Consider the following 72,089-nt stretch of genomic DNA (forward strand, 5'->3'; position numbering starts at 1 on the left):
CAAAACTTAAAAAATAAATGAAGCTGATTGGTCAGCAAAGGTATTGAGGAGCCACTCTGTGTTCAGCATGTGTGCAAGCACCATGCTGTGTGTCCTCACCCATGGTTCCAGGAGAATATAATAAACTGCTGGATACTGCCTTCCTTCCCATAGAAGGAAAGGGGAGTCTCAGCTTATTATCCACATGTATGTATAGCACATTCGTGTCTGTGTTCATGTTTCCAACACACACACACACATTATGGACATGATTGTATATCTTTATGGTACACTCACCTCACTGCAGACCTCACCCAGCACTCCTAAGGCCCTGGTAGCTTTGAATTTGGGTGCCTTCCCCTCACATTTGTCCGATGATGGGAATGGCTTTCAGAAATAATGAGCACACACTGCACACAGCATCCCCACCTGCAGCTGGAATCCAGGTCCCGGCAGAGAACCCTGTTACCTCCCACTCCCCTGAGTCTTCATACATGAAGGTCATCTGTAAGGAGACAGCAAGCACGACATGTGTACATGTCATAGATTCTTCGTGCCTGCTTGGTGAGCTCCTAATTAAAATGATCTGCTGTCTACAAAGAGGTGAAACTAAAGTCAGAGGAGGTGGCACTGGTGGTTAAGACTGAAGGTTCTCCAGTCAAAGCCCCTTTAAGAATCTTGGTCTCACCATTTATAATCTTGTCACCTCAGGCTGGTCACTTCACCTCTTCTTTACCCTCCTATAGATAAAACTAGGCTTAGACCTTAATCGAGAGCCTGGGGAAGAGCAGGGACCCAGTACATGTTAAATGTGACCAGTTGACTTTCTTTTCCTTCGAGTGCCACCGTTCAGTGTAGTGTCATCGACTCTACCCGCCATCGATGCTAGGATAGAGATATAAGAAATTGCAGTGGAGCACTAAGAAATGCCAAGACGCGTCTTTATGGCAGAGATCTTAAGTGTCCCCTCAAAAGGGATCCTCGCATGTGGCCGAGGTGGCGAGAAGCACTGGACTTGGCGTCCCGCCCGCGCCACGCCCCCCCACCCCCACCCCCACCCCCACCCCGCGCCAACTCCGTTCCCAGCCCTGCTCGCCGCTCTCAGAGCTTGAGTTTCGCTTTCGGTTCAGCGGAAAACGAAAGTGTCTGGCGGCGCGGGCAGGCGCCGGAGGAGGGCGGTTCCGGCTCGGCTCGGCTCGACTCGGCTCTGCTCGGCTCCGCTCGGCCCCGCTCGCAGTGCGATCGCATCTCCGCCGCGTCCGGCTGCACTCCCGCGGACCTCGCGTGGGATTCGCCGCGGAGCTTGTCGCGTGAGGGACGCAGGCAAGGTGGGCGCTAACCGTGCGAGTTTTCTTTCCAGGAAAGACCCCGGAGCTCGGCCCGCAAAGGAGGATAATGGGCTGTGTTCTTTTCATGCAGTGCATTTTTTTTTCCTCCAAGCTGATATACTTGTTTGGACTTTAGGCATGGCTTTGTGTTTCATTTAAAAAAGAAATCATAAAACCGTTTTGCTCATAAAAACCCAAACAATGCAGACGAATGTGTAGAGACCAGTGTACTTTATTAGAAAATGTTCTTGGTGCAGTCTTTAAAATTGTTAACTTGCTTTTTTTCACACTTAGGATATTATGGACATCTCTTCATGCCAGGACATACAGATAAATCAATGACTTTCTTTTTCAATTGATGTGTAGTATGGGAAGTACACACTCCTGCAAATATACGAATATTCTTGTGGAAAATTCCTAGAAGTGGAATTGCTGCGTTAGTGGCCATGTATATTCAGAAATTTGAAAGGTTTTGTTCAAACTGTGTAATCAGAATATTTTAGTCTTAAGCCTTTTCTCTTCCCCCTTTATTTTCCTGGAAGAAGGCTAAATTCAGACCTTTGAACATAAAACTCCATTCTAAGACCCCTGAAAACTTGAGTTCAAGGTGCTTGAAAATGAAATTATATAATTTGCTATGTAACAGCGTCCAAGTAGCTCTACTTTGAAATCATCGTAGAAAACAAGGCAAATACTTTAAAACATTTAAAGACACTTTCTATGAAGTTTCCTTTGGAGTGTTACATTGTGCAAAGTGAGGTGAACAGCTGCATCTAGATACCAAGGTTAGCAAACGTCCAAGAGAGTAACACAGGTGTACTGCCCCATCTTGACTTACAAAGCACTAGTAAAGAACTTTTACCATTAAAAAATGTGTGGCATAGTTTTGCACAATGTTAGAGGGAGAAGGTGACATCCTGCAAGGGTGTAGTACATCACGCCCCCAGGCAGGATACCTCCACCCAAATGGGCGACAGAAAGCAATTATTTCAGGGCTGAGAAAATGTGCAATGTGAATGAAGCCAGAAAGAACGTGAGCCCTTATCATTCCACGTGGGCTGCTGTCTTTTTGGGGGAAAATAGCCCCAAGTTTCCCTGTTACTTTGGGTTTCATCTGAATTGCTCCAGTCTGTGTCAGCATATTACCATTACTCATGAAATGCAAAAACATGACCATACCATTAAGAATGAAGGCTAAAAGCTGGGTAGGGCGGTTGTGTGCAACTGTAGTCCCAGTTACTTAGGAGGTTGCTGGCAGGAGGACCTTGAGTTTGAGGTCAGCCTGGATTAGATAGCTAGACCCTATCTCAAACAAAAGGAGAGGGGAGAAGGGAGAGGGGAGAAGAGAGAGAAGAGGAGAGAGATCATTATGAAATGGGTTTTGAAGACAGTGAGGCTCAATAGCCAAGTTATGGAAACAGCCAAGATGCCCCAGCACTGACGAATGGATTAAGAAAATGTGGTATCTATACACAATGGAATTTTATGCAGCCATGAAGAAGAACGAAATGTTATCATTCGCTGGTAAATGGATGGAATTGGAGAACATCATTCTGAGTGAGGTTAGCCTGGCTCAAAAAACCAAAAATCGTATGTTCTCCCTCATATGTGGACATTAGATCAAGGGCAAACACAACAAGGGGATTGGACTATGAGCACATGATAAAAGCAAGAGCACACAAGGGAGGGGTAAGGATAGGTAAGACACCTAAAAAACTAGCTAGCATTTGTTGCCCTTAATGCAGAGAAACTAAAGCAGATACCTTAAAGCAACTGAGGCCAATAGGAAAAGGGGACCAGGAACTAGAGAAAAGGTTAGATCAAAAGGAATTAACCTAGAAGGTAACACCCACGCACAGGAAATTAATGTGAGTCAATGCCCTGTATAGCTATCCTTATCTCAACCAGCAAAACCCCTTGTTCCTTCCTATTATTGCTTATACTCTCTCTACAACAAAATTAGAAATAAGGGCAAAATAGTTTCTGCTGGGTATTGAGGGGGGGGAGCGGGAGGGGGTGGAGTGGGTGGTAAGGGAGGGGGTGGGGGCAGGGGGGAGAAATGAACCAAGCCTTGTATGCACATATGAATAATAAATGAAAAAAAAAAAAAGAAGTTCACAGGTTCAAAAAAAAAAAAAAAAGAAGACAGTGAGGCTGCTTAAATTTTATTGCTGATATGTTAATTTTGTTCCTCTCAGGGCATTTAAACTTGCCACTACCTCCTCCCAGAATGAAGAGCTAGTTAGACACCCATTCCTCCTGGCTTCGCTTTTCTTTTCTTTTTTAAACATATTTATTATGAGTATTTATTTATATGCCATATACATTTTCCAGTTACATAATTGGGCACTTTACAAGTCACATGTTTAAAACTTTTTTTGTTTTTCCTCCTTTTATTTTATGGTTTTTACATTTACTTACATGTGTATCCATTGTTTGTGCCACCCCCACCCCCACTCCCTCCAACTCCTTGCTTCCAGGCAGAACCTGTTCTGCCCTGTTCTCTGATTTTGTTAAAGAGAAAACATCAGCAAAAATAAGGCATATTGTTTTTTGCTAGTTTGGGATAAAGATAGCTATACAGAGAGATTTCTAGTGTTGCTTCCATGCACTTGTGTATTGCAACCCACGTTGGTTTGTCTCTACTTACCTCTTTGCTACTTCCTGGTTCCCTTCCCATAGAGGGCTTCTGCTAATTTTAGATTACTTTATTCGGTCCTCAACAGGGAGCACATCAACCACATTCAGGTTTTAGGTTTCCTTTCCTTTCCCTGTTTCTCCCATGCATGTTCTCCTTTTAGTGCATGACCCATGTCCAATAATATTACTGCATTTGTTTTGGGTCTATAATCTGCATATGAGGGAGAACATGCAATTTTTGGTCTTCTGAGCCTGGCTAACTTCACTTAAGATGACGTTCTCCAGTTCCAGCCATTTACTTGTGAATGACAAAATTTCATTCTTCTTTGTGGCTGAGTAAAATTCCATTGTGTATAAGTACCACATTTTCTTGATCCATTTATTGGTAGTGGGGCATCTTGGCTGTTTCCACAGCTTGGCAGTTGTGTATAGTGCTGCAATAAACATGGGTGTGCAGGTGCCTTTGGAGTAACTTGAGTCGCATTCCTTCAGGTATATCCCTAGGAGTGGGATTGCTGGATCATATGGCAGATCTATGTTTAGTTTTTTATGAAGCCTCCATATTGTTCTTGGCTTTTTTGCTGTCTCTCTGAAGACCCTGTTTGGTTCTTTGGCTACCATGGTATTGGGCCTATGGCAATTATTTCCATCATTCTGCTTATCCTCCTCATTTGAAGAATAAAACTTTCAGGAAGGGTGGACTTAAGTTGATTTAGTTCTTTGGGGCCCATGTTTTGAATCTGGGGTGAGCTTGGAAATTCAACCTTCTTGAAATCCACTCAGCATCTTCTCTGGGGGTTGCTTGTTGCAACTGCTTAGTTCAACTGCACCCTCTGCCCTTCCTCATGCCCCTCAGATCTCAGTTTCGTTTTCCTTCCCTTTGTGGCCCACCCTCCCTTCCTGTGCTCTGTGATCAGCCTAACGTTTTTATTGCCTCTTTGGGACCTGGTGGCCTGCCTGCCCACCAGGCCTGCCTGCAGGGCAGTGTCACTGGAAAATGCAAGGTGGACCTTTTCTAGTCTGTTTCCTTAGAGTTCCCTCTGGATGATGTCAGATACCCCTTCCTAGCTGATAGAATTGTCTGCTCCCATCATTTCAGCTGAACTCCCCAGGCTGAGCCTTGTAAGAGACTTATGACTATTGTTTGAAATATTTTCAAGAAATTTAATCAAGACATAATTTGTACAATGTGTGATGATCAAATAAGAGTGCATAAATTATTTATTTATTTATTTCATTTATTTATTTATTTATTTATTTATTTTACTGGGGTTTGAACTCAGTGCCTCATAGATGCTCTACCACTTCAGCCATGCTCCATCCCCTATTTTTTTCCATTGTTAAAAACATTCAAAATCTTCTCTACTGTTTTGAAATATACACTTAAGTTATATTAGCCATAGGTGCCCTACTGTGCTACAGAATATTAGGAAAGATTCCTTCCATTAACTGCACCTTTCTCATAGATTATGCTGTCTCCATCCCTCTGCCTCACCTCTGGTAAGCACTCTTTTACTCTCCCCTTCTAGGACAGCAGCATTTTTTTTTAAACTTCTCTATCTAATTGGAACATGCAGTATTTGTCTTTCTGTGCTTGACTTATTTCACTTAACCTAACATCATCCAGGTTCGTCCATGTTATACATATTATAGGAATTCATTATTTTTAATCACTGAATAGTATATTTCATTGTGTACACCACATTTTCTTTATTCATGTATTTGTTGATAGACACAGGCCAATTCTGTATCTTAATTATTGTAAGTAATGCTAACATAAACATTAGCATGCATGTTTCTCCCACATATATGCCACATATATGGCTGGATCATATAGTGTTAGTTTTTTTGAGGAAACTCCTACTTTAGTTTTGATCTTGAGTGCTTCCTATAGGCCCAGTCGTGCAAAGCTTTGTCCCCAGGTTGGTGCTATTGGGAGGTGGTGGAATCTTTAAATGTGGTGCTTCTCATGAGGTCTTTAAGTCATTGGAGATGAGCCTTTGAAGGGGATTGGGGGACCCTGGCTCCCTCCTTACTCTTTTTTTGCTCCTTATTCATGAGGTGAGCAGTTTTGCTCCCCCTGCAATTGACTCCCTTCTGCTTTCATGTCTTTAAAAAATCTAGATTCCTCATGTAAGAGGAAATTTATAATATTTGTCTAACTGTGGCTTATTTCACTTAGCATGTGGATCTCCAGTTCCATTCTTTCTGCAAAAGGCATAATTTTGTTGTTCCTTATAGCTAAATAATATTCCATTGTGTACATGTACCAATGCTGATTGCATAGCTTGGCTATTGTGAATAGTGCTGCCGTAAACATGGCTGTGGAGATACCTCTATTGTATGCTGGCTTTGATTCCTTTGGGTATATACTCAGGAGTGGTGGAGCAGGATCAAATGGTAGTTCTATTTTTAGTTTTTTGAGGAACCTCCATACTTATTTCCATAGTGACTGCACTAATTTACATAACCAGCAACAGGGTATAGGGTTTCTTTCTCTTCATACCCTCACCAGCATTTGTAGGTTGTTTTCTTGATGATAGCCCGCTGACTGCGGTGAGGTAGAATCTCAGTGTTGTTTGATTTGTATTTCCTTTATGACTAAATATGCTGAATCTTTTTTCCTATACTTATTGGCATTTGTACTACTACTTTTGAGAAATGTCTGTTCAATTCACTTGTCCATTTATTGATTGGATTATTTGTTGTTTTAGTGTTGGATTTTTTGAGTTCTCTATAATCTGTATACCAGCCCTTGTCAGAGAAATAGCTGGCAAAGGTTTTCTCCCATTCTGTAGTCCGTCTCTTTGCTCTGGTGATTGTTTCCTTTGCTGTGCAGAAGGTTTTAAATTTGATGCATCTAATTTGAAACTGGAGTCATGTTCAGAATATAATTTCCTATGCCTATATCTTCAAGTGTTTTTCCTAGGTCTTTCTCTAGTAGATTCAAAGTTTCATTAGGTCTTTGGTCCATTTTGAATTGATTTTTGTAGTGGGTAAGAGATAAGGATCCAGTTTTAGTCTTCTACATGAGACTCTCTAGTTTCCCCAGAACCATTTTTTGAAGATTGTGTCTTTTCTCCAAAGTATGTTTTTGGCATCTTTGTTGAAAGATGGCTGTAGTTGTGTGGGCTCTCTATTCTAAACCATCGAACCCTCTATTCTAGACCATTGAACCCTGTATTCTAGACCATTGGTCTACATGTCTTTTTGTGCCAGTACCATGCTATTTTTGTTACTATAGCTGTATGTTTAACCTGAAGTCAGTTATTGTGATAACTCCAGTGTTGCTGCTTTTGCTCAGGATAGTTTTGTTTGTTCACACACTTTTGTGATTTCACTCTGTTTGCATTGGTTTTCTACTTCTGTGAAGAGTATCATTGGAATTTTTTCCCAGAATTTAAAAGTTACATTTTCTATGTGTCAATATTCTTTTAAAGCTTCTTGGTGAAATCAGAGAAAAAATTAAATTTCTTCTGAATATATACCATCAGAAATACTAAGTGTGGCCTTATCTGCTTGTATAAAAGAAAACCTCAAATAAAGATTCTAAGTTTGAAATTTCTTTGAATTAAAAAAATACAAGAAAATAAAACAATATACCTTAGCAGATTGCAATAAGACATACTTAGTGTAAAAATGACTGAAACATAACCATAAATATTTATAAAAATTATAACAAGTCCTTTACTTAGTTTCCATTTAGCTATTTCATAAATATCACAAGAGAAATCGGATTCACTTCATCATGAAAGTTAGAACTTATTTTTTCATAAAGCAAACATTGATCTTTCCTTTTGGCTTCTACTTCCAATCCTTTACTGTGTTGAAGAGACACTCAGTTCCTCCACAGTTTTGTTTAGATACTCACTGAATTGACTGGACTCTCCAGGTCAGTTTTCTTGTCACTGGATCTAAGACTTTGCTAACTTTGAAAATGGTCTCAGCCAGTTCATGTTTTACCTGCTTTTGTTCACGGAATAGGCAAAACTTTGAGAAGTACAATATCCCCAACAGTGAACCACTGCGTAAAGGCATTGCTAGCAAAATAGGTTTTTTGCTTATTAAAGTATTTTAATAACTAGGGATCCAGAACAAGCTCGGTCACTCTCTCTTTAGCAGTTTTTTTTGCATTGCTGTCCTAATCATCTTCTCCACCATCCATTTGGTATGGGTGGATGAACAAGCTACCAACCTAATGTGACTTTGGCTAACTCCTTATTATACTGTGTGACTGCAAGGACACCATCATTGGAATTTTGAGTCTGTAGATCTCTTTCAATAATATAGCCATTTTCACAATATTAATTCTGCCGAGCCATAAATATGGGTGGGGGGAGGCATCTTTCCATTTTCTAGTATGTACTTCAATTTCTTTCTTCAGGGTTTTATAGTTTCCATTATAGAAGTTTTTTACATTCTTCGTTAGGTTTATGCCTAGGTATTTTGTTTTTTGAGGTTCTTGTGAACTGGATTGTTTTCTTGATTTCTTTCTCAGCAAGTTTGTTATTGGTATATAGAAAAGCTACTGATTTTTCAATGTTGATTTTTGTATTCTACTTTGGCAAAAGTATTAATCAGATCTAAGAAGTTTTTGATGAAATTTTCAGTCTTTTTATGTGTAGGATCATATCCTCTGCAAATTGGAATAATATGACCTCTTTCCTATTTGTGTCCCTTTTATTTCTTTCTCTTGCCTTATTGCTCTGACCAAAAATTCAAGTATTATATTGAATAAGGGTGGTAAGAATGGACACCTTTGTCTTATTCTTGATTTTAAAGGAAGTGTTTTCAGTTTTCCCCCATTTAATACAATGTTGGCATTAGGTTTATTGTGTTTAGTCTTTATAATGTACATTCTTCTATTCCTAGTTTCTTCAGGGCTTTTATTATGAGGGGATGTTGAATTTTGTCAGAGGCCTTTCCTGTATCTAGTGAGATGATCTAGTGACTTTGTCCTTTGTGCTGTTTATGTGCTGTATTACATTTATTGATTTGCATATGTTGAACTATCCTTGCATTCCTGGAATGAAACCAACTTGATCATGGTATATGATCTTTTTAATATGTTGTTGAATTCAGTTTGCAAGTATTTTATTGAGAATTTTGTACCTGTGTTCATCAAGGAAATTGGTCTATAATTTCTTTCTTTCTTTTTTTTTGGTCTTGTCCATTTGCTTAGAAAATCTTTCCCCATCCTTTCTTCTAAGCTTGTGTTTGTCTTTGCTAATGAGATGTGTTTCTTGTAGCAACAAATGGTTGAATCTTGTTTTCTAATCCAGTCCACCAGTCTGTGTCTTTTGATTGGAGAATTGAGGCTATCAGCAGAGTTATTATCGAAAGGTATGTAGTAATTCCTGCCATTTCTTTTTTGGTGGTACTGTGTTTTGAACTCAGGGCTTCACACTTGCTAGGCAGGTGCTGTATTGCTTGAGCCAGGCCTCCTGTTTTGTTCTGGTTGTTTTGGAGAAGGTTCTCACTTTTTGCCCTAGAGGTCCTGGACCATGATCTTCCTATTTGTACTTTAGTTTTTACATTACTGCCATAGGTTGGATGACAAACATGCACCACCACTCCCAGCTTTTTCCATTGAGATGGTGTTTCACAAACTTTTTTTTTGCCTGTGTTGGCCTGGAATGGAAATCCTCCTAATCTCAGCCTCCTACATAGCTTGGGATGAAAGGTGTGTACCACAACACCTAGATATTAGTTGAGATGGGGGTCTCACAAACATTTTGTCTGGGCTAGCCTCTAACCATGATCCTTCTGTTCTCAGCCTCCCACATAGCTAGGAGCCACCAGCACCTGGCTCATTTTGTTGTTTTTGTATTGTTTAATTCCTCTCTATTCCTTGGGTGCTTATCTACTCATCTAGTGAGATTTATTCTTTCCCATATTTTCATAATTGCATTTATCTTCCTCTAAGTATCTTCTGCAGTGCTGGCTAATGTCATGAATTGCTTTAGTTTTTTTGTTTTTATCAAAGGTTTTTATTTCTCCTTCAATTGTGAAGGATTGCTTTGTTGAGTACAGTAATCTAGTTTGGCAGTTATTTTCTTTCAGGGCTTGAAATATATCATTCCATGTCCTCTTTGCTTTTAAAGTTCCTATGGAGAAATCTGTTGTTACCATGATGGGTTTGTCTTCATAGGTGCTTCTTTTTTGCATCTTCCAACATTCTTTTCTTGTTCTGTGTGCCTAATGTTTTAGCATAACATGACATGGAAGGTTCTTTTCTGGTCTTGTCTGCTTGGAGCCCTAAAAGCCTCTTGTACCTGGATGACCATCTCTTTCTCAAGATTTGGGAAGTCTTCTGTTACTATTTTATTGGATATATTTTCTGTGCCTTTAGTTTGTACCTCTTCTCCTTCTATGCCTATGATTCATTGAGTTGGTCTTTGGATCATGTCCCAGAGGTCTTGTAGAAATTTATACTTTATTTTTTCTTTATCTTCATCTGAATGTTCTAAATATATCTATTTGCATTCAAGCCCTGATATTCTTTCTCCAATTTTACCCTATCTACTGCAGAGGCTTTCAACTGAGTTTCTTATTTGACTGACCTTTCCATTTCCAGAATTTCAGTGTTTTCAGAAATTCTAAATCTTTATTGAATTCTTTTATGTACTGAATTGTCTTCTTTATTTCATTGATCTCTCTCTTTGAGTTTTCATGGAATTCATTCAGGCTTTTATCTATGTCCTCTTTAAATTTCATTGATCAATCTTGTAATCATGTTTTTGACTTCTTGTCTGACAGTTCATTCACCTTACTATCATTAGTATTTGCCACTGTGGAGTTGTTGAGTTTTGGAGGGATCAGGTTGCTTATGTTTCTGTGTTGGGATTTCCACATTTGAGGCCAAGTAGTTGGTTGGAAGTTTTACTCACTTGTAGTCTTGCAGTTGACATGTTCTCAATGTTCATGCAAGACAGTGTAGTAGAAGTGTTAAGGTGCTATTTCTCATCACTGGAGTGGGGGTATGGCTCAGTAGCCAAGCATTTGTCCCACACTTTCAGGGAACTGGGTCTGATGCCCAGCACTACTCAGATTGAGGAAAACTAGCTGGAGTCTGGAAGGGTTGGTTGTCTACTCAGGCTGCATTCACCATAGAAGCTTCCCTTCTTTGTGTACTGGGAGTCCCTTCTGGCCACAGGAAGGTTTATACGCTGTAGGCTGGCAGGTTCCCACTTGCTCTATAACACCCCCCCCCAATTTGTGTCCCTAGATTCAGCAGGTGTCCAAGCCTAGGGGTGACTTATGAGTACACCAGAGAACGATGGGAGAAAAGATAGCACTAAATTCTGCACTGGCAGGGGAAGAAGTGAGGGACCTAGGCATCCTGCCTGTGGGTCTCAGTGCTTTCAGTCCCCAGGAGTTCACCTTCCTGACTGTGGAATTCACACTATTCAGAGGTCTGGACTTGGGGCCCTCAGTTCTGCCTGGCATCAAACATACGCCAGGATGTAGTTCCCAGAGTTGGTTCTCAGTATTTTTAGACAGTGCCCAGCAGTTAACTTCCCTATGTAGCAGGGAGGCAGTTGTGGAAATCACATCATTTGGAAAGCCTGGCTGGGGCCCTTAGACCTTCCTGGAAGCAAACACAAGCCAGGATGCAGTTTTTGGAGGTGGGCTTAGTGTTGCCAGACCCTGCCTAGCAGTTGCCTCCCTGTTCGGGGGGTATAAGGCTTGTGTTATCAAATTCTTTGGAGGATTTGGTCTCTTTGACCCATCTGGCAGCCAACACATGTAGCCAGGAGGCAGGACCTGAAGGCCTAATACTATGCCAGCCACATGCTTGGTGCTCTGTTTCCACTACTACCCTCAGGCAATGGGACTCGCTTCTCACCAGGGAGGATAGGGTCTCTGACCACCATGCTGTCTATTAGAGCTCCCTGCTGCCTGAATATTTTTGCTGTTCCATGCCAGACACACCTTCTTTCACAACCATCTCTAATGGCCATCTTCCACCTAGACACTGGTAGAGGGCCCCAAAACTCCCTGAGCCATGATTATTCCTTGTTTTCCAGACCTCAAAATAGTTCAGTCTCATTCATGGAGTCAAAACAGAGGATGCTTCTAATTCACCATTTTGTCCAGTTTTGGTCACTTTATTTAGGTACTGAGTCCTGACCAGCCTCTCATACTCCATTGGTCAGGCTATAAACTCGTACAAGATATGAAGCCACATGTTTTGAGAATGTTAACTTTGTTTACTTTGACTTGGTAATTTATTTCTAAGAATTTAGTGAGAGAGTCCTAACTCAATCAAAAGCTTCATGTCTGGGTGGGCACTAGGACCTCAAACTTACCTGCATGGGGGGAGGAGAAACATTGATGAAATATTGTGTATACACCCCAGGTAGAGAGAAGGGGACACAGATAATACAGTATGGTTATACTATCCAGCTTTGACCTATGGAAGACTGAGGATACTGGAAAAGAGGAAAGCTTCAGGCATAAGTTGAAGCCCTTTCAGAAGGAACTTGGGGAAATCAAGGCACAAGATAGTAAGAAGAGCTGGATGTGTTTCCCACTTTCACATCAAACTCTACTTGGAGATGTGAGGGTGCCTTCATATGTTGACTGCTGTGTCTGGAGGTGCCTTGGGATACTTGTGAGACAAGGGTTAGTGGAACAGTACAGTGGTTGTGACTTTTGTTCTAAAACACATGAGAGAACCTGCTCAGGATTATAAAACATGTTTGGGGAGAATTTACAGGTAGCTGAGGTCTGTGTTGTCTGTGTTGTCAAGAGGAAGTGAAGAACTAGGGAATTTGAGTATGATTGTTAACGTGTCCTTATTCATATTATGATTTTTGTAGTGCCCATGGACCTTTGGATTGTTTGAGAGAGATTAAGTTGGGTGCTATCTACCACCATCACTTCTCTGGGCTTGAGGAATAGTTGTCTGTGCTAAAGGGGCAGTGTGAGTGGTGACCCACTACGTTGATAAGTATAGATATTCCTCATATTACAATACAATGGGCCAATTATTTAAATAGCTCTGTGTGTAAAGTACATGGGAACATAAGCAACACCTAGGCCTCCCTGAGGACCAAGAACAGGCTTCCCAAAGAAGGGAGCACTTTATTGGGTCTTGAGTGTCTAGAGGTGTATTACAGGAAGTCAAGGGTATAGAGTTTGCTTCAAGCAGCCTTAATCTAGTAGAATTGATAGCTGTTGGTGATTGTTAGGGGATGAGAGTGAGGAGAAATGTACAGTTATGGACTGGACCCTTGGGTGAATGTCAGCCCATTTACCAGAATAGAGAAACCAGGAGGAAAAAGGTAGTTCAGTGTTAAGAGGTAGCAGTTCATTCTGAGAGGACAAATGGAAATGTGGGGGATCAAGGGTTGGTGATGTTAGAAGGTAACACCCACGCACAGGAAATCAATGTGAGTCAATGCCCTGTATAGCTATCCTTATCTCAACCAGCAAAAACCCTTGTTCCTTCCTATTATTGCTTATACTCTCTCTACAACAAAATTAGAAATAAGGGCAAAATAGTTTCTGCTGGGTATTTGGGGGGTGGAAGAGGGAGGGGGAGGAGTGGGTGGTAAGGGAGGGGGTGGGGGCAGGGGGGAGAAATGAACCAAGTCTTGTATGCACATATGAATAAGAAAAGAAAAATGAAAAAAAAAAAGACCTCAAAAAAAAAAAAAGGGTTGGTGATGTCTAGCCTCATTGTTATTTCGTGACTTAGACCTTTTGAGTTATTTCCCCCTAAGACTTGACTCTTGGAAATCAGAACTAATTACATGAATACTGTTTCACTTCTTTTATCTGTACCTCCCTGTTGTGTGTTTTTACAGAGGTTCCATTGTACCTGGCTTATGGGAACTCTTCTTGGAGATGAAGCTATGGAATCTTGAGCACCAGGCAGGCAGCTCTGGCCTGGAGATTTTGGAGTGATTACTAATGGGCAAGGTGTTTGGGTTCCTGAGGGAAAACTATCAGTCAATCCTGGCTGAGTCTCAGCAGTGCCCAGGAGAACCAGCTGAGAAGGAAGATAACAACATGAAGAGGAAAAGAGAACATCTCAGTACCTGGGACCACCCTCATGGTCAGTAGAGCCTCCCATTTCTCTTCCTCACTGTATAGCAATGCTTTGCTCACTCATTATTACTCTGAAGCCACAAAGCTTTATGATCAATGGGTGTCCTGATCTCTTGTGCCTCAGTTTCTACATCTAAAAGGGGGATGATAACAGTTTCTAGCACATAGGGTTGTTGGGAATGTTAAGTGAGACTATCTGTGGAAACTGCTTTATATCATGTGTGGCATTTTTAAAAACTAGTGCCAGGGGCATTAGTTTCCTGTTATATTTGTACAAGTCTCTCTAGAAGAGAGATTTTGGAGCAGAAATCTCAGAGCACCTGTTGCCCCTGGGTTTTTACATTTTTATAATTTTACATCTAATATACACTAAAGACCCTTCCCCAGAAATTCTGAGATTAGTGGTACTCTCTTCTTTTCAGTGGCTCACCTTCCAGGTAGGCCAAGCCTGTGGTTGGGCTGGGAAAGTGAGTTTGGTTGTTAGTGGGTCGGAGAAATGTTATCTTTTGGTTTTCTTATATCTTGCAAAGTTGCTTCTGGTTTTCAGTCTCTTGGATGTGAGTTTTGATTAGGTGGATTTCCCCTGGTGCTGTCTTTTGATTTCCTCCATTCTTGTGGTAAGAACGGGCAGAGATCCAGCCACTGGAGTCTGACATAGAGCAGCTATGCATTACTCTCATCCCTGAATCCCATGGATGCCCATTCTGACTCAGCTTGCCGAAGAGTTTGGGTGGGGAATGGGAGGAACCCTAAATTCCCCCAGATATGCTTTTAGTAATGTTTATTTCTTTTCCTTTTCTCTTCTAACAACTACTTGTACTACTCATTAGTCAATGAAAATACTCTCTTTGTGATATTTCTCTTTTCCAATGGATTATTAAAATTTGTTCTGTCATTTAACATTTAAAAAGTTAATGCATGATATCTCTTCTCCAATTTTTTTGCAAGCTCCCCAGTGAATTCTTAGTATCTCTGGGAGAATTTTATGGTATTTCTTGTTTTCAATAGCTTCTAGAAAAAGTTGATTTTTAAGTGCTATATCTTGCCTTCAGTATTTTCTTTTTTCCCTTTATAGGCCCAGTTGGTTTGCACAACATTGGACAGACCTGTTGCCTTAACTCCTTGATTCAGGTATTTATAATGAATGTGGACTTCACAAAGATATTGAAGAGGTAAGACTGTTAATTCAGACTGATAAAAATATGTATTATTTCATGTTTTAGAATATTCAGTAATTCACAGTGATTTGGCAATAGGAAAAAAATCTTTTTCTGCATATTTTGGACCATGCATTAGAATCACCTTTCCTTTTTAATATGTATGTATGTATTTATGATACATGGTCTTACTATGTAGTCCAGGCTGGCCTCAAACTTGAGATCTTCTGCCTCAGCCTCCTAAGTGCTGAGATTACAGGTGTGCTATAGTATGCCTGGCCATTGATACTTTTTAAAAGATTCATTGGGTGATTTTAAAGTGCAGCCAGGATTGACAGCCACTGATTTGGTTAAAAGGGAATTGGAATTATACAAATACCAGAGAAAGCCAATGGGGTGAGGTGTGTGTACTTGTACACATACTTTATTCTTTTTTTTTTTTTTGCCCTGTGCTTTCTCCTTTCCCTCCATTCATTGACAAGAGCAAGTGAGAGATACCTATAATTAAATGAATGATTGCCAAAATACACTGTCTGTCATTCCTTCCTAATGTCATTTTTTCCAGGATCTAACTCAGAATTCACCTTTTCAATCTGAAGTGCTTCAGGCTGGATGTTTAGCTGCCTGCCCCCATGCGTACCCAGAATCTGGTGGAAAAAAGAGTTTTTTCTCTGGCAACTTTTGAAAGAGGGCTTCTAAAAATCCAAGTCACTGTGGATAATTGAGTATTCTAAAACATAAAATAATACACATTTAACTAATTTATTTATGGTTCACGCTAAGTTTTATTTTTCTCTTTTTTATTAGTGTATATTGATTGTGTAGAAGGATTTCATTGAGCTATTTCCACATATGCATATAATGTACTTTGATCAATTTCACCCCCCCAATACTCTTTCTTATCCTCCCTTACCCCTTTTTAAGACTTTTTTTAAACAGGTTTATTATTCTATTTTCTTTCTTTTTTCAAATTATCATATTATTGTTGTACTGGGGGTCCATTGTGACGTTTACAAAAGTTCTTACAATGTGTCATAGTTGAATTCACCCTTCCATCATTCTCCTTTATCCCCCTTCCCTTATTATTCTGTTTTTATACCTGCATGTGGAGTACTTCACTCATGTTTACCTCCCTTAGCTCTCTCCTTTCATTTCTGCCCCTCCTGCTGAAACTGTCCCCTATTTTATGCCTGGATAGACGTTTTATCATCCTTCAGTATCGTGTGTTTGTTGGGCTGGGTGAGGGCAGGGCTGAGGTGCTTTGGTCCCCCTCTAAGAAGGTACCCTGTATAGGCCATTCTCTAACATGGCAGTTCTCAACCTTGGTTATCTATTTAAACCTACCTACATCTAGAATTCTGATTTAAATCGTGTGGGGAGTGACCCGGACACAGAGCTCTTTTAAAGGTTCCCAAGTGACTCCAATGTGCACCTACCACAGAGAATAGTGAGTGTAAGGAGGTTCCTGGATGTTCTTATTTTGCAGAATAACAGTGCCAAAGGGTGCTGAAGAGCAAAGGAGAAGTGTCCCCTTCCAGCTGCTTCTGCTGCTGGAGAAGATGCAGGACAGCCGGCAAAAAGCAGTACGCCCCATGGAGCTTGCCTACTGCCTCCAGAAGTACAACGTGCCATGTAAGACAGGCCTCCTGCTCATTTCCAGGGGTGGAAGCCTGAAAGGGGGAAAGAGGGGAAGAGATAAAGAGAGAGAGAGAGAGAGAGAGAAGAAAGAGAAGAGAGAAGGGAGGAGGGAGGGGGAGAATGAACAAGGGAGGAAGACACTCTGGACCCATTATACTGGAGGCATTGATTTACATCATATATATATTTACTTTAAAAGAAGTTTGTTTTAATATATGTATTTTTGTGACTACTAGCAACTTACTATTTTTGAGGTGGTTTTCTTTTTTATATTGGCATAATAACTGTACATATTTATGGAGTACAGGCCTTTAGTTTTCCGTAGCAGTTTGTACACCTTTGGGAATTTTTCTTATTCTTCTTTGAATTATGATTATTTGAATACCTGTCTCCATTAGAATATAGGTTTTTGGGGACCAAGACTTCCTTTGGCAGGTGTAATGCTCCTACAAAGGCAGTATTAAGTATATTGTGAGAGAGGAAAGTGTCCTTATATGTCTTAGGTGAATGGGAAACTTTTAGCTCTAGGATGACCAGATGAAGGCAAAACATCTTCACGTGGCAGTCTAATCCTATTTCCTTTACATGTCTAGTGTCAGCTCTGTGGCAGGAATCCTTCTGTATATATTCTCCTGGAGCGTACCAGTTTAATCCTACTTTTAGGCGATCTTTGAGTTTTGGGTTCATTATATTAATTAATTTATCAGCTAATGCATGAACATTTACCTACTGATTGCCAGGTGAACATCAGGACACCAGGCTGGCAGGGTCTTTGACAGAATGGAGCTTACAGTTTAGAGTCAGGACAGGCCCAAAACAAAAGAAAACTATCTTGAACATCTGAAGTACACTTTATGATAAGTATTCTGAAAGGAGGAAAGCAAATGGTGTTGAGATGGCAGATTAGCAAATTTATAATAACCACCTTTTTCTTGAGATGTCTTTGCACTTTGGTGTGTGTTTACCTTTTGTGAAGTAGTGCTTAGTGTGTTTCTCATTTTCTTAGACTTCCTGCAGAATTATTGCTAAATTCTCACTCCTTCTTAGCCAGCATCATCTAACACTGATTTGGTCCTTTTCCTCCTTGTTTTACTAGGCAACTGTGGGAAAACCTGGGTCACATATAAGTATTGGGAAACTTTCTGTTTTTAGGGGACTGAATAAAAAAAAAAGTCACGTCAAGCAATAGAGGAACAGATGGTCACAGGAGTACAGTTTATAGAAATAGGAGAAAAATATTGGCTCTACCTACCTGGGTCCACTAGGTAGATCAATGATATAGGGGATGGTGACTGAAAGGACAGGAAAATTTGTGTCTTGGAAGGGGATGTGTCTTAAGTTTTAAGAGGAGCTCTTAAAAATCAATACCAAGCATACTTTTCATTTATCGAGCACGTAATATGTACCACACACTTAGCCCTTTTGGGAGTGGGGAAAGGTGAAAAGACGAAGTGATGAGTGTGTGTAGGTGGCTAGGGCATGAACCATCCTAATCACTAACCGCGCTGTTACCTCTCTTTTGACCAGTGTTTGTCCAGCATGATGCTGCTCAGCTCTACCTCACAGTCTGGAACCTGATTAAGGACCAAATCACTGATGTGGACTTGGTAAGAACTGGAACTAGAGAAGTCAGAGGTTTACAATGCTAGTCACAGACCTCATTCAACTACTATTTGCACAATGTGTAGTGAGGAACAAAAGTATTAATCCAGCAGGGTGTGGTGGCTCATGCCAGTAATCCCAGCTACTCAGGAGGTGGAGGTTGAAGGATTACAGTTCCAGGCCAGACTGGGCAAAAAGCTTGTGAGACCCCATCTTAGCCAATTAAAAGCTGGGTGCTGTGGCATGAGCTTGTCCTCCTAGCTGTGCAGGAAGTATAAATAGGAGGATTGAGATCCCGACCAGTCTGGGAATAACTGCGGGACCCTATTTGAAAAATACCTAAAGCAAAAAAGGCTGGAGGAGAGGCTCAATTGGTAGAGCGCTTGCATAGCAAGTGCAAGACCCTTAGTTCAAACCTCACAAATGCCAAAAAAAAGTATTAATCCACATAAACTGCTTACCACATTTACCTAGTAGCTACTGTCACCCTTTTGCACCTTTATGTGCAGAGCAAGAAGCAACAAGGGCTGCTCTGTCTGATGGGTCTGAATTCTGGACTCTGGCCCGATTTGGTGTGGCTTTTTGCCTGTATTACCTCTCTCTGCTCCCTCCCTCTTGCAGGTTGAGAGGCTGCAGGCCCTGTTCACAATCCGGATGAAGGAGGTCCTGCTTTGCCTGGGCTGCACCAGAGAGAGCAGCAGAAACAGCACCATGCTAACACTGCCTCTTTCTCTTTTTGATATGGACTCAAAGCCCCTGAAGACACTGGTGAATTTGTATACCCCAATCTTCCCAATCCCTCCTTGCTTCTTTCCTCTACCCTTGGATTTTAAAGAATAACTTTCTATTTCATTTGCATGGCTCTGGTCAGTTTCTCCTTTGATGTGGCAAAAAATGTGTTTCCCCTATTTCCACTTTCCTCACACTGTTCCCCTAACAAGTGCACCTCTGTTTTGTCTCTCCAATCAATGGGCACTTTTTGAGATCCTGACAACTGTAGCACACCAGGGGCTGTTTAGGAGGATATGAGAAAAGTGGAAGTAAAGCTTAAGTCCCCACCAGCAGGGGCAGGGAGGCTGTTCTCCAGATGGCAAGAACCAACTAACGCTGTCTTTTCCTTGTTCTGCATGGGGTAGGAGGATTCCCTGCGCTGTTTCTTTCAGCCTAGGGAGGTAGTCAACAAAAACAAGTGGTTCTGTGAGAAATGTGGAAAGAAGACACATATGAAACAGGTATTTACTTCCTAAATCCAAACACTTCCACTGGCCAGGGGTTGCCCCTAGTGGGTTTCCTGATGGATACTTCCCAGACCCCCTAAGGACACCTCATGATGGTTGAGGGATGGAATCTGGATCAGGCTAGTACCTGGGATCCTTGGGCATCTGATTTCCAGAGATGAGGATGTGGCTTCTGGGATCTCATCACCAAGGGGGACCAAGCTTTTTAAGGACAAGAGCAGAAGGTCTGAGAGCAGTGGGTAGGGTTTTTCCCTCAGGGTTAGAACAGCACCATGGTTCCCATGGTTTCAGGTGCCTATGCAGACCCTCAGGCTCTTTGTACCTTCTGTGGGAGATGTGCAATGAGTGGTGTGACAGTCAAGTGTCTCTTGAGTGTTGGAGGAGCTAACACATTTGATGAATTGGAGCCTTCAGTTCTGTATGATACCGTCCTGCCCTTCTCTCCCACAGCCCTGATCCTTCTTGGAATCTGTCTGTTCCAAGTGCTTCATCTCCACTGTGACTTTTCTTTTTCAGGTCTTGAAGCTGACCCATTTACCCCAAACTTTGACCATCCACCTCATGCGGTTCTCCATCAGAAATTCACAGACGGAAAAGATCTGCCACTCGTTGTATTTCCCCCAAAGCTTGGATTTCAATCAGGTTCTTCCCACTGAGCGAGACCTCAGTGATGCTGAGGAGCAGGTGAGGTGTTCCCTACTGTCCTGCATCCATCTGGTCAGACACTACATCTTTCTGATCAGCTGCCCTTACCCTTCAGTCCCTGGATGTCACCTACTCCTAAGTTCTCTAGTTCCAGATCTGTCAGTGATTTGGTGTGTAGCTGTGAGGTTGAGATGAGCAGTGGCGTCATGTCAGGATGAACACTGACTGAGGAACTGCAATAGCCCAAGCAGTCAGGTCTGTTTCCTCTGAGTCAGGCTCTAACCTGAGAAATCACACCCTCTGCTGGTCATGCTTGGGTTACACAGAGAGAGGGAAAACATCCACTTGCTGGTGTGATTCATAGAAGTGTAAGCATATTCAAGACAGACTTATTTTTTAGCCAGGTGTGGTGGTACATGCCTGTAATCCCAGCACTCAGGAGGCTAAGGCAGAAAGACCATGTGTTTGAGGCAAGCCAGAGCTACATAGCAAGACCCTCTCTCTATCTCAAAAAAAAGACAAAATAAAAATGTATTTATTGAGTAGTTTCATTTAAAATAATAACAAGCTCATTAAATGTTCTATTAATTTTCTTAGGATTATTTGTCCCATAACAAATAACCACAAACTTGGTGGCTTGAAGTAACAGAAACTCCTCTTGCAGTTATGGAGGCCAAAAGTCTGAGATTCAGGTGTTGACCAGTGCCTTCCTTCTGGAGGCTCTAAAGGAGAAACTGCTGAAGCCTTCTTCCTTGATCCCAGCAGTGTGGACGGTCTGTCCCATTGTCTCCTCATGCATTCTCTGTGTCTGTGTCTTAAATGGAAAAAGACAACGTTTTTTAAGCAGTATTTTAATTTATGTGGTCCTAAGTAGCAGTGGTGGGTGCTTTATGACAATACGGTCTCCACAAGCCTTTGCTGTTTATAATGGCTTTCTTTTAAAATAATAATAATAAAAAACACCCCTAAGCCAGGTGCCAGTGAATCCTGGCTACTTGGAGAGCTGAGATTTTGAGGATTGAGGTTTGAGGCCAGCCTGGGCAAAAAGTTTGCGAGATCCTATCTCAACAGAAAAAAGCTGGGCATGGTAGTGCACACCTATCATCCCAGTGATGGCAGGAAGCTTAGAAGAGGAGGATTGTGGTACAGGTCAGCCTCGGCAAAAAACAAGACTTTAACTACAAAATATTCAGAGCAAAAAGGACTAGAGGTGCAGCTCAAGTGGAAGAGCTCTTGCCTTGCAAGTGTGAAGCCCTGAGTTCAAAACTCAGTATTGCCAAAATAAATAAATAAATAAATAAATAACTCTGATTTCCGAATATTGGGTTTATACTTAAATGCTTCACAGCAGCAAAATAAGGAACCTATAATTCAGTGCTTCCCTTTTGTGGAATACTTACAAGTACATAAGCAAACGTGATATTTTGGGATCTTAGTGCCAGCTAAACTTTCTTATTAAAACAGCCAAAGTCCACTTTTAGGACAACAAGGCAATCAGTTGGTTTGACAAACCTTAATCAGAGAAGAGTGTAATTGAATTGTTCCCAAATAATAACCTATTGGGAGATTTTGTGAAAAAAAAAGACCTAACTATATTTTCTCCCTAGGTTTGAAATGCTGCATTTGCAAGTTTTGTATTCCCATATGTGGGTCTGTTTATGCGATGCTGGTTCTGTTACATGGTCCGTTGTCTGTTCACACTCAGGAAACATGATATTTAAAAATCTAAGGCTTGCTAATGTGTGGCAATGGCTTCCATCATGCCATGGTGTCTTTATTTCACAGGATTCTCCTTTTCTCTCCTTCTAGTTTTCTTTATTTCTGCCTGCTCAGTCTGCCTGATAAAAATTTTTTACTTAAAAAATTTCAAATATTTGTCAAATTGGAAAATTTTAAATATATGCCAAAGTTTTGAGGAATTATACAATGGATCCCAAGGTATCCATCAAGCAGTTTAAACACGCACAGCAACTCATGGCCAGTGATTTTTTTTTTAATTTTTTTATTCATTTATTCACATGTGCATACATTGTTTGGGCCATTTCTCCTCCCTGCCCCCTGCCCCCTCCCTCTCTCCCTCACTCCCCCTCACTTCCAGGCAGAACCTGGTCTGCCCTTATCTCTAATTTTGTTGAAGTCATGGCCGTTGTTGAGTCACCTCCACATCCATCCTCTTTTTTTACTTGACCTTCTTTCTACTGCATTATTTTGAAGCAAATCCCAGACACTCTACCACTTCATTTATAAATATTTTATTGTACATCTCTAAAGAATGGGCACTCATTTTCTTAACATAACCAACTCAATCTCACAATTCCTTAATATCATCAAATGTTCAGATTCCCCTGCTATTCTACAATTTATATATTTTGTTTGAATATAGATCCAAACAAGGTCTACACTTACATTAGGATAATTTCCTTCCATCCCTCCCTTTCTCCCCCACTTCTTTCTTTCTTCCTTCCTAAGAATAGCTGCTGTGCTGTACAATAGAGTTCCAAAATTTACTCCCCTTATTTGGCTGAAAGTTGATATGTTTTGACCAACATCTCCTGTATTCCAGCCCCTGGTAACTACTCCAAAACAAAAATAATCCAAAACAAAATACTCCAACAGAAAACACTCTAAAACAAAACAAAAAGCAAAACAAACTTCCTTCCCATAACTTGTCTGCTGATGTTACTCATCCTTTAAGACCAGTTCAAGACCAGTTCAAACAGGTCTCTGGAGAGGTTCCCCAACTCTCCAACTCCTTAGCCTTTCCTCAGCTGCTTGTTACTTCTTCTTATAAGGAAAAAGTTGAGTCTTCCCAAATAACTTGTGAGAATAAAACATGCCATTAATAATTCTGTTTTATGTATTTTCTATTTAATTAAGTGTAAGATTCTTGAGGTCAAGGATTTTTTTCTACTACCTTTGAAGTTACCAGTGCCTGACATACAGTAGGCAATGAATAAATGTGTGATGAAATAATGTTTCCTTATCGAAAACTAGGGCTGGAAAAGGAGGGGCAATGGGTGAGTCATTTTATACCTTGTCTTCCAGTCTGAAGGACAGTATGAACTCTTTGCTGTGATTGCCCATGTGGGGATGGCTGACTTCGGTCATTATTGTGCTTATGTCCGGAACTCTGTGGATGGAAAATGGTTCTGCTTCAATGACTCTCATGTTTGTTGGGTGAGGAATATTACCAAAAATTGCCTCTTCCCCCATATTAGCCACCTCTTACAAATTCTGAGCCCAGGTCATGACACATTATGGCCCTGTATTCTGCATGTGTGTGTGTTTGCGGGGTGTGGTGGGGGGGTGGGACTTTTTATGAGGTTCAAAGTCCTTTTCTGCATTTCCATCTAGTTTATAGCTTTGTAAGAGTTCATTTGCCTCTATGTCTGGATTTCTGGTATTCAGAAAGTTCAGTGTCCTGTAGCTTCATGCTCTGTGGGAAACTCCTGTAAAGACAGAAGAGTTAGAAATATGTAAGTTAGAATGCTAGGATGAGAGCAATCAGGTTTAAAGAGAGGAAGGATATTAAGAAGGACTTCATTATACATGATATCCTATCACCAGAAGCTCCAGGTCCTTGGGATGGGTGTCTCTACAGGGGCAAATTACAGTACCATGTATTATGTGAATACTTAATAAGTACAAGCTGGCTGCTGACTTCATCTATTTATATAATTCTAGGTGTCCTGGGAAGACATCCAGTGTACCTATGGAAATCATAACTACCGTTGGTAAGAGAAGCATTTGGGTGATGGAAACCTGACGAACTTACACTGGGTTTTTGGAGCTGTATGAAACTCTCATGGACAAACTATTACTTATATTCTCTTGATTCCCCAGTGACTAACTGTTCAACTTCATTTTCCATCCCACTATACCATGCTTTACCACAATTTAGACTCCAGTAGTGCTCAAGTATAAGTTACCATGTCCAAACACTGTGCCTGCCGCCTTCGCTCTGTAACTGTGCACACGCAGTTTCTGGCCTCTATTACCAGGTCCTAATTCAGTCATAGTTCAACACTCATGGTCTCAGATTTGTAGGGGGTTCCTGTACGCTTTCACTGCATCTTGAGCATACCTCCTTTATAGCAAGGATCACACTTTTTAAAATTGTTTGCTTACATAGCTCTCTTTTGCATTAGAGTACTCTTTGAGGGAAAAGGATCACTCTCTTCATCTTTCTTTGTCCGGCTTTGTCATTTGCATGCAGTAAATAGCAACAGATACTTTTAAAATCAATAATTACAGAGGGGGAACTGGATAAAAAAAATCTGGTTGAATTCAAGGCAGAGAGACTTTGTTAAATTTCCCATCTGAGTTTCTGGATTAGGAGTGACAGTGTAAATCAAAGGTGACATTGGAGGTGGTTTTCAGTGCATAGGCAGGCTTGATCATTTGAAAAAAAAATGATTAGGTGTAATTTGTGTTGGAAATCCTTCAATCTTCTACTTTTCACCTTTCTCTTCTAAGGATCTCTCTTAGATGTGCTATCTTTATCAATTTCTGGTTGACATTGACTCCTCCATGATTTAGAGTAGGGGTTGGTAAACTTTCTCTGTAAATGACCAGAGAGAAAACACTTTAAAGTTTGTGGGACATAGTTTCCTTTACACTTACTCAGCTCTGCCCTTGTAACACAAGAGAGGCTATAGACAGTACACAAATGAATGAATTTAATTGATTGGATTCCAGTTAAATTTATTTGCAAAAACAAATGGATTTGGCTCATGGTCCCATAATTTGTCAATCCCTGATTTAACAACAAATTAGTGGTTATTTTCCCAGTCACCATTTTGTTCCCTTCTGAGATGGATAGGTAGGTGATGGGTAGATGAAGATTTGACCCAAGCCTGAAATCTTGCTGCTCCTTCCCCTATCATGAATTAATAGCATTCATTCCACTAGGAATGTTTAATGTTGCTATGCTGATAAATTTCTCTTTTCTAGGCGGGAAACTGCATATCTTCTGGTTTACATGAAGATTGGATCCTAATGGATATATGCAAAACCTTTAGAAACTGATGGACTATCCTTTTCCTTTCCTGTTCCTGGATCTGCTGAATCTTTTAAGAGATTTTTGCAATAAGAAGCAGCATAATTTAAAAACCATATAATTCAATCTTATTTATAATCATTGGTGGTTATTGCTATGGTTTGGGTGTGGTCTGTCTCATAAATGTTCATGTGCTGGAAGCTTGTTTGGTCCCTAGCATGGCAGTGTTGAGGTGGTAGAAACTTTTAAGAGGTGGGGACTGATGGGAGGTAGTTAGGTCCATGGGTCTCCCCCTTCTGTGCACTAATGATTCCCGTTCTCTACCATGTTCTGATACAGCCAGGAGGTCCTGCCAGGATGCTGACACCATGCTAGTTGGACTCTTTAGCCACCAGAATTATGAGCCAAATAAACTTCTTTAAAGAGCTAGGCCCCATCTCCAAAAGTTTCCAGAACCTCTGAAAATAGCATTACCAGCTGGAGACAAAGCACTCAACATGTGAGCCTATGGAGGACATTTCATATTCAAACCATAACAGTAGTATACTAGCCACAATAATGAATAAAGTTCTTTCCCTCAAAAAGAGCCTGCAGTTTTATTGGTGGTGGTGGGCAGGGGGTAAATTAAAACATGTAAAATAGCTGGGGATTTGTACTACAGGAATTCAAAGAAAGTGAAATCTGTCTCTTATAGGGCCACAGGGGAACCCTTCATAATCTATAGGGAAATCCATTTATAGGGGTAAAATATCTATATAATTGATATTTATAATCCATTTATAGGTATAATCCATTCATAAAGAAAGTATACTCAGTGGCATAGCTGAACAAGGCGATTCTCAAAGTTAAGGGAAATCCATAAATCTTAAACTTTATACCAAGAAAGTAAGTGGTGGGGGATAAGAAGGTGGAGCTTGAAATGTGGAGGGTCTAAAACTAATCTAGGAAGTTGATAGACAATGAGGAACTATGAGGGATCAAAAAGGAGAGGAATGCATAGTTGTGTCCTGATAAAACTAATCTGTAGGGAGCTGGTAATATGGATTAGAGGAAGTGATGGCAGTGGGAGCAGAAGGGCTTTCATAGTCACTGGAGCCATTGTGGAGGAATAATGGTGTAGGTGGAGTGAGGATTCTGGACAGCATCTAGTATCAACCTGGGAGATTGGGAGGGTTGGGTTAACACCCCCATTTTATGGATGAGGCAGTTGAGACATTCACATGCTTAAGGGTTTGCTCAATATTGCATACTTGGTAAGTGACAGATCTGAAACTTCCAACATAAAATGTGGGTAGTTTTTTATTTTATTTTTGGTTGCCTAAAGAGATTCAAAATGCAAGCATAAATTTTCACTGTAAAATCTTCAGTGAATTCCTTCCTTAGAACAAGCTGTTGTTAGACAGGTGTGTATTAGTTTTCTAGAGCTGTCATTACAAATTACCACAAGATAAATTGCTTAAAACCAAAGAAATTTATTGTCTCAGTTCAGGAGGTCAGAAGTCTAAAATTGAGGTGTGCATAGGTTGACTCCTTCTGGAGGCTCTGAAGGAAAATCTGTTCTGCCTCCCTCTCAGTTTCTGGTGGTTGCCAGCAGTTCTTGCCATTTATTGGCTTATAACTGTCTTCCAGATGCTGCTTTTATCGTCACATGGCTTCTTCTCTGTGTGTCTTTGCATGGCCTCACTTTTTTGAGGCAGGGCCTCACTGCAGCACCGGTGGCTTCTAACTGTGATCATCCTGCTTCAGACTCCTGAGAGCTGGGATTACAAGTGTCCACCAACAAGCCTGATTCCACATGGCCTCTTTTAAAGATGCTAGTTGTTGAATTTAATCCCACCCTAATCTACTAGGATCCCATTTTTAAAAAATTAGGATATATTTGTTGTGCAAGGGGATTCACTTTTACAATTCGGAATAGGCTTTCTTTGTACATTGGTTAGATCGCCCCATCGTCTGTCCTCTCAACCCCCTCCTTCCCCACTTAAAGCAATTGCAAAAGGTTTCATTGTTCTACTTTGCATAAATACGTGAAGTGCTTCGTCCATATTCCTCACCTGAATCTCCTTCATTCACCCTTCCCCTTCCCAAAATACTCTCCCCAGTACCTATTTTGCAGTTCTGTTTTTCATTATTAATTTCTAAGTCGATGTTCAAAGGGGTTTCTCAATGTATCTCCACTGTCAGTTCAACCCCTTCTGTTGCTCTCCCTTACCCCTTACCTCCCACTCCACATTTTCAGCATCTTTCAATACATAATGTTATATCCTTACCTTCACAGATGTTGTGTTTTATGATACTAACTCTGTCATTCTCCTTTTCCTTTCCCTCCTTCCCTGAGTGCCATAATGTAGTTCCACTATTACAAACATGTTCTCTATATAGGTTTGTATATGATCATGTTTGTTTTTGTGTATATGTTTGTCTTTTGGATGTATCTTCCACATATGAGAGAAAACATGTGGTCTTCATCTTTCTGAACGTGACTTACTTCACTTCACATGATGTCCTCCAATTGTATCCATTTACCTTCCAACCATGTGATGTCTTTCTTCCTTATGGGTGAGTAAAATTTCATTGTGATGTGTATATATATATATGTATATATCACAATGAAATTTATCTATCTATCTATCATCTATCTAATCACATTTTCTTGATCCATTCATCAGTTGTAGGACATCTGGGTTGTTTCCATAGCTTGGATTTTGTGAACTGTGCTGTGATAAACATTGTTGGGCAAGTGTCTCTATTGTATCCTGACTTAGTTTCCTTTGAATATATGCCCAGGAACAGTATCACTGGATCATATGGTGGTTCTAGTTTTAGCTTTTTGAGGAATTTCCAAACTGCTTCCCATAGTGGTTGTACGAATTTGTATTCCCACCAACAGTGTATGAGGGTTCCTGTTTCTATGCATTCTCACCAGCATTTGCTGTTATTCCCCTTGAAGACGGCCATTCTAACTGGGGTGATATGAAATCTTAGTGTAGTTTTGATTTGTAGGATCCAAATAATTACTTAATAATTACACCAGAAAAAACTGTATTTCCAAATAAGTTCACAGTTTTGAGGATTGAGGTGAACATGAGTTTTTTCAGATACTATTCAATGAAGTACAAGGTGGATATCTTTCTAGGCCCTTTTCTGTGAATGTACACATTATATATATATGTGTAAATATATGTATAATGTGTAAATATCTTTTACATATGCAAATATCTTTTACATATATAATACAGATACATGCATATATCTTTTAAGTATGCATATATCTTTTACATATATATTGGATACAGATATTTTTATAACATAAATTGTACTGTATAAAATCTATCCATTGCTGTTTTTTGCCTAACAGTGTCTTAGCAATTTTTCCAAGTCTGTACATAGGTGGAGAGCATTCTTTTTTAAAAGTTTTAAGTCCACATTTTAATGAGTTATAAGTACATCCTTAATTGCAGAGGCAGGGTTGTACACATTCCAGGGACTGCTATTATGTTGCTAACTATTACCACCAGGTACGAGTTGATGTCAAGTTTACCTATCTGTGCTAGGGCTTTCATTTTAGCGGCCCTCAATCATAAAGCTCAGAATCATAAAGCTTGGAATAACGACTTGCAGGAAAATTCAAATAATTTTACTTTTCAGTGTGGAATTTGTCTTAGCTTGGTATTTTACTATTTTTGATTTATATGCCTTTTGACTTATTTGCTTAATAGTTTTGCTATATTTTTAAATTAGCATGCATTAATAATATGACGGGGTTTCATTGTGCTTATTTTGTATTTGCATATGATGTACTTTGAACAAGTTCACAGTGTATGGTCAATTTCACTATGCTGTCTTCTAGCCTCTTCACTCCTTAGTATACTTTCCTTTTCCCTTCCCCGTCTCACTGATGCCCCCAGACTGCCCCCCCGTCACCTTCATGTCTATTATTATCATTACACACGAGTAAGAACATGTGATATTCAGCTTTTAGCTTGTGTCATTCAACATAGTGATCTCCAGTTCCATCCATTTTCCTGCAAATGACATAATTGCATTTTTCTTTATGACTGAATAATATTCTATGGCATATATACATGCATATATACATATATGTATGTGTATGTCACAGAATACACACACGTATTTTCTTTATTCATCAGTTGTTGGGCACTTTGGCTGACAGTGCAGTTTTGCTACTGTGAACAGATCTGCAATAAACATGGGTATGCAGGTATCTGTCTTCTATAGTGATTTATACTCCTTCAGATATATGCCCAAGAGTAGCATGGCAGGGTCATAAGGTAAGTCTCTTTTTAGATTCTTTTTTTATTTATTTATTTTTGGTTCATTTATTCATATGTGCATACATTGTTTGGGTCATTTCTCCACCCTGCCCCTCTACCCCCTCTTCCCTCCCTCCCCCCCTCAGTTTCAGGCAGGTCCCATTCTGCCCTTATCACTGATTTTTTTGAAGAAAGGACATATGCATAATAAGAAAGACAAAGCATTTTTGCTAGTTGAGTTAAGGATAACTATACAGCGAGATTCCTACTATTGCTTTCATGTACCCATGTATTACAACCCATATTGATTCAACTCTAACTGATCTTTACATTGGTTCCTGATCCCCTGCTGATGATAACCTGTTGTTTTAAGGTTTCTGTATTAGTTCCTCTGGGTGGGGACATCAAATGCTTTCATGTTTTGGGTTTTCTACCTATTCCTATATCTCCTGTATGTGCTCTCCCCTTTTCTTGTGATCCAAGTCCAACCACATGGCTGCATTTACCCTAGATCTAAAGTCCACATATGAGGGAGAACATATGATTTTTGGTCTTCTGAGCCTGGCTGACCTTGCTCAGAATGATGTTCTCCAGTTCCATCCATTTACCTGCAAATGATAAGATTTCATTCTTCTTCATGGCTGAGTAAAATTCCATTGTGTACAAGTACCACATTTTCTTGATCCATTCGTCAGTAGTGGGGCATCTTGGTTGTTTCCATAACTTGGCTATTGTGAATAGTGCTGCAATAAACATGGGTGTGCAGGTGCCTCTGGAGTAATCTGTGTTGTATTTCTTTGGGTATATCCCCAGGAGTGGGATTGCTGGATCATATGGCAGGTCTATGTTTAGATTTTTAAGAAGTCTCCAACTTTTTTTCCAGAGTTGTTGCACCACCTTGCATTCCCACCAGCAGTGGATTAGGGTTCCTTTTTTTCCCACATCCTTGCCAATACTTGTTGTTGGTGGTGTTTTGGATGATGGCTATTCTAACAGGAGTGAGGTGGAATCTTAGTGTGGTTTTGATTTGCATTTCCTTTATGGCCAGAAATGGTGAGCATTTTTTCATGTGTTTTTTGGCCATTTGAATTTCTTCTTTTGAAAAAGTTCTGTTTAGTTCAGTTGCCCATTTCTTAATTGGTTCATTGATTTTAGGAGAGTTTAGTTTCTTAAGTTCCCTGTATATTCTGGTTATCAGTCCTTTGTCTGATTATAGCTGGTCTCTTCAGTTTAGAGACCATTTGTTTTGTTGTACAGAAGCTTTTTAATTTTATGAAGTCCCATTTATTCATCCTTTCTCTTAGTTGCTGGGCTGCTGGGATTCTTGATACTGGTTTTCATAGTGGTTCTACTACCTTACATTTCCCACTGAGAGTGCATGAGGGATCCTTTTTCCTGCACCCTCGCCAGCATTTGTTGTTGATTGTTTTCTTGATGATCATAAATTTGACTGGGGTAAAATGGAATCTTACTGTAGTTTGGATTTGCATTTCCTTTATGGCTAAGGATGTTGAATGTGCTAAATGTACTTGGTAGCCATTTGCATTTTATCTTTTGAGAACTGTCTTTGATTTTTTGGCCCATTATTAATTGGATTATTTGTTCTTTTGCTGTTTTTTGAGCTCTTCGTATATTCTGGATATCAATCCTTTATTTGTTGAATAACTGGTGAAGACTTTCCCCTACTCTGTGGGTTGTCTCTAAATTTTGGTAATTGTGCAGAAACTTTTAAATTTGATTCAGTCCCATTCATCAATTTATGCTCTTATTCAGAAGTCCTATTCAGAAAATAATTTCCTATGCCTCTGTGTTCCAGAGTTTTCCCTGTCTTTTCCTACAGTAGCTCAAAGTCTCAGGAATCATTAAGATCTTTGATCCATTTGGAGTTAATTTTTGTACAGGGTGCAAGATAGGGATCTAGTTTCAGTCTTTTGCATGTAGATAACCAGTTTTCTGAGCACCATTTGTTGCAGAGGCTGTCTTTTCTCTAATGCATGTTTTTGGCTCCTTTGTCAAAAATCAGGAGATTGTGTAAGTGACATTGAGAGTAAGAGATGAAACATAGGAGATGTTATTAGGGTTACCACCTGACTGCCCAAGATCCTTGACTTGTATCAGAAATAGGTGAATGAAGTGACTCATGTCATGTAGGAGGCTATAGGAACTGGACACACAGGTTTCCACAGGTAGCACAAGATCTCAATAGCATGGTGGGCCTTGAAAATGAGCAAGGGCATTAACAGAAGAGCAGAGAAAGCAGAGCTAACAACCAAGCCCTTAATTCTAAAGAGCTTTATAGACAAACTTCAATGCCAAACCCCAAACAGATGACCACTAGTGGTACTGAGCAAGGGCTCTCTGCTTGACCTGCATGAAAGCTTGTACTATGGCACTGCTTTTTGCAAAAAGAAAGCTTTATCATAGGTCGACCAACAAAGAAGTGGGGACAGATCTGAGCATGCCATCTGTCAGTCAGGAACAAAGGAATTGATGCAGTCCAGAGGTGGGGTAAGGGAAAGCAGCATCTGACTGGTTGTAACTGGTGTTTCTGGTCTTGCCATTGTTTTGGACCATCCTGAAACTGTCAAAGGCACCCCTTGCTTCTAATCTAGGTCCACAAGGCCCTGTTTTTGGTTCTTTAGGTTCTGCTCATTGGGTACTTTTGGTTCAGCCAGGCGCTCAAGTCATTTCTCTGGTTCCAGTTTTTAGCTTTGATAGAATTTATCCCCTGCTTGGGCTTCCCAGGACCTGGCTGCTCTGGACTCACACTGTTCACACTTGGACAGGACTGGGCCTTTGAACTCTTCAGAGGGCATGGTGCTGGTGTCTGGAAAAACAGCTTGCATAAGTTACTTTCTGATGGCCTGATTTCACAAGGTATATAGTCCTATCATGCTTCAACTCCTAAAAACAAATCCTAGACTTCATCAAATGGTTCTTAGATGCAACACCAAGCAAATCACAAGTAAAGAAGGTCAAAAGCCTCACAGGCTTTGCCGTGACCCTCCTGCTGCTCTCTCTTCCCAAACTATCTTCTAAACATGGACTTCTTACACTAAGCATGAGATCAAACCTTACCCAAGCAGCAAAGGCCAGAAAACTGTGTTGACCAAGAAAGCTGACTTAGCTGCCTCTGGGCATGTGAGATATTACTTGTTTTGTAAAAATAATGGCTTTTCCCAAATTCAACTTCTGAAGGCACCTGAGCTAGTTTAACTAGTTTCAACTGCCTTGGCCACTTCTAGCTGTCCACAGAGCCATACCTGGAAATGCCCTCTTCAAGTCTCAATTTAGGAGTTAAAGATGAGTGCTGGAAAAGTCCTTGGGTTATCTAGCCTGATCTCCTGCTTTGTAAAAATAGGGAAAACTGAGGCCTATCTAGGGAGACACTTGTTTAATGTCTGAGCTAGTACTGGTGCCTAGCTGACTTAGGTCACTGTTGGGGGCCTAGAATCTTCAGATCCTCCCTTTTCTCTCCTTTGTTAATCATAGTACCTATTTTGCTGCAGCAGAAGTATCTGTATTAATTGATTCATTGATGCCCAGAATAACTCGACTACTATTAGAGATAAATGGTGCATTTCCTCAATGTTGAGTTCTGAGAGTCATTGACTGAGAACCAAGGGGAGGATGAGCATCTGTCTGGACAACTAAGTCCAGAAACTGACCAGTTCAACAGACAAGAAAGAGGAAAACATCTGGGTTTCAACAACTTCTTTTGGGAGCCTCAAATTGTAACCCTCAGTCTGCATCACTTGTTACAACGTTGCATCATTGTAGGCTTCTATAAAGGAGCCTTGCCTTTGCACATTTTGGAACTTACTGAGCACATGCCATGTCAGTTACCAGGGAAGTCCTAGGCTCAGGAGCCTGACTACCCCAGGATAGGAGGTCACCTTTCAGGTGACAGTAGGAAGCTTAACTAGAAAGTTTAAGCTTTCTAGGAAGTCTGTGGGATGCCACACACACCCCCCCCCAGCTTCCCTTAGCTCACTCCACTATAAGGCCCCGGAAGTCAAATGGATTTGAAAGTCCTCTAAGTACAGAGAAGGTCCTGTGTACAGAACCTGGGGTCAGATGGAGCAGAGCCTGATGCAAGGAAGGACAGATTCTGTCTCTGAATTCATGTGAGCTGCAGCAGAGGGCAGGGTTAGATGCCCTGGTCTTGCACAAGTGTTCAGAACACAGTGGATTGTATGTGGCATGGGGTCAGCTGCCCTTCCTGAATCACAATGGATGAGACTTCAAGGTCATGTGTTGTGGTTTTTTTCTTTAGGTGGACTGCACATAGGTGAGACCTTTGATTTGTCTTCCTAGCACTTAGCCCAGAGCAGGAAGGAACACATTGATGGCAGAAGGGTGGTAAAGTATAAGAACTTGGAGTTTTTCAAGAATGGAAGGGAAAATACTGGAGAGGGTGGAGCTTCCAGGGAAGGCAAGAGCATAGCTCATCTATGATGGAGAATGGAAGAATGCTTTTGGGATGGTATTGATCTTTAAGCTGAGTGGCTTGGGCTCTCTGCTCAGAGACCCATAGCTAAAATGATGAGATCAGCTGGGCAGCTGCACCTGAAGATTCCAGGGGATGGCCAGTTCCCAAACTCAATCTTGTTGGTGAAATTCAGACCTTGTGGTGTAGGGCTGGAATTTTTTCCATGCTGGCTGTTAGCTGGGGCCCACTGAACCCTACAGGCCTCCTGCATCCTTTGCCACTCAGTCTGCCCCATGTTCCAGCCAGCAATAGTGTGCTGAATATTTATGCTTTTAATCTGAAATCCTGTAGCTGATGACTAGACACAAATTTACAGGGTTATGTGACTAGGTGAGGACCAGCCAGAGTGAATTACTTCCTTCTGCCTCATAAACCATTGAGGGATCTTATTCACAGACTCTGCCTACACTCTGGGGTTATACAGAACATATATACACACTGGATGGAAGTCTTGGGGGTCATGCTGCCTTTTACCTGTGACTATGTAACTGAGGATGGGGTCTTGCTTGCTCCCCCTACCTGAGGATGGGGTCTAATCTCTCTCACTCCCCCAGCACAGGTACAAAACTAAGGTATTAGAGATGCTGGAGCATCCCAGACCTCTGAAACTTAAGTTTCAAATACTGAGGAAATAAGTTAATGTGTTTGTTAATTATGCCTTTCTGTATGTGCAGCCTTCAGAGTTGTTAGCACAGCAGAGTTAACATTAACCACTCCTCCTGACACTCCAAGAAGACTGTCTTTTAAAACTCAAGAAAACTGCATCTTACTCCAGTTTTGTGTGATTTCCAGAGTACCTGCAAAAATTCCATCTAACACAAGCTCTCTATTACTGTCATTATCACATATACCCCAAACTATGGAAAAATGGTCTGACCTTTTCTGATGTCATCACCCTGCAGAAGTAACTGAGAGAATAACTTTATTTCAGTGCCACTTATGAGAATTCCCTTAAGATATTCTTTGTAACCCCTTGTGAAAAATCCCTATGTTGGGTGAGTGCTGCCCTCTTGGGTCAGAAGGTATAATTGTGCAAGCCTGTATTCATCACTGGAAAACTCCAGTGTCAAGTGAAGCCAAAGCAAAATGTTAAATGTTTGAGGTAATGAGTGTTTAACTAGATTGAATTAATCACTCCATGTTGCATCCAAAGGTACTACTACTTGATACCACAAACACAATCCTTGTCAACAGAAGACTTGACTTTTTCCCTTTGTAGGTTATTGCTGTCTGAGTGTTTAGGCTGCCTGCTACTTTCCCTTGACATTCTTAGGGAATGTGTTTGAAGGACTAGCGTAGAGATGTGTTAAAGGCAGTGGAATCAACCTCGATTTCAGTTGAGGCTTACTTTGCCTGTGTGCTGACTGCACATAGTCAACATGCCTCCCCTTTTTGTTGGAGCACAAATGAGCTGAATTCTATTGCCCCTCATGCTGCTTACTTGCTTCTTTCTTCTCTTCCTTCCTTCCTTCTGCCTTTCCTCTCTTTCTTTCTGATACTGGGGCTTGAACTCAGGACTTACACCTTGAACCACTCCTCCAGCCCTTTTTTGTGATGGGCTTTTTGAGATAGGGTCTCATGAACTATTTGCCCAGGCTGGCTTTGAACTGCAGTCCTCCTGATCTCTGCCTCCTGAGTAGCTATGATTACAGGCGTGAGCCACTTGTGCCTGGCTCTTTCTTTTCTTCATTATGTTTTTTAGCTGGAAGAAATAAACTCACAAAGCATAAAAAAGAGACATAGTGGTTATAACAAAACCCAACCTGGAGCACATGTTTGAGGTTAAGGCTTGGCTTCCTCCTCAAAGCTCAGTTGCACTGAGGAACTAGGAAGACATTGGCCTCATATCAGAAGTTTTCTCTCACTGCTCTGTGGGATGGAGAGCAGATGGGAGAGGTCTGAGGTTCAGTTTTGTTACTGGTCTTTTAGGTAGACACTAACTTTGCCCTTCTGAGCCTCTGTCTTTCTATGCTTATATGCTAACTACAACTTCTACATGGAGAACATAGCTGCATATGAAAGGAGCAAATGTGAGGGTAATGAAAAATAAAATCCGGACATTTGATTACTTATAATTCATATAATTAGACTGAGAATCACTCATCTGGCCTCTACTAATATAGTTCTGCTATGTATGAAAGCTCATACATAGCCCTAGGCTTCCACATGGAGCTAGAAAGATGAAAAAGGGAGAGAAACCACAGAACCATACACTAGTAGCACAAACAGCTCTTCCAAGTCAACACCTAGAACTTAACAGATACAGTTCCTTTCATCTTGAGTAAACTCTTTTTATTGTCAAAGTTCTCACCCTGTTAATGGCGCTGGTGCAGTCTGTGATCAGAAGACTTCCACATTCATTGTACCACTGGGAAGAATCCATGGCCAGACACATGGGTGTAAAGAGCATTTATTAAAAGTTAGGGAAGAGAAATACAAAGGGAAGCATGGTGGGGCCCAGGTGGAAACTGGAAGCAAAGAGAGCATGTTTCTGCTTTTTAGGTGCTTTAAAAAGCTATGATAACTGATAGGAAGAGAAGAACCAGGTGATTCTCATCCAATAACCAATGAGTGGGGAGGAGCACAGGTGGTTCCCAGCCAGGTGAGGGTGGTTCCTGAGCCAAAGCATGGTTAAGCTAAGATGTAATTTTTTTCTATGAGTCCTGAACTTTCCCTACTTTATCCTGCCTCAAATTTCCCCTGGGAGACAATATTCCAAAAAATTCTTTTTTGGAGGGTTGCTAAAGGGAGGTGGTCCATTTCAGTATCTGCTTTGAGCTGATAAGGGGCAGTAAACCCTGACTACAAAGGGAAATTGTCTCTTCTATTTCCTTCCCTTGAGACTCATTTGGACACAAGGTGTCTGAGTTATTGTTAATTATAATTAAGGTTTCTCATGGACATCTTGTTCCTTTGTAGAGAGCAATAACCCTGTTGCCTCATGATTTGGGTTTTAAAGGCTTTCATTCTGGAAGAGATAAATCTGGTTTAGAAGTCATGACCCAAACATGAACAATGACAGGAGCATCAGAAGGGGCCCCAACAGGTATAGCAGGAAGAATAAAGAATCTAACTTTCATTTTGAAAAGTGACAGAGAGTCTTATGGTTACTTTGCCTGTAGGTGTTTATATCTGTAGCTATTTTTAACTCTTAGATGGCCCTCTATTTTGGACTGTCACTATAGTGGGCAGTTAAGGGCCGGCTACTTTAGGGACCAGATGTACCAGGGGGCAGGTGTCAGTCCAGTTAGAGAGTAAACGTTACAGAAAGACAACTCACAATGTCCCTACGCAGAAGTTAGACACCATTGAAAGTGGTATTACCTTTGCTTAAACAGAAGGCCTTGGCCAAAGAGATGAATTTGCCTAGAAGCCTAGAAGACTTAAATATTAAAGCACATGTGTAAGAGTCTCCTTTTTTGAAATCCCTCGACTTTGGTTTCTTTTAGCGGTCTGGCATGATTGACTCCATTTGGTCTGGAGAAGTCACCTCATTTGTGTAGTCCTTTTGAACTGTCTTAAGTTCCTCTAAGAAGATGGGGGATGCTGAAGGCTTGGGGGTTGCATCTTCTTAAACTTTTTCTCTGACTAGTCATTTCTGAAGATTTGCCAATTTGGCAGTTTTGTCTCTTGGAGCAGGAGTGGCTTCTCCTGAAAAGTATAGAAAGTCAGATTTTGTCCCACAGAGGAGGGAGGTGGGTAACACATCAAACAGATCAGAAGTCAGTGTCAATGTGACTTTTTGGCCAAATTAAGCAACAAAGAGATTTATTAAAAAATGGCTCTTAGGCTGGGCTTAATTAAATCTAATTATCCCACAGGGGATGTTCTGACACCTTTAAATTGCTGTAAAGTGTCAGCAGACAACAGAAATAAAGTTTTTGTAAGGAAAATACAAAATGACCCCAATACTTAAGAATCTGTCTTGGTTGACAGATAAGCACTTCTCAGAGTCATTTTTCATGGGCTTGTCTTTAAATGTCCCAATAGGATTAGAACTGTAAATGAGTAAACTTTATGTAACCATGGTTAATCACAGTTTAAATCTTAAATTTCATTAGGTAAAGTAACAAGTTAGTGGTTGTCAGTACTGTATTGACAGTACTATAAAAACTCTAAATTTTCCAATGAGTGTAGGAGAAGACAATGTTAGTAATTTAAAATAGCCCCTGTTTTGATGCACAATTGTATATTATATTATATATAAAACAATGTTTATGTAGTTAATATCAGATAAACTAATGTTTAGTCGATGAACAGTTGTCAAGTAAAGCAATGTTTATCTGACAGAGAGATGTCAGGCATAAATGGCAAAACTTCTAGCATTTGTTATAAAGAGCAGAAATGTCAAAGACCTTATAAGATAGAATGTACCTTAGATAAGAGAACTACAGCTGTTTACATGTATACATTTTTAACTCTGTTGTGAATGATTTGTAGCGTTTAGATGCATGTACAAGGCATTAACAGTATTAGAATCATTTAAAAGAAATTTTCCTTAGTTTAAACTTAGTTTTTTTAGTGTTATCAGAAAAATACCTTAGGGTTTAGGTAGGATGTAAAGAATAGTAAATAATTTTAAATGGGCTATGTAGAGAACTTATTTTTGTTTAGCAGAATCAAAGCACCTCCCAGTACTTAAGGATACAGCCAAATGATCATGTTGTATTCCCCTATGATGGCTGGTAGAAAGAGAGAGAGGGAAGGGAAGGGGGAAAATCCATTTACTCCTCCACCCCTGCATGAGGGCTTCTGACTGAAATTCCCTGTGCTAGATAGTGGATAGTGGGAGAGGAAAGGGGAAGGAAGAAAGTTGCCCTTTGGTAGAACATGAGATCAATTCCAGAATCATCAAGGCATCCCCTTATATCTTGGAAATCTCAGTTGCAGGTCCTCTAGACCTGGCTTGCCTGAAAAGACTTCCTGCTGCCATCTCTTCATGAACAAGCTGTGGGGTCTCTGATTTCCTACCATTCTTCAAAGGTGTACCCCTGCATGAGGGTTCCTAAATGGGATGCTGATCCTGAATTCCAACCCAAATATTAGAGCATCAGAACTAATATTTATAACCAGTACAGAATCTAAATTGCAACAAGATAAGCTTGGCTGATATAAACCCATCACTTGTGGTCAGTTTTCACATCAGGCTATGGGGTTGTAGTCAGCTTCTAAACTGAGAATAAGGAAACAAGTACATTTTCTAAAAAAGATAATAATAAGCCAACAAGATTAATGTTTCAAATGATTGAATACAGAAGCAGAGACAAGGGAGAAATCATAAAGTTAGAAAACCCAATGACTGAGAATCTTGTCTTGGATATGACAGGAAATAACCCCCAATACCCCATCTGGAAGATTAACTTTTGTTTGGTTTTGGTAAAATTTTGTATCAGCCTATAGAACCAAAAAATCCCCAACAATTATTTTAATAAAACAGAAACCCATTTTTAAATACACATCAGTACCTTAAATTTTGACCTTAGAAAATTCTCTAGGCAACTTTAAACTATAGCCAAACCAGTCACACATATATAATAAGTTTGTAATCTTTTAAGACCTTAATTTGTATTTTGAAACAATCTTTGTAAACACCTAAATTTAGATACCCTTGTTTTTAATAAAACTCTCAGCAACCTTATACCTTAAAATACTGGGAAGAAAATTAAGTCAAACCATCTTTTAATAATAGCAATCTATAAGAACAGATATGTCAATAAACCTAATCACAAAATAGTTAAATGTAAATTATGCTTATGATAGAATGAAACAGATTGAGATTTTTGTTCATAAATTTTCTTTAGTATTAAGGCAGAGGATAGTTAGACCTGGTTGGGATTAGAACTTTAGATAACTTTTGAGATAGTTATACAAATTAGCTTTACAAAAGTAGTTTAGGAACCATTCTAAAGAAATCTACACACATTCGCAGACAGATTTTTGACCTAGGCATACCAAAGAATATCAAAGCACTCATATTTGAGCTCAAAAAAGTAAAAATTAAGCGGTCACAATTGGTGGGAAACAAAGACATACACAGAAAACACACACAATGACACACAAAACAATCACAATTCAGAGTGCACTCTTAAACAAGCCATTTCTTTGTCATTATCTTTAGTAGATTAGTCAGTAGATTCCTAAGTAGCTTATAATAGATCTTTAACACAAATACTCTATTCTTTTCAATCCTTAACAGGTTAATGTATCAAAAACAACATGTATAAAACTATGTTAATTTAGAAAAAAATTTAAAAATTATGGCATATTTGTTGTACGTGGGGTGGGGGATTCATTGTGACAATTCCAAACAGGCTTATATCATACATTGGTTAGATCACCCCCACTGTCTTAACCCCTTGACCCCCTCTCCGAATCACTTAAAGCTATTGCAATGTATCTATACCATGAGGATACTTTCCATTACTCTCCCTTACCCATTTACTTCCCACCTCCCATTTTCAACAGCTTTCAATATATATCCTTATATTCTCTACCTTCACCAAAGTTATGTTTTATGATATTGCTGATGCTTTGTCATTCTATTTTTCCCCTCCTTCCCTGAGTCTCATAGAGTAGTTCTACTATTACAAACATGAACTGACAAAAGTAAAGAATACTTACAGTGGGGATACATTGAGAAATCCCTGTGAAAATCAGCTTATATATTAATAATGAAAGGCAGGACTATAAAATAGGTACAGTGTGTGTGTGTGTGTGTGTGTGTGTGTGTGTATGTGTGTGTGTAGAGTACTTGTGGGAATACTTGAAGGAGACTAAGGTGAGGGAATATGGTTGATGGGCTTCATATGCATAAATGAAAAAGAACAAAGGTACTTCCTGCATATGCTTAATGTGGGGCAGGGAGGGATCAAGGGACAAGAATTGGGGAGTGATATTAGCAACATATAATATAAGCCCATTTGGAATTGTCACAATGAATACCTCCTGTACAATGAATAAATCTTAATTTAAAAAATGATTTTAAAACCCTAACTGTAACCCTAATGCCTAAACACAACTCTAAAGCTCACACTAATGCAACCACCAACTGTAATCTGACCACTACCATATCCTAGCTTTAGCCCTAACCAGAACCCTAAATCCATCTCTAGTTATCTAACCATAACTCTAACCCTAATACAAAGCCTAACACTAACCCAAACCCTAAGCCTAACCCTTGGTCTAAAACTAACTCTAAATCTAGCCACAACCCTAATCGTAACTCTAACATTAATCCTAACCCTAATGATGAATATGACCCTAACCCAAACCTGAAAATGAACCCTAAACCTAGCCCTAACCCAAACCATAACCCTAACCTTAACCATACACAAATCAAAACCTACACCCTCGTCCCCAAAACCCAACCCTTCCCTAACACGATTCCTAGCCCTAGGCCTACCTCTAAAATAATTGTATCCCTAACTCTAACATGAATCCTAGCCCTAGGCCTAAAACTAACCTGAACCCTAGCCATAATCCTAACACTAACACTAGTTATAACCATATCCTAGACTAGTTATAACCAAACCCTAACCCTAGCCCTAGCCCTACCCTAACCTTAACACTAACCCTAAACCTAAGGAATCTTAACCATAATACTAACCCTTACTCTAATGAACCATACCTTAATCCTAATCCTCACTGTATCCTTACCCTAGTCTTAACCCTAAACCCAATTTTAATCCTAGCACTAACTAACCCTAACCCTAATCTGAGCACTAACCCTGACTGTAACCCTAACCCTAACCACAAACCTAAACCTAACCCTAGTCATTACTCTAACACTAACCCTAACCATAGCCCTAGACTGAGCCCTAATCCTAAATGTAACTCAAACCCTAACTCTAACCATACCCCTAAGAATAAGATGAATCCTAGCCCTAACACTAACCCTATCATAGCACTAACCCTAACTCTAGCCATAACCTAAACACTGACCAAAGAGACACCTAACCTTAACCCTAACTTTAGCTCTATCCTTAACCCTATCCTTGATCCTAGCCCTAATCCAGGCCTCACACTAACCCAAATCCCTAATCTCTAAATGCTAACCCTAGCAATAACTCTAGCCCTAATGTACACCTAATACTCACCCTAGCCCTAACCCTAGCCACAGCCCTATGCTAACCTTAGCCCTAGCCCTAACTGAAACCCTAAGACTAGTCTAAACAGTAACCATGACTCTAACCTTGTCCCTGACCCTAACCCTAAGGAAGTCTAACCCTAACAAAACCCTAAATATATAACTAACACTAGCCCTAATCTTGACTAACTCTAATCATAACCCAAAGAAAACATAATTCTAACCCTAAGAAGAAGTACCCTAATCCCATCCCTAATTTTAGCTCTACTAGTAACCCTAGCCCTAATCTCAGCTATAGGCTTAATCCTAACCCAAACCCTAGCTCTATCCATAACTCTAGCCATAAACCAAACCCTAACCCTCACTGTGATGAGCCCTAGAACTAAACCTAAACCTACTCTAACCCAACCTTAACCCAAAACAAAAGTAATCCTACACTGAACCCTTATACTAACCATGACCCTAATACCAATCAGAACTGAAATCCTAACTCTAACCCAGGTCTAACCTAATGCTAACCCTAAACCTAACACTAAACCTAATCCTAACACTCACACTAACCCAAACTCAAAACCTAAATTAAGCCCACACTTAACCCTAACCCTAACATTAATCCTAACTTAAATCCCAAGGCCCTAAACCCTAACCATAATCCTAGCCATAGCCCCAACCCTAACCCTCACCCTAGACCTAACCCTAGCCCTAAGACTAACACTAACCCTGTCCCTGATGCCTTGCCCTAGTGCTAACACTAACTGTAACAAACATGCTAACCCCAAACCTAACACTAACACTACCCCTTGCTTTAAACTGAACCCTACAACCTAACCCTAACATAACCCTAATATAACCAAGGCCCTAGCCCTTTACCTAGATAGTGTTTGGTCTTAAAGGCTTAAAACTAAACTTAGCCCTTGGGCTAAATTGAACCCTAGCCCTAATTCTAATACTAAAACTGACAATAATCCAACCCCAACCCTAACCCTAACACAAAAAGAACCTAATGCTAACCCTAAAACTAGCCCTAGCACTAACCTTAACCAACACCTAGCCCTAGTCTTAATCCTAACCCAGGACTAACACCAACCCAAACTCTAAACCTGAACTTTAACCTAACCTTAACCCTAAACCTAACCGTAAACCTAGCCCAAGACCTAAAGCTAACAGTTGCCCTAGCCCTAATGCTAGACTAGCCTTACTTCTAACCCTAAGCCTGAATGTATTCCTAGCCATTAACCTAAGAGGATCCCTAACACTAACCCTGACCCTAATGCTAGGGAAAACTAACCCTATAACTCTAATCAAACCCTAACCCTTTCACTAAACCTAACCCTAATACTAACCATAGCACTAGCCCTAGGCCTAACCCTACCCTTACCCCTAACCTTAACTCTAACACTAAGGAACCCTAAGCCTAAATCTTGACTAATACTAAACCTAACCCTCAGGAATCCTAACTGTAAGTCTAACCCTATTCCTCACCCTAACCCTAACCATAACCATAACCATAACCATAACCATAACCATAATCCCTAGTCCCTAAACCCAAATCCTAACACTAACCCTAGCCATAACCCTAACTCTTGCCTTAGCCCAGAGCCTAAAGCTAGCCCTACTATAAACAAAATCCTAACACTTGCCCTAGCCCTAAGCTTAAACTTAACACTAAACCTAGGTCTAACTCAAGCCTTAATTCTAACACTCACTCCAACTCTAACCCCGCCCCATACACTTGCCTTATCCCTATCACAAACCATATCCTAATCTTAACCCTAACACAATCCCTAACCCTAACCTTCATGCTAACTCTAACCTACCAGATCTGTAACCTTAATTCTAGCCATAACCCAAGCCCTAATCTCAGTCATAATTTTAACCCTAACATTAAGGACTCTACCCCTAAACCTAACCCTAATCCTAAACAGAACTCAAACACTAACCTTAAACCCCAAAACCCTAGTCCCTAAAACCTAACTCTAACTCTATCTTAACCCTAGATCTAGCCCTGATCTTAACCTTCATCTAGCCCTAATACTAACCCTAACACAAACACAAACTCTACCCCTAACACTAACCCTAAACCTAAACTTAAACCTCACAATAACCCTAACCCTAACCCTAATCCTTTCCTTAAATCTGGCACTAATGCTAACCATAACACTAACCCTAGGCCTAATTATAACCCTAGTGCTAGCCCTAACACTTACCCTAAATCTACCTGAGCCCTCAACCCTACCCTTAACTCTAACACTAAGGAACCCTAAGCCTAGGCATAGGCCTAATCCTAAACCTAACCCTTAGGAATTCTAACCCTAAAGCTAATGCTAACCCTAAACCTAAAATTGACATAAACCCAATCTGAACCCAAACGAATCCAAATCTGAATCATAACCACAATCTGAAAAAGAATCCTAACCCTAACCCTAATTCTAACCCTTAACCATTCAAAGTATAACCAAAAAACAAACCTACATAAAACCATTAACCTAACCACAAACCTAACACTAATGAACCAAAAACTAGTCCTAACCCCAACCCTTGCCCTTACTCTAAGTAACCCTAACTCTAACCTGAACCTGAACATGAGCTCAACCCCAAACCCTAGCCCTCATACTAACTCTAGCCCTAACTCTAGACTTAGCCCTAATCCTAAAACTACCTCTGGCCTATACTTAATCCCAACACTAATCCTAACCCTTACCTGATCCAAAGCCAAACACAAACCCAAACCTTAAACCTAAAAATAAACTTAACCCTAATGAACCTAAAACTAATCCTAAACCCAACCTTTACCCTTACCCCAAGCAACCCTAACCTGAACCAGAATCCAAACTCAAACCCAAACCCTAGCCCTCAAACTAACTCTAGCCCTAACTGTAGCCTTAGCCCTAACCCTAAAACTACCCCAGCCCATACCTTAATCCAAAACCTAACCCTAGTCCTAGTCCAATGCCTAGCCCTAACCCTAAACCCTACACTAGACATAACCTTAACCCTAACACTCACCCTAACTCTAATCCTAACCATAGCCTTAATCTTAATCATACCTTAGCTCTATCCTAACCTTATCCAGACCTAATCCTAAACTTAACCTTAATCCTAACCCCAGTCCATAGACCCTAAACCTTAAGCTAACCCTAACCCTAGCCATAGACCTAACATTAACCCATGCCCTAGCCCTAACCCTACCCTAATCCAAGCCCTAATCTTAACCCTAACAATAATCTTATCCCTAAACCTATCTGGAACCCTAAATCCTAACACTAACCCTAGCCTTAACCCTAATGAACCATAAGCCTAATCCTAACGTCAACCCAAACCCTAACATTAAGGAACTCTAACTCTAACCCTAAACTTGACTCTAATCCTGTCTGGAATGAGAAAAACCAGAATCCTGACCCTAAACCTAACCTAAAACCTAACCATAAACCTAACCCTAGTCCTAGACTTAACTCTAAACTTAGCCCTTACCCTAATTTTAACACTAAACCTAAGCCTAAGCCTTCCCCTACCTAAATATTACCCTAACCATTACCCTAGCCATAACACAACACTCAACACTAAACCTAACCCTTATCCTTAATCTAACCCTAACCTAAATTCTTACCATAACCCACATCCTTAATTCACCCTAACCTCACTCTAACCCTAAAACTAGCACTAACTCTAACCTAACCTTTTACCAAACACTTAGGCTAACCCTAACACTAACCCAACCCGTATAATAATGTTAGCCTTTATCCTAACCCTTACTATAACCCTTACCTTAAAACTTACCTTTACCCTAATCCTTTCCCAACTTCTAACCCTAAACCTAATAACAATGCTAACATTAACCCTAATCACATTACTCTAACACTTATCCTAATGATTACTCTAATCCTAAATCTTATCATAAAACTAACACTAAGCCTTAACTTTATCTGAATCCTTACCCTAACACTAATCCTAACCCTTACCTTACCTTAACCCTAAACCTTGTCATAACCATCACCATACACTAAACCTAAGATTAACCTAATCCTTACCCTAACTCTAATCATGACCATCATTCCAAACACTAATGCTAATCCTAACCCTAACTTTATCAATAACCCTTACCTTTACCCTAACACTTTTTCTGAACTTTAACTCTAACCTTAACCCCAAATTTACCCTACCTTTATGCTAATCCTTACACTAACATAACCTAATCCTAACCCTTATCCTAACTTTAAAAATAACCCTAACTCTTACTCTAATCCTTAACACTTAAAACAATAAGCCAAACACTAAACCTAAACCTACTCTAATCTTAACCTTAATTATTACCCTAACCTTAATCTTAGAACAAAACCAAACCTTACTCTTACCCTAACCCTAACTACAATGCTAACCCCAATCCTAAACCTTACCCTAACTGTTCTCTTACCCTTATCCTGCTCTCCTAACCCTTACTCTAACCCTAATCCTAACCCAAACCCTAAACCTAATCCTACCATTCTCCCGAACCCTAATCCTAATCCTAACAGAAAACCTAACCCTTATCCTAACCATTCTTATCCTTACCCTGCTCTTACCATAACCCTAACCCTTACCCTAATCCTAACCCAAACCCTAAACTTTACCCTAATCCTAATCCTAACAGTAACCCTAATGCTTATCCTAACACTAACACTATCCTAACCCTTAACCTAGTCCTTACCCTTACACTTAATTTACACTTATCCTAACTCTCAACCTAACCCTAACCCTTACTGTACTATAACCCTTAACCTTCCCAATCCAGTGCCCTTGCACAAAACTTAGCCTCACCAAACGAAACTATAACCCAGAACCTAACCCTAAACCTTAACCTAGTCCTAAACCAAACCCTAAACTGAATCTTATTCTTATCCTAACCCTAATCCTCACCTTAATTCTTACCCTAGCCTTTACCCTTACTCTTATCTTATACTTATCCTAAACCTTACCCTTACTGTAAACTTAACATTATCCTAACCCTGTCCCCAAACCCTAACCCCTGCCACATTCTTTCCCTTACCCTAAACAAAACCTTAAAATGTAACCTACCTCTTATCTTCCCTCTAATCATTACCCTAACCCTAACCCTACACCTTACAGTTACACTAACCATAACTCTTACCATAACACTAACTTTAACTTTAACTTACCATAACACTAACCATAAACTTTACCCTAACTCTTAAACTTACCCTAAGAGTTACCATTACACTAACCACAACTCTAACCAAACCCTTACCCTAACCCTACACAAACCCTAACCCTAATATTAACCCAAACACTAACCTTTACCCTAAACATTATCTAACATTTGCCTTTGCCATAACCCTTTACTATCCCTAATCCTAATCTAAATCTAGCCATAACACTAACCCTCACTCTAACCCTAGTACTTATCTTAACCCTTACCCTAACCCTAAATCTTATCTTTACCCTAAAAATTACACTAACTCTCACCTTATCCTAACCATTCCCAACACCTAATGCTAACTCTAATTCTAAACTTAACCTTAACCCCAAAACTTATCCTAATAATTTACCCTAATAACCTTACCCCAAAACTGACCCTAATCCTAACCCTAAACCTTGTCCAACTCTAACCCTAACCCTTAACTTAACACATAACCTAACCCATACCCTAAACCTAACCCTTAACCCAAACCTTACCTTTATCCTATCCATTACCCTAAGCTTAAACTTAACCCTAAACATAGTCCTAACACTAACCATAACTCTAACTCAACAGTGCCCTTGAAACCTAATCCTTACCATTACCCTCACCCTAACCTTTAAGCAAACACTAACACTAACCCTAACGTAAAATCTAGCCCTAACTCTCACCTTTACCCTAAATCTTACCCTAATCTTTTCCCTACCCTTACCCCTAAACAAAACCCTAATCTTAACCATAGCTGTTACTCTTACTGTAGCTCTTATCCTAGCCCTTACCCTAATCCTAACCCTAAACCTAGCTCTAATCATAACCCTAAACTTGACCCTGACCCTTACCCTGCCTCTTTTCCTAACCCGTTCACTAACCAAAACCTAACACTAATTCTTATGCTAACCCTAACCTAACCTATCCTTAACCCCAACCTTTATGCATACCCTAATCCTTATCTTGACCCTAATTTTTAACCTAAACCCGACCCTAACCCCTATGCTAATCCTTACGCTAACAATTACTCTTACTCTAACCTTACATTAATGTAAGCCACACCCTGACCCAAAACCTAACCCTAACCCTTACCCTAACACTAACCTAAACCTTATCCTCACCCTAACACTTATTCTAACCCTAACCCTCATCATAAACTTAACCCTACACTTACCATAACCCTCACCCTAACCCTTATCCAATCCTAGCTCCAACCTTATTCCTTAACCTAATGCTACTAATGACACTTGCCCTAACCCTAATGCTAATCCTTACCCTAACACTTAATTTTAACCTAAATTTACCCTAAACATAAGTCACACCCTGACCCTACCCTAATCCTAAACCTTATCCTTAACACTTACCCTAACTCTAGCTCTAATCCTAAATGTAACCCTTACACTTAATGTAACCCTAACCCTTACCCTAATCTTACCACTGACACTTGCCCTAACCCTAATGCTAACCCTACGCCTTCTACTTACCCTAACCCACTTACCCTAAGCACTAACCTCCCATTAATCCTAACACTTATCCTTACCCTAAACCTTACACTAACCACAATTCAAACTAATACCCTAACCCTACCCTAACCCTTACCCTTACCCTAACTTTAATCACAACCCTGATATTAAAACTTACTCTAACCCTAACTCTTACTGTAACCCTTAGTCTAACTTTACCCTAACCCTAACCCTTAGCTTTATACTACCCTAACCATAACCCTTAACCCTAATCCTTACTCTTACCCTAACCCTAAACCTGGCACTAACCCTAACCTTTAACCTAACACCTACCTTACTCTAACACTTATCTTAATCCTTAGCACTGCCCTTGCCCTTATCCTTATGTGTACCTTAACCCTAATCCTTACTCTAAACCTTACCCTCACCCTAACCCCAACTTTAATCTTAACCCTTACATTAACAATTCCCTAACCCTTACCTTAACCCTAATGCTCACCCTAAACCTTAAACTAACCCTATTCCTTACCTAACACTAAAACTAGACCTCACCCTCACCATAACCCTTAACCTATTCTATACCCTAACTCTAACCAAAACCCTATTCCTTACTCTAATGCTAAACATTACCCTAACTCTTACCCTAAACCTTACCCTTTCTCTTAACCTTACTCTAACCCTATATTAACCCTAATCCTAACTCTTAAACTAACATTACCCTAAATTTTACCATAACTCTTACATTTACTCAAAATCTTACCTGATACCTAACCCTAACTCTAACCCTAAACATAACCTTAATAACCCTTTCCCAACCCATACCCTTATCCTTAATCTACCCTAATCCTATACTTTACCCTAACCTTAAACCTAATCGTTACTCAAACCCTAACCTTAACTCAAACACTTACCCTTATCCTAACCCTTAACCTAAACCTAAACCTGACCCTAACCCTAACTCTAATGGTCAACCTAACCCTTAAACTTACCTTACCTCTTCCTTTACCCTAATCCTTACCCTAACCCAAACCCTAACCTTAACCCTTAACCTAACCTTAACACTAAACCGTCTCCTTTCCCTAACACTAAACCTTACGGTATCCCTTACCCTTACTCTTACCCTAATACTTACCCTATCCTTAACCCTAACACTTACCTAACCAAAACCCTAATCCCACCTCTTACCCTTCCCTTACCCCAACACTTACCCTAACCCTAAATCATACCCTTGCCTTAATCCTAACCCTAACCATTACCCTAACCTGAGCACTTAAAATAACACTTACCTTAATCATTACCTCTACTCTAAATCTTACACTAACCCTAACCCTAGCCCTAACCCTCACCCTCACCCTAACCATTTCTTTAACCCTTACTTTTACCCTTATACCTAACCAAAACACTTACCCTAACCCTTAACCTAAGCTTAACCCTAACACACTTACATTAAAATCTAACCCAAAACCTTATCTTTTTTTCAGATAAAATATTATACACTTATTTAAAACTTCTCACTTTGAGTATGCAAAATACAACCTTCACACAATGTTCATTTTTTTTACTTTGTAGTTTACAAGTATCAAAATAGAAGTTTGCTTAAATATATATTACATATTTATTAAGACAAGAAACTACATAGAAAAAAACACATTTGTTCTGTTTAAGGCATACTCGGGAATAAACCATTGCACAAATTATTGCATATCTGAAGCCAGACTGTCTGCACAAAACTGTTAAAGAAGAAACCAGGTGCATTTACCTAAGTCATACATGTACATTGAAGACAAAAGAGATTCCTTGTCAAAGTACAGAGCAGTTTGAGAAATGTGGCTCCCTCACGTGGTACCTTTAGAACCAAGACTCACCAAGCACCATCATTTAGGCTTTTGGAACGCATTTTTCTGTACATGAATTTCTTCTAATAGAATAATGGCTTTTAGAAAGCAAAGAGAATACAAGGTAATCTTTTATTTGGATTGCATGGAAACACAATTCTGGTCTTCCCTCCCTCGTCTCACGGATCTAATTTATACCCTGATATCCACAACTTTCAGTCACCCAGTTGGTGTTTTGTAAGTTCAGGCATGTTCAAATTGATTTAGAATTTGAGTGATAGAAACGCTAGGAATCTCCCTGTATAGTTATCCTTATCTCAACTAGCAAAAATGCTTTGTCTTTCTTATTATTGTTTATACTCTCTCTTCAATAAAATCAGAGATAAGGGCAGAACAGTTTCTGCCTGGAAGCGAGAGGGTGGTGGGGGGGAGAGGGAGGAGGCGGCAGGGTGGGGGGTAGGGGAGAGAAATGGCCCAAACACTGTATGCATATATGAATAAACGAAAAAAAAAAAGATCCAGTCTCAGACCCCATCTGTTCTTTGATTTTTGTCTTTTGGATTCCTCCTTTCTCTTGATTATCCATTCACAAGCTGACGTGTTAGGAACTTGACCATGATTGTAATACTTGCCAGCTGGGCTCCCCTCCTCGTGAGAAGACAACGTGAAAGGTTGAAAAACGTACTGATTTCTCTTCTGGCAGTCGAGGGTCTTATCCTCTGTCTGGGAGTTAAAAGTGCCTCCTCAAGTGTAAGACCAGGGGGTCGGTCTGACCTGGAAAAGACCTGGTTGCACTTCTGGCACTGGAAGGGGCGGTGCCCTGTGTGTTTTCCATAGTGCCTGGTCAGTTCATCTGAGCCAGTGAACTTCCACCCACAACCATCCCAGTCACAGTGGTAAGATTTCCCACCCGTGTGTGTTCGCAGGCATGCCTTGAGATGAGAACGGTTTGTATAGGTTTTGCTGCAGCCCACTTAATCACAAGTGTGGCTGGCCGTCCTTTTCCGCGGCCACGATCTTCTTCCCCTCTTTGGCTTAGTTAGGCTCCTTTGGCAGGCAGGAACCGGGTGGCATGAGGTCTTGGTAACGGAATGGCGGGACCTGAGACTGCATCTGGTCTGGTAGGAAGGTTGGGTAGTTGGGCCCTGGATGGGGATGGAATCCTGGGGGAAGAGGCAGAGCAGGGTGACAGTCCCTGTTGTAGTTCCTCGGGGACTCAGGGTCGGGTTAGACCAGCTGGAGAGCTGCCACTCCAGGGGGAAGTCGTGTGCGCTTGGCCGGTGCGTTGCTGAGCGGCGGTCCAGCGCCCAAGTGGGCCTCTAGCGGCCAGCCAACAGTGCAAGACGAGACAGCCATCTGCTTGACTTTGGGGCACATGCTCAGCGGCCCGCCGCTGTAGGGCGCCACCCCCACCACCGGGTGGCTGCAGTCAGGACTGGCTTTGCTAACACTGACGACCGAAGGGCTGCGGTACTCGCTGTCTGGTACCCGCAGCCCCTGTGACCCCTTCAGCAAGAACTTGCCCATCAGCCTGCCACCTGGCGGCTGCGGCTGCAGCGGCGGAACGGACTTGAGTCCAATTCGGGTCGCCGGAGTTTGGCCAAGAAGCTGCCCAAGGGTGTCCCCCAGGTTGAAGGGTGCGGTGGGAGGGGGCGCCGACTCCCGGCCATAGAGGAAGCCGCCTCCCGAGCTGCCTGGTGCCACACCCAGGTCACCCCCGGCCTGGATCGGAAGCTGCAGACGGAGGCCTCTCTGGAAGGGCAGCTTTCGACAGGGAGGAGGACGAGACTGACATCCACCAAGACATGGTGGAGGCGACCGATTCCTGATGGGATAGTGAATTGGGGAGAATAAAGTCTAGGTCCAGAAGATCATTGAATTCTTTGGTCTCTTTCCGGTGTAGGAAGGCCAGGTTGTTAGTGCCGCATGCCATGCCAGCTCTGCTACTCTCCAGATCAGAGGCCACTATTCACCACGCCAAGAAGAACGGGAGTGGGAAGGGGTAGCTTTATATGAGAGAGCGCCTCCCGCCGGCAGTTATTCGGGGCACTTGCTGGAAGCAGTGCCTTCTCCCTTCCTGCTGTGCCTGGCGCGAATGTGTGGGGGACCTTAGCAGTGTGTCCCTGACTCGCCAGGTGACTGCCTCATTAATGTGGGGACCCTCGGGAGCCCGAAGCAGTGAGGTGCCCGAGCTCCAGTCAACGAAGATGAAAAAAAGATGATTTAGAAACGAAACTCCAAACCCCAAATTGCCCGAGATCCTCCTTCTTTGGATCAAATATAAATTGGAGATGTCTTTTTAAAAAGTTCCTTTGAATTTAAAGGTACTTAGAAAAGTTGTAAATGCTTATAAAAATAAACAATCAGCAAGGCGAGTAAGTAGGTCTGGTGGCCAGGTTGCACTTTCTTCGACTCAGCAGTGTCCCCCCACTGTTGTTGCAGCCCCTGTGACTGTCCTTGTAGGCACAGGGGCTGTACCAGGGTGGTGGTGAAGGACGGCGGGCGACACAAGGTGAGAATGGCTGGTGGCGCGGAGCTGCAAGCTGGGCGGCAGCAGCGTATGGCCTGGAGTCCTATGTGCTGCACTGTGCACGAGAGCCATGGCACTGGACACCGGCGGGTGGGTGAGTGGGGCGCTAGAGGTGTGGGGTGGGGCATACCTTCACTGCATGCCACTGCCTCTGCCACCACAGCTACACTTGCTCTCTCAGGAGGAGGAACTTCCAAAACCTTATCTAAACACTAATCCTTACGATAAACCTAAGTATAAACCTAAAACTACCCTAACTCTAACACTTAATCTAACCCTTAACCTAACCCTTACCTTAACCTTAAACCTAACACTAATCCTACCCACACCCTAACCTACCAGTACAGTAAACCTAATCCTTAGTCTAAATCTTCCCAAACCCCTACCTTCACCCTAAACCTAACACTAAACCAAATCCTTACCCTTACCCTAAACCTAACCCATACACTAACCATAATTTTAACACTTACCCTACCCTTTACTCTTATCCTATCCCTAAACCTAAACCTAACCGTAACCCTGGACCTCATCCTAACCCCAGCCCATCCCCTAACCCACACCTTTACTCTAGCCCCAGCCCTGCTCTAGCTGTAGCCACAGCCCAAACCCTAGCCCTAACATTAATCCTAAACCTAAACCTAACCCTAAACCACACCTTAACCCTAAGCCTATCCCTACCCTTAACCCTAACCTAGACACAAAACATAGCACTAGACTTAACCCTAATGAGACCCTAACCCTAGCCATAGTCATAGGCCTAGTCCTAAACCTAATTCTAAACCTCTTGCTAACCCTAAGCCTAACCCTACCTTTAACACTAACCTTAACTGTAACTATAACCCTAACTCAAACCCTATCCCTAACCCAATCCTAAAACTACCCCAACCTTAACCTACACCTAACCCTAAACCTAACCCCACCCTTAACCCTAACCCTATCTATACCCTAACCCTAGCTCTAGAACTAGACCTATCCAAAGAATTAAACCTTACCAAAACCCTACTCTGATCCCCAACCCTAGTTCTAGAACTAGCCATTGCATTAGCCCTAGGCTAGTGCTAAAATGAACCATACCCTCCATCCCTAACCTGTGGAGAGGGATTATGAGAAGCCTATGAGAACTTGTCCTAAGCACAGTTGTGCTCAATGATTTACAGGCTGAGTTTGGCATGACCCCAGCTGCAGAAGAGAGGGAAGTGCAAAATGCAGCACAGGTGCTTTTCCTAAGTTGTTTATGTTCAGAGGAGTAGGAACACAGGTTTCTCTTGTTACAATGTCACGCCCTTCTGAGAACTGTTGCTCCACCTCCTTGTTTACTACTGGCTACAAAAGACTCACTGAAGGAGGACACCAGGTTTTTTGATGGGGGATGGATTGATTGTTGGGCTGCTTGCAAGAATGATGCTGCTGGTGGGCTGCTGAATTATGCTAGAGATTAGAGGAAACACGGGACAGTGCAAGTCTGAGCACCAAGGCTTTAAGAAAGCTAGAGAGAACATGGGACAGTGCAAATCTAAGGACTAAGACTTTAAGAGTTATGTTAACGCAGCTTTTAGGTGCAGCTGCTGTTGTTTGCAAGTCTGAGCACTGAGACTTTAAAGGGAACATGGGACTGTGCAAATCTGAGGGCAAAGACTTTAAGAGAGATTAAGGAAAACATGGGACAGTGTGAGTCTAAGGAAAGAGACTTTAAAGAACAGAAAAGAAGACTTTAGAAGTAAGGTTTAAAGAATAGAAAAGAAGAAAGACTTTAGACGCAAAACCTTAAAGAATAAAGATAGAGAAAAGAAGCAAAGCAAAGAGAAGTAAAAAAGCAACGAGGCTGTTGTGTCTTTTCATCCAAGTGCCCAGCACACCTGATCCCAGCTTTGTCTTCTACAGTTTGCCCTTTCTGCATCTCCTGTCTCTCCCCCCAGTTAGCCCAGTTCAGTCAGTAGTAAAAGGACCAAGAGAAAGCTCGCTCCACTAACACTAACCTTAGCCCAACACTAAACCTAACCCTAAACCTAGTTCTCACCCTAAATCTTTAAGCTTAACCTTAAACTTAACCTCCCCATTCCCCAATTCCTTCCCCTATGCCTAACTCAAACACTAACCATGGCCCTAATCCTGACACTAGCCCTCTCAAAAACCCCAACTCTAACCCTTACACTACTGCTAGCCCCCACCCCACCCCAACCCCTAATGCTAACCATAACCCTAACCATAAACCAAAGCCCTAACTCAAGACCTAGCAGTTCTAGGCCTAAACCATACCATAACCCTACCCCAAAACTACCACTACTCCTGATTTTTGCCCTATCACTATCCCTAATCTAATCCTAACCCTAATCTGAACCCTTCCCCTAACCCTAGCCCTAACCCTAGTCCTAGCCGTAACCCTAATACAACTGTAATCCTAATCCTAGACCTAGACCCAATCATACCCTTAGCCCTAGCCAAACCCTAACACAAATCCTAACCCTATCCCTAATCCTAACCCTCCCCCTAACCTTAACCATTACCCTAACACTAACTGTTGCTCTAATCCTAATTCTTGACCTAAACCTTATGCTAGCACTAATCATAACCCTAACACAACCCCTAACCCATATGCATAACCCTCCCCCATGTCCTAGCAATAGCCATAGACTTAGTGCTAAACTGATCCTTAACCATAGTCCTAAACCAAACCCTAGCCCTACACCAACCCAGGTATTTCCCTAATCCTAACCCTAACCCTGGCTCAAGCACTAGACCTAGCCCTAGCATTAGCACTAGCCCTAGTGCTAAACTGACCCCTAACAATAGCCCTAACCTTAACCTTAGCTCTCACCCAAAACTTAATTCTAACCCTAAAAGTACCCCTAAACTAGGGGTGACACTAACAGTCACTGTAATCCTAACTCTAGCTCTAACCATAATCCTAGCCATAATCATAACCCTAACCCAAACCAAAACACTAATGCTCACCCTAACCCAAATCCTAACCCTAAACCTAGCTTAGCCTTAGTCCTGACCTGAGTCCTAGCCCTAGCCCTATCCCTAGCCCTAGATCTAACCCAAACCCTAACCTAACCCTAACACTACCCTGAACCCTAAACTTAATCCTATCCTAACCCTAGCATAAACACTAACTTTTTAAAAATTGTTTATTCATTTATTCATATGTGCATACATTGTTTGGGCCATCTCTCACCCCTGCCCTCCACCTCCTCCCTCTCCCCCCAACCCCCTTGCTTCCAGGAAGAACCTGTTCTTTCCTCTTCTCCCATTTTGTTGTAGAGAAAATGTAAGTGATAATAAGAAAGACATAGCATTTTCACTAGCCTGAGATAAAGATAGCTATACAGAGAGATTCCTAGCATTGCTTCCATGCATATGTGTATTACAACTAAATTGATTCATCTCTACCAGACCTCTTCCCTATTTCCTGGGCACCTTCCCATAGTGGCCTCTGTCAGTTTAAGATTACTTTATTCACTGCTCTATAATGGGCACATCAAACACTTTCAAGTGTTCCTACCTTTCCATATTCCTCTTGTACACATTCTCCCCTTATCATGTGACCCACATCTAATAATATTACTGCATTTATTTTAGGTCTGAAGTCCACATACGAGGGAGAACATATGATTTTTTGGCCTTCTGAGCCTGGCTAACTTTGTTTGAGACGATGTTCTCCACTTCCATCCATTTACTTGGAAATGACAAAATTTCATTCTTCTTTGTGGCTGCGTAAAATTCTGTTGTGTATAAATACCACATTTTTAAAAAATTTTATTCATATGTGTATACAATGTTTGGGTCATTTCTTCCCCCTTGCCCCCTTCCCTCCCCCCCCCAACCTCCCAACCCCTTGCTACCAGGCAGAAACTATTTTGCCCTTATCTCTAATTTTGTTGAAGAGAGAGTATAAGAAATAATAGGAATGACCAAGGGTTTTTGCTAGTGGAGATAAGGATAGCTATACAGGGAGTTGACTCACATTGCTTTCCTGTGCATGTGTGTTACCTTCTAAGTTAATTCTTCTCGAACTAACCTTTTCTCTAGTTCCTGGTCCCTTTCTCCTATTGGCCTAAGTTGTTTTAAAGTATCTGCTTTAGTTTCTCTGCGTTGAGGGCAACAAATGCTATCTAGTTTTTGGGTGTCTTACCTATCCTCATACCTTCCTTGTGTGTTCTCGCTTTATCATGTGATGAAAGTCCAATCCCCTTGTTGTGTTTGCCCTTGATCTAATGTCCACATATGAGGGAGAACATGTGATTTTTGTTCTTTTGGGCCAGGCTAACCTCACTCAGAATGATGTTCTCCAGTTCCATCCATTTCCCTGCGAATGATAACATTTCATTCTTCTTCATGGCTGCATAAAATTCCACTGTATATAAATACCACATTTTCTTAATACATTCATCAGTAGTGGGGCATCTTGGCTGTTTCCATAACTTGGCTATTGTGAACAGTGCTGCAATAAACATGGGTGTGCAGGTGCCTCTGGAGTAACCTGTGTCACAGTCTTTTGGGCATATCCCTAAGAGTGGTATTGTTGGATCATAAAGTAAATCAATGTTTAGATTTTTAAGAAGCCTCCAAATTTTTTTCCAGAGTGGTTGTACTAGTTTACATTCCCACCAGCAGTGTAAGAGGGTTCCTTTTTCCCCAAATCCTCACCAACACCTGTTGTTAGTGGTGTTGCTAATGATGGCTATTCTAACAGGGGTGAGGTGGAATCTTAGTGTGGTTTTAATTTGCATTTCCTTTATTGCTAGGGTTGGTTAGCATTTTTTCATGTGTATTTTGGCCATTTGAATTTCTTCTTTTGAGAAAGTTCAGTTTAGTTCACTTGCCCATTTCTTTATTGGTTCATTAATTTGGGGGGAATTTAGTTTTTTGAGTTCCCTATATATTCTGGTTATCAGTCCTTTGTCTGATGTATAGCTGGCAAATATTTTCTCCCACTCTGTGGGTATTCTCTTCAGTTTAGAGACCATTTCTTTTGTTGAGCAGAAGCTTTTTAGTTTTATGAAGTCCCATTTATCTAAGCTATCTCTTAGTTGCTGAGCTGCTGGGGTTCCATTGAGAAAGTTCTTGCCTATACCTATTAATTCCAAGGTAAATACCACATTTTCTTAATCCATTCATCAGTAGTGGGGGATCTTGGCTGTTTCCATAACTTGGTTACTGTGAATAGTGCTGCAATAAACCTTTGCAGCAGGTGCCTTTGGAGTAACCTGAGTTGCATTCCTTTGGGTATTTCCCTAGGAGTGGTATTGCTGGATCATATGGCAGATCTATGTTTAGTTTTTTAAGAAACCTGCATATTGTTTTCCAGAGTGGCTGTACTAGCTTACATTCTGACCAGCAGTGTATGAGGGTTCCTTTTTCCCTGCATCCTTGCCAACATTTGTTGTTGGTAGTGTTTTTGATGATAGCTATTTTAACAGGGGTGAGATGGAATCTTAGTGTTGTTTTGATTAGCATTTCCTTTATGCCAGGGATGGTGAGCATTTTTTCATGTGTTTTTTTGCCATTTGTATTTCTTCCTCTGAAAAAGTTCTGTTTAGTCCAGTTTCCCACTTCTTTATTGGTTCATTGATTTGGGGGGACTTTAGTTTTTTGAGTTCCCTATGTACTCTGGTTATCAGTCCTTTGATGTATAGCCAGCGAATATTTTCTCCCACTGTGTGGGTGGTCTCTTCAGTTTAGAGAACATTTCTTTTGTTGTGCAGAGGCTTTTTAATTTTTTTGCAGTACAGGGGCTTGAACTCAGGGCATGCACTTGAGCCACTTCACCAGCTTTTTTTCTGTAAATGTTTTTTTCAAAATAGGGTCTTGCAGAACTATTTGCCTGGGCTGGCTTTGAACTGCAATCCTCTTGAGTAGCTAGGATGACAAGTGTGAGCCACCAGCACCCAGTGAAGTTTTTAAATTTTATGTAGTACTATTTGTCAATCCTTTCTCTTAGTTGCTGAGTCACTTGAGTTCTACCGAGGAAGTTCTTGCCTACACCTATTGCTTCCAGTGTATTCCCTGCGTTATCCTGTACTACCTTCAAGGTTTTAGGTCTGATATAAAGGTCTTTTGTGTTTCCAAATGAACTTTAGGGTAGATTTTTCAACCTCTGTGATGAATGTCATTGGGATTTTGATGGGAATTGTGTTGAACATGTAGATTGCTTTTGGTAGTATAGCCATTTTTACTATGTTGATTCTACCAATCCATGAGCACGGGAGATCTCTCTACTTCTGTAGTCTTCTTCAATCTCTTTCTTCAGAGGTTTGCAGTTCTCTTTGTAGAGGTCATTCACAACCTTCGTTAAGTTTACTCCTAGGTATTTGATTTTTTGAGGCTATTGTGAATAGAATTACTTTCATATATTCTTTCTCGATTTGTTCATTGTTGGTATATAGAAAAGCTAATGATTTTTGTAAGTTGATTTGGTATCCTGCCACCTTGCTGAAGCTGTTTATGGTGTCTAAGAGCTTTTGGGTAGAGTTTTTTGGGTCTTTGAGGTATAGGATCATATCATCTGCAAATAGGGATATTTTGACAATTTCTTTACCTATTTGTATTCCTTTTATTTCTTTTTCTTGCCTAATTGCTCTGGCTAGAAATTCTAGGACTGTGTTGAATAGAAGTGGGGATAGTGGGCACCCTTGACTCATTCCTGATTTTAGGGGAAATGGTTTCAGTTTTTCTCCATTAAGTATGATGTTGGCTATAGGTTTGTCATGTGTAGCCTTTATTATGTTGAGGTACTTTCCTTCTCTTTTTAAATTGTTTTATTATTCATATGTGCATACAAGGCTTGGGTCATTTCTCCCCCCTGCCCCCACCCCCTCCCTTACCACCCACTCCACCCCCTCCCTCTCTTCCCCACCCCCTCAATACCCGGCAGAAACTATTTTGCCCTTATCTCTAATTTTGTTGAAGAGACAGTATAAGCAATAATAGGAAGGAACAAGTGTTTTTGCTGGTTGAGATAAGGATAGCTATACAGGGAGTTGACTCACATTAATTTCCTGTGCGTGTGTGTTACCTTCTAGGTTAATTCTTTTTGATCTCACCTTTTCTCTAGTTCCTGGTCCCCTTTTCCTATTGGCCTCAGTTGCTTTTAAGGTATCTGTTTTAGTTTCTCTGTGTTAAGGGCAACAAATGCTAGCTAATTTTTTAGGTGTTTTACCTATCCTCACCTCTCCCTTGTATGCTCTCGCTTTTATCATGTGCTCAAAGTCCAATCCCCTTGTTGTGTTTGCTCTTGATCTAATGTCCACATATGAGGCAGAACATACGATTTTTGGCCTTTTGGGCCAGGCTAACCTCACTCAGAATGATGTTCTCCAATTCCATCCATTTACCAGCGAATGATAACATTTCGTTCTTCTTCATGGCTGCATAAAATTCCATTGTGTATAGATACCACATTTTCTTAATACATTCGTCAGTAGTGGGGCATCTTGGCTGTTTCCATAACTTGGCTATTGTGAACAGTGCTGCAATAAACATGGGTGTGCAGGTGCCTTGGAGTAACCTGTGTCACAGTCTTTTGGGCATATCCCCAAGAGTGGTATTGCTGGATCAAATGGTAGATCAATGTTTAGCTTTTTAAGTAGCCTCCAAATTTTTTTCCAGAGTGGTTGTACTAGTTCACATTCCCACCAACAGTGTAAGAGGGTTCCTTTTTCATCACATCCTCGCCAACACCTGTTTGTGGTGGTGTTGCTGATGATGGCTATTCTAACAGGGGTGAGGTGGAATCTTAGTGTGGTTTTAATTTGCATTTCCTTTATTGCTAGACATGGTGAGCATTTTTTCATGTGTTTTTTGGCCATTTGAATTTCTTCTTTTGAGAAAGTTCAGTTTAGTTCACTTGCCCATTTCTTTATTGGGTCATTAATTTTGGGAGAATTTAGTTTTTTAAGTTCCCTATATATTCTGGTATCAGTCAAATATTTTCTCCCACTCTGTGGGTGGTCTCTTCCATTTAGAGGCTATTTCTTTTGTTGAGCATAAGCTTTTTAGTTTTATAAAGTCACATTTATCTATGCTATCTCTTAGTTGCTGTGCTGCTGCTGGGGTTCCATTGAGAAAGTTCTTACCTATACCTATTAATTCCAGAGTATTTCCTACTCTTTCCTGTACCAACTTTAGAGTTTGGGGTCTGATATTAAGATCCTTGAACCATCTTGAGTTAATATTGGTATAGGGTGATATACATGGATCTAGTTTCAGTTTTTCTCAGACTGCTAACCAGTTTTCCGAGCAGTTTTTGTTGAAGAGGCTGTCTTTTCTCCATCGTATATTTTTAGTGCCTTTGTCAAAGACGAGTTGGTTATAGTTGTGTAGCTTCATATCTGGGTCCTCTATTCTGTTCCACTGGTCTTCATGTCTGTTTTTGTGCCAGTACCATGCTGTTTTTATTGTTAATGCTTTGTAATATAGTTTGAAGTCGGGTATCGTGATTCCTCCACCATTGTTCTTTTGACTGAGTATTGCCTTGGCTATTCGTGGCCTCTTGTGTTTCCATATAAATTTCACGGTAGATTTTTCAATCTCTTTAATGAATGTCATTGGAATTTTGATGGGAATTGCATTAAACATGTAGATTACTTTTGGGAGTATAGACATTTTTACTATGTTGATTCTACCAATCCATGAGCATGGGAGATCTCTCCACTTTCTATAGTCTTCCTCAATCTCTTTCTTCAGAAGTGTATAGTTTTCCTTGTAGAGGTCTTTCACATCTTTTGTTAGGTTTACACCTAGGTATTTGATTTTTTTTGAGGCTATTATAAATGGAATTGTTTTCAGACATTCTTTTTCAGTTTGCTCATTGTTAGTGTATAAAATGCTAATGATTTTTCTATGTTGATTTTATATCCTGCCACCTTGCTGTAGCTATTGATGATGTCTAGAAGCTTCTGAGTAGAGTTTTTTGGGTCTTTAAGGTAGAGGATCTTATCATCTGCAAATAGGGATATTTTGACAGTTTCTTTACCTATTTGTATTCCTTTTATTCCTTCTTCTTGCCGAATTGCTCTGGCTAGGAATTCCAGTACTATGTTGAATAGGAGTGGAGATAGTGGGCATCCTTATCTGGTTCCTGATTTTAGAGGGAATGGTTTCAGTTTTTCTCCGTTAAGTATAATGCTGGCTGTAGGTTTGTCATATATAGCTTTTATAATGTTGAGGTACTTTCCTTCTATTCCTAGTTTTCTTAGAGCTTTTATCATGAAGTGTATTGGATCTTGTCAAAGGCTTTTTCTGTCTCTATTGACATGATCAGGTGGTTTTTGTTTTTGCTTCTACTGATGTGCTGTATTACATTTATAGATTTGTGTATGTTGAACCACCCCTGCATCCCTGGGATGAAGCCGTCTTGGTCATAGTGGATTATCTTCCTGATGTGTTGTTGGATTTGGTTTGTCATTATTTTATTGAGGATTTTTGCATTGATGTTCATTAAGGAGATTTGTCTACAGTTCTCCTTTTTGGATGCGTCTTTGTCTGGTTTTGGGATGAGTATAATACTGGCTTCATAGAATGAGTTAGGCAGTATTCCTTCCCTTTCTATTTCATGGAAAAGTTTAAGAAGGGTTAGTATTAGTTCTTCTTTAAAGGTCTGGGAGAATTCAGCAGAGAATCCTTCAGTTCCTGGACTTTTCTTTTTTAGGAGACTCTTTTATTGGTGCTTCAATTTCATTTTGTGTTATACGTATATTCAGGTGGTTAATAACCTCTTGGTCAGTTTTGTATGGTCATAAGTATCTAGAAGTTTGTCCATTTCTTCAAGATTTTCAAATTTATTGGAATATAGTTTCTCAAAGTAGTCTCTGATGATTCTCTGGTATTCCGTGGTGTTTATAATTATCTCTTCTTTTGCATTTCTGATTTTACTGATTTGGGTCATTTCCCTCAGATTTGCCAGGGGTCTGTCAATCTTGTTTACTTTTTTCTTCAATGACCCATTCGTCATTTAGCAATGTGTTGTTCAGCTTCTAATTGTTTGCATATTTTCTTCTGTTGATATTGTTGTTTAGTTCTAGTTTTAATGCATTGTGGTCAGAGAGAATGCATGGGATTATTTCTATTTTCTTATATTTGCTGAAGCTTGCTTTGTGCCCTAAGATATGATCAATTTTGGAGAAAGTTCCATGGGCTGCTGAGAAGAATGTATATTGTGTGGAAGTGGATGAAATATTCTGTAGCCATCAGCTAAGTACATTTGATCTATGGTGTGATTTAGTTCTAGAATTTCTTTATTGATTTTTTGTTTGGATGACCTATCTTTTGTTGATAGGGGTGTATTAAAGTATCCCACTACCACTGTGTTGGAGTCTCTATGTGCTTTTAAGACCTTTAGCATATGTTTGATGAAACTGGGTGCACTGACATTGGGTGCATATAGGTTGATAACTGTTATTTCCTTTTGGTGTATTTTCCCTTTTATTAGTATGAAGTGTTCTTTATCTCATTTGATCAATGCAAGTTTGAAGTGTACTTTGTCTGATATAAATATTGCTACTCCTGCCTGGTTTTGGGGGCCATCGGATTGGTAAATCTCCTTCCAGCCTTTCTGTCAATGATATGGGTCTCCTGTAAACAGCAGATTGTTGGATCTTCCTTTTTATCCAGTTTGCCAAATGGTGCCTTTTGATGGGGGAGTTTAGTCTGTTAACATTCAGTGTTAATATTGACAGGTATATGGTGATTCCTGCCATTTAGTTGTTTTTGTTGTTTAAGGATTTGGTTGGGGAGATTCCAAGATGGCGGCTAGAGGGAGGAAGCAGAAAGCATGCCTGCTATAGTGAAATCTTGGAGAGACTCTGGAGACACACCTTGCAGGCAAAACCACCGAGACGAGGCAAAACTTTGACCCCTCCACACCTCCAGCTGGCACAGAGCATCTCCACTTCACGTTAAAAGGAGAAACCAGTAGGGCCCCCAGGCCACCAGTTGCCTGTGCCCAGAAAGCTTGGGAAGACGTGGACAAGGTGAGCTTAGTGGTACCAAGGTACTCCCACAGACAACCCTGGGCCAGAGCAGCATAGCCCCCTGTACAGACCAATCTCCACCCGGGAAAAAAGAGAAACTGAGTTATAAGCAATAAGAACAATGAAGACACACGAGAAAGAGGGTAGGGTGCACTGAGCACCAAAGATTGGGGGAAGGGAATCCTTCCCGGAACTGTAAATAAACAAGCCGGGAGGGCCAGAGAGGCTCCGGTGGGAGCAGGGGTACGCGCCCAGCAACCAGGAGCAGGAAAGCTTGTGAGAGTGGAGGAGGGAGGAAAACTCCACAGGAGAGGAGGGAAGACCCACCTCCCACATGAGCTGTAAGCAAACATGCCAGCCAGCAGGAGCAGCAGCACCGCGCAGTAATCAGAAGTGGGAAAGCTTGTAAAAGTGGTGGAGGGAGGAAAACTCCACAGGAGAGGGGGGAAGACCCACTTCCCACGTGAGCTGTAAACAAACATGCAGGCATGAGAATGTGGGTGCAGTGTCACCTCCCCCAGTGTGCTTGGAAAGGGGAAAGCTTGTAGCAGAGGCTCGGGCACAGCAGAACTCTGAGTAACCAAAGCCTGCAGGGTCAGATGAGTGTTAAGCTATCCTTGAGATCTGCATAAATAATGCCTCCAGCAACAGCAGGCTGACAGCAGCGGGCAGGCAACCTACAGCCGCAGATACCATTCACAGGACTGTCTCCAGACTCTTTATTTTTTTCTCTCTCTCTCCCTACCTTTGATGAGAACACAACCGAACTACACCTGCATGCTGAAAAACTTACTGAAACTGTATTGCATTTGAACTTGGGACACTTTGTGGGTATTTTTTTTTTTGAGTTTTGTTCTACTTTATGCATCCCCTTTGATGAGACAACTACAGAACAACATCTGAGGCACCATCTCCAGGATTGGAGACTGAGATGGACACCAAAATTATTAAGACTGAAACTTCATTGCATTTGAACTTGGAAATTTTTTTATTTTCTATTTTTCATTTTGTTTTATTTTATATATATATATATATATATATATATATATATATATATATATATATTTCTTTCATTTACTTATTTTTTATTTTTATTCTTTATTCTTTTTATTTTTTATTTTCAATCCTCTCTCTGTCCATCTAATGCCTGTTCAGCTTACTGTTGATTAGTACACTACTGCTCCCTGTTTATACCTTTGAAACTTTCTTGTTTGATTCCTTGTTTTGTTTCCTCCTCCATGTCTGTTTATTTGTTTTTCCCTTGTCTTTAACTTCTTGCTTTCCATCTCCTCTCACCCTTCCATTATAAATATTACCATTGTTATTATTACAAGCTAGAAAATACTTAATTGCACACAGTACAGGGACAGTAACAACACAAAGGACAATGACGTGAAGACAGAAAAAACAGGGAAACCAGTTTCCCCACAGCAAAAAAATTAGTACAGGAACCAGAGGGGGATGAAGAAAACAGATACTCAGATCCAGACTCCAACAAAATGAAGATAAACTATGCCAAAGAACCCAATGAAGCCCACAAGAATAATTTAAAAGAAGACATACTACAGGTACTCAATAAGAATTTTATAGAGACAGTACTGGATATGGTCACCCAAAATGTACAGGAGACACTCAAGAAATTCCAAGACAACATAAATAGAGAATTTGAAAAAGCAAAAGAAGAAATAAAGGAAACCATAGAAGCACTGTATAAACACCAAAGTGAAACAGAGAACACGATGAATAAACAGATAAATGAACTCAGGACAAAAATAGACAACATTAAAGAGGAAACCACCCAGGATATGGAAAAACTCAGAAAAAAGAACGAAAAGAAAAAAGAACTGCTAAACAAAACGGAAGGCCAATCCCGCAGAATAGAACAAACAAAAGACAGAATCTCAGAACTTGAAGATGAAACGGTAATTAAAGGAAAAACTGAAGAACTATTAATTAAACAACTCAAGACCTGTGAAAAGAAAATTCAAGAACTCACTGACTCCATCAAAAGACCAAACTTGAGAATCAAGGGCATCGAAGAAGGAGAAGAGGTGCAAGTGAATGGAATGCATAATATATTCAACAACATAATAACAGAAAATTTCCTAAATCTAGAGAAAGATATTCCCATACAGATGCAAGAGGCCGCCAGGACAACAAACAGACCAGATCAAAATAGAACTACCCCATGACGTATCATCATTAAAAGAACAAGTTCAGAAACTAGGGAAAGAATATTGAAGGCTGTAAGAGAGAAAAAACAAGTAACATACAAAGGTAAACCCATCAAAATCACAGCGGACTTCTCAACAGAAACATTCAAAGCAAGAAGAGTGTGGGGTGAGATCTTCCGGGCACTGAATGAAAAAAACTTCAAAACTATCATTCAAAATAGATGGAGCAATAAAAGTCTTCCATGATAAGCAGAAACTAAAACAATATGTGACCACAAAGCCACCACTACAAAAGATTCTTCAAGGGATTCTGCACACAGAACGTGAAACCCAACTTAACCATGAAAGGACAGGCAGCACCAAACTACAGGAAAAGAAAAAGCAAGAAAGTAGAGAGTAACCTCAACTTAGGTACACACAATCAAACCTTCACACAACTAAGACAACTAAATGACAGGAATCACCACGTACCTATCAGTACTAACACTTAATGTTAATGGACTTAATTCACCCATCAAAAGGCACCACTTGACAAAATGGATTAAAAAGAAAGATCCAACAATTTGTTGCTTACATGAGACCCATCTCACTGGCAGAAATAAGCATAGGCTTAGGATGAAAGGCTGGAAGAAGATTTACCATTCCAATGGCCCCTGAAAACAGGCAGGAGTAGCAATACTTATCTCTGACAAAGTAGACTTCAAACCTACATTGATCAAATGGGATAAAGAAGGACATTCCCTACTAATAAAAGGGGAAATCGACCAAAAGGAAATAATAATCATCAACCTGTATGCACCCAATGTCATCGCAACCAATTTCATCAAACATACCCTGAAAGACCTAAAAGCATATATTAACGCCAACACAGTGGTTGTGGGAGACTGTAACACCCCATTATTATCAACAGATAGGTCATCCAAACAAAAAATCAATAAAGAAATCCAAGATCTAAAATATAAAATAGATCAAATGGACCTACTTGATGTCTACAGAACATTTCATCCAACTTCTACACAATATACTTTTTCTCAGCAGCCCATGGAACCTTCTCCAAAATGGATCATATCCTAGGGCAGAAAGCAAGCCTCAGCAAATATAAGAAAATAGAAATTACACCGTGCATACTATCTGATCACTATATTACAAAGCAATAACAATAAAAACAGCATGGTATTGGCACAAAAACAGACATGAAGACCAGTGGAACAGAATAGAGGACCCAGATATGAAGCCACACAACTATAACCAACTTGTCTTTGACAAAGGAGCTAAAAATATACCATGGAGAAATAGCAGCCTCTTCAACAAAAACTGCTCGGAAAACTGGTTAGCAGTCTGCAAAAAACTGAAACTAGATCCATGTATATCACCCTATACCAATATTAACTCAAAATGGGTCAAGGATCTTAATATCAGACCACAAACTCTAAAGTTGGTACAGGAAAGAGTAGGAAATACTCTGGAGTTAGTAGGTATAGGTAAGAACTTTCTCAATGGAACCCCAGCAGCACAGCAACTAAGAGATAACATAGATAAGTGGGACCTCATAAAACTAAAAAGCTTCTGTTCATCAAAAGAAATGGTCTCTAAACTGAAGAGAACACCCACAGAGTGGGAGAAAATATTTGCCAGCTATACATCAGACAAAGGACTGATAACCAGAATATATAGAGAACTTAAAAAACTAAATTCTCCCAAAACTAATGAACCAATAAAAAATTCAGCAAGTGAACTAAACAGAACTTTCTCAAAAGAAGAAATTCAAATGGCCAAAAAACACATGAAAAAATGCTCGCCATCTCTAGCAATAAAGGAAATGCAAATTAAAACCACACTAAGATTCCACCTCACCCCTGTTAGAATAGCCATCATTAGCAACACCACTAACAACAGGTGTTGGCGAGGATGCAGGGAAAAAGGAACCCTCTTACACTGTTGGTGGGAATGTGAACTAGTACAACCACTCTGGAAAAAAATTTGGAGGCTACTTAAAAAGCTAAACAGTGTTCTACCATTTGATCCAGGAATACCACTCTTGGGGATATACCCAAAAGACTGTGACACTGGTTACTGCAGAGGCACCTGCACACCCAAGTTCATTGTGGCACTATTCACAATAGCCAAGTTATAGAAACAGCCAAGATGCCCCACCACTGATGAATGGATTAAGAAAATGTGGTATCTATACACAATGGAATTTTATGCAGCCATGAAGAAGAACGAAATGTTATCATTCTCTGGTAAATGGATGGAATTGGAGAACATCATTCTGAGTGAGGTTAGCCTGGCCCAAAAGACCAAAAATCGTATGTTCTGCCTCATATGTGGACATTAGATCAAGGGCAAACACAGCAAGGGGATTGGACTTTGAGCACATGATAAAAGCGAGAGCATACAAGGGAGGGGTGAGGATAGGTAAGACACCTAAAAAACTAGCTAGCATTTGTTGCCCTTAACGCAGAGAAACTAAAACAGATACCTTAAAAGCAACTGAGGCCAATAGGAAAAGGGGACCAGGAACTAGAGAAAAGGTGAGATCAAAAAGAATTAACCTAGAAGGTAACACACACGCACAGGAAATTAATGTGAGTCAACTCCCTGTATAGCTATCCTTATCTCAACCAGCAAAAACACTTTTCCTTCCTATTATTGCTTATACTCTCTCTTCAACAAAATTAGAGATAAGGGCAAAATAGTTTCTGCTGGGTATTGAGGGGGTGGGGGGAGAGGGAGGGGGTGGAGTGGGTGGTAAGGGAGGGGGTGGGGGCAGGGGGGAGAAATGACCCAAGCCTTGTATGCACATATGAATAATAAAACAATAAAAAAAAGGATTTGGTTGTGTGCTACTCTCTGATTCTTTGTGTTTTCTTCTCTTGTGGTTTGATACTTCCTGTCCTCTCATGGTTTTGTTTGCTTTCATATTCTGTGTGCAGAATTCCTTGGAGAATGATTTTTAGTGGTGGTGTGGTGGTCATATATTGTTTTAGTTTCTTCTTATTGTGGAAGATTTTTATTGCTCAATCTATTTTGAATGATAGTTTTGCTGGGTAGAGTATCCTAGGGTTGAAGTTATTTTCTTTCAGTGCTTAAAATACCTCACCCCATGCCCTTCTTGCTTTTAAGGTTTCTGTTGAGAAATACGCTGTGATTTTGATGGTTTACCTTTATATGTTATTTGTTTTTTCTCTCTTACAGCTTTCAATATTCTTTCTCTATTCTCCGTGCTTGCTGTTTTATTGATAATATGCCATGGGGAAGTTCTATTTTGGTCAATTCTTTTTAGTGTCCTGGAGGCTTCCTGCACCTGAATATGAAAAACTTTCTTGAGATTTGGGAAATTTTCTGTTATTATTTTATTGAATGTATTGTGAATCACTTTTGTTTGCACCTCTTCTTCAATGCCCAGGATTCTCAGGTTTGGTCTTTTGATGGAGTCGGTGAGTTCTTGCATATTCCTTGAGTTGTTTGACTAACAGTTCTTCAGTTTTTTCTTTAATTTCTATTTTATCTTTGAGTTCTGAGATTCTGTGTTCCACTTGTTCAAGTCTGCTGGAGTGGCCTTTCACTGTGTTTTGTGTTTCTATTTGATTCTTTTTTCTGAGGTTTTCCATATCATGGGTCACTTCCTATTTAACATTTTTTATTTTCTTCTTTAATTCATTTATCTATTTGTAGTGTTCTCTGTTTCACTTTGGTGTTTATTTAGGGTTCCTCTGAGTTCATTTATTTGTTTCTGTGTCTTCTCATTTTCTTTATTTTTGGTGTCTTGAAATCTCTTGAGTGCATCTTGTACATTTTTGTTAACCATGTCTAGTATCTTCTCTATGAAATCATCAGTGATTTCTTGCAGGATTTCTTCTTTGAGGATGTTTTTGTTGGCATCACTGGGTTCCTTGGGGTCATTTATCTTTCTTTTGTTGGGGTTAGAAACTGGTTATCTGTTTTCTCCATTTCCCTCTGAATCCTGTGTTAAATTATTTTTTTGAGGAGAGTGGTTTCCATGCCTTCTTCTTCCCACTGCTCCACTTGTGCAACTGTGTTATTGGTAGGCTAGTTGTTGGTTTTAGTCACCTGTTGTCTTTCCCTTGATTTAATTTTTGTGTTGTGGCTTGTCACCATTTACTGGTTGGACATGGGTGACTGGATCCAAAAAGATGAGGGGACTACCCAAGTCTTGCTCAATAGCCCCTTTAATGAAGCATACTATTGCTTTTATAAACTCCTTTTTCACAGAGAGCATTTGGTCAGAAAAAGCATGCCAAGTATTACATGTCAAGGTTACATTAGTACAAGGAAGCACAGTTAAAATTAACTCTTTGTTATGTTTCTTTTAAAATGGGAACAGAGAAGCAGGAGAAGCACATGGTCAGCATGACCTTCTTAGTTACATCTGAAGGACACAAAGCCATCTGGGGAACCTTGAGCACTGTTGTTTTTCTGGATGTCTGGTTTTGAGACCTTTGTCTCAGTTCCTTGGAGTTTTCTCACAAGGCCAGATGCCAAATCACACAGGCACGGTCCCACTGCTGGCTTTGATAATTCCCCCTTTTTTTATTTTTTCAATATAGCAATCCCAGCATGACCATGGCTTTAGAAGTTTTGTAAGATTTTAATTGTCATTGGATAAAAGAATATCCTATACAAAAAATTATTTAGACCAACTATAGCAAGAATAACCCATTTGATAAATCTTTTTGATTGTGTCAATAATTTAGATACTACTTTAGTCATTAAACCTTCTAAGGGAGAGTGTTGCCATTCTCTTGTTAAGTTTACAGGCAACCAAACATCTTTTTCTGCCCTTAATATAAGCAATGCTTGAGAGGACCAATTAATAAACAATGAATTGTTAACACAGGTGTATAATCTACAATCAAATCAGTCAACACTTTTTAAAGTAAAATTAAAACTAAAAGTTCCAAGAGCTATGAGAACGCTTCTTTTTTTTATTGTTTTATTTTCATATGTGCATACAAGGCTTGGGTCATTTCTCCCCCCTGCCCCCACCCCCTCCCTTACCACCCACTCTGCCCCCTCCCTCTCCCCCCCACCCCCTCAATACCCGGCAGAAACTATTTTGCCCTTATCTCTAATTTTGTTGAAGAGAGAGTATAAACAATAATAGGAAGGAACAAGTGTTTTTGCTGGTTGAGATAAGGATAGCTATACAGGGAGTTGACTCACATTAATTTCCTGTGCATGTGTGTTACCTTCTAGGTTAATTCTTTTTGATCTAACCTTTTCTCTAGTTCCTAGTCCCCTTTTCCTATTGGCCTCAGTTGCTTTTAAGGTATCTGCTTTAGTTTCTCTGTGTTAAGGGCAACAAATGCTAGCTAATTTTTTAGGTGTCTTACCTATCCTCACCCCTCCCTTGTGTGCTCTCGCTTTTATCATGTGCTCAAAGTCCAATCCCCTTGTTGTGTTTGCCCTTGATCTAATGTCCACATATGAGGGAGAACATACGATTTTTGGTCTTTTGGGCCAGACTAACCTCACTCAGAATGATGTTCTCCAATTCCATCCATTTACCAGAGAATGCTTCTTCTTAATAGTAAGAGCATGCATCTTGTATTATGTAGCCTGTTCCATTTGTTCATCTTTAGGAGTCTCCCTCTGAGGGGTGGTCATCACTTTGTTGGACATGTTTATTGATTTTCCTGGGCCTGACACTCTGAAGAGGAACCCATAATGTTTTGGGGGATCCATGGACATTTGTAGAAAAACAAGCATAACCATTTGCCTTTTTAAGTGAGAGTCCAGGCAACCAAGAGTTAAAAGACCAAATCGGGATTTGTTTGTCTGGCAAAGAGGGA

General features: G+C 40.5%; 1 protein-coding gene and 2 pseudogenes across 1 annotated transcript; 1 reads left to right on the forward strand and 2 right to left on the reverse strand.

Moving 5' to 3' along the window:
• Nucleotides 1-1,144: 1,144 nt before the first annotated feature.
• Nucleotides 1,145-25,869, forward strand: Usp18 (ubiquitin specific peptidase 18). Its single transcript, XM_020186316.2, has 11 exons — nt 1,145-1,307; nt 13,763-14,013; nt 15,082-15,178; nt 16,650-16,795; nt 18,329-18,408; nt 19,025-19,171; nt 19,540-19,635; nt 20,158-20,325; nt 23,332-23,463; nt 23,971-24,020; nt 25,240-25,869. The coding sequence occupies exons 2-11, from the start codon at nt 13,869-13,871 to the stop codon at nt 25,283-25,285; spliced, it is 1,107 nt and encodes a 368-aa protein (XP_020041905.1). The 5' UTR covers nt 1,145-1,307; nt 13,763-13,868; the 3' UTR covers nt 25,286-25,869.
• LOC109700956 (small ribosomal subunit protein uS17m pseudogene) lies at nt 7,766-11,911 on the reverse strand (annotated as a pseudogene).
• Nucleotides 25,870-51,326: 25,457 nt separating the features above from the next.
• LOC109700959 (Krueppel-like factor 4 pseudogene) lies at nt 51,327-53,198 on the reverse strand (annotated as a pseudogene).
• Between the last annotated feature and the right edge of the window lie 18,891 nt (nt 53,199-72,089).

Source organism: Castor canadensis, chromosome 6 (assembly GCF_047511655.1).
Source record: "Castor canadensis chromosome 6, mCasCan1.hap1v2, whole genome shotgun sequence".
NCBI classification, from domain to species: Eukaryota; Metazoa; Chordata; class Mammalia; order Rodentia; family Castoridae; genus Castor; species Castor canadensis.

What these genes read in the sequence shown, in the direction of transcription:
- Usp18 (XM_020186316.2), top strand. Translation starts at nt 13,869, where the DNA reads ATGGGCAAGGTGTTTGGGTTCCTGAGGGAAAACTATCAGTCAATCCTG. An exon ending in TACCTGGGACCACCCTCATG is followed by an intron (nt 14,014 to 15,081) that starts GTCAGTAGAGCC and finishes TTCCCTTTATAG; the next exon opens with GCCCAGTTGGTTTGCACAAC. An exon ending in AAATCACTGATGTGGACTTG is followed by an intron (nt 18,409 to 19,024) that starts GTAAGAACTGGA and finishes TCCCTCTTGCAG; the next exon opens with GTTGAGAGGCTGCAGGCCCT.